Raw genomic sequence first — 72,089 nt, forward strand, 5'->3', positions numbered from 1 at the left:
AAACTGCTAAATAATCTGTTCCTATTGTTTCTCCTATTTTCCTATTGTTTCTCCTGTGTCAAATTAGAAATTCTTTGTAATATTTGTCACCTTATACAGTACCTATCTCAGTGTAAGATTTATTATAGAATTTGTGCGGTTCCAGCCCTTTCCAGATGTTTTGGATTACAGACTGCACTATTGCCCACTGGTGGCATGGGATGATTTGAACTCATGGTTAGATGGATGTTGTAGTCCAGTGCATCCAGAGAATTCCACATAACGTAAGACCGATGTGGATGTATATTGAGACAATAAAACACAGTAACTAAATATGACTAGTTAAATATAATAAAAAATTAAGAAAGCAGCAACCACAATTTATACTCTGAATTAATAATAATGTCATTTTAGGGTATTCATGTATTTATAATAATAGCATTCAACATTCAGTTATGAAGAAATAGAAGAGGGTTAATTTGGAAATGTCTGCTTCAGAAAAGGGATAATTTGTGTTTCATTCAAATACACTCAGCACGCGCATCCTTCCTTGCCTTTGCTACACGCGTTGTTTATCACAGAGAATCCGGGAGCACGTGGCCTAACAGCGGAGCGCCAATGCAGCCGCTTGGCTTGATGGTTGGCGGGTTGATTGACGGGAGAGAGAGAGAGAGAGGATTCCTTATTTGTCACTAGGCAGCAATTTAGCCATTCCTTGGCAGGCGCGCCCCCGAGGTTGCCTGGAGACCGAGGCGCGCAGGAAAGAGAGGCGGGGGAGAGGGGGTTACGTAGTGACGTTAATTCTATATGAGCGCGAGCGGCGGGAGCTTGGGTCTTTTTACCGCCGGCTGCGAGACGTTTCTTCCTCAACCCTGAGTCACTGCGAGACCCGGCCTCGCGCAGGTAACCGAGATGCGTGGCTTCGAGGGTGGGATCGTGAAGATCACAGGCCGCCCGCCCGCCGGCCCGATATCGATCTCGGCCCACCAGTTGCAGGGATCTTCGCGTTCAGTCGGCACCGAGGAGGGGGAGAAAGCGGGTTGAGGCGGTGCCCTTGGCCGTTGGTCTTCATGTGTGGGAATTGTGCCTAACTTCGCAGCTGTGTTGCTCGAATGGGAGACTGCTCGAGCGCGCAAGGGTGCCAAGGCCATTTTTCTCCTTCCGGCCTCATCACTTTCGCCTTAGGGCAAGGCCCATGGCTGGGCGGCTCGATCTGGCTTGGCTTGGCTCGGCCGGGCCTAGTCTGGCCGGCTGAAGCACAAGCAAACACGTGGGGAACAGGCAGGTCTGGGCCGCCTCCACTCCCTAGTCGGTGACCTGTAAGTGGCGCTGCGTGGATTAAAACCTCTTACTAGGCTGAAACGTAATAGGATTTGCCGCGATGGGGGTAGGGGAAAAGGGGGTCGAAATAGGCAGTTGATTTTGATAGTGGGCACCCGGGGGAGGCTGGGTGTGGGCATTTGGGGAGGGTGCGCGTGGCGGTAGGGAGTCTATCACTCGTATTCCCTGAGGAAATGATGGGTTTAGAGATAACTTTACGCTGTTTTATAATTTCCCCCCCTTGCGATTTAAAGGCAGTTCCCATATGTAGTAATAAAAAGTCCTTCCTTTTCACTTTCCCTCCTTTTGCACAAAGTCAGTGTTGTATTTATAGATCAAAATTTTCTGACTCGATTGATTTAATAGCTATTCTAAATGTACTTTATAAACTTTTGAGATAGTGTCAGGACCATGGTTGTTTTAGACAGTATCAGATTAACTGCTAGGGTGGCTGCACTTTAATCTAGAGGACATGGTTCATGATACTGGCCATATGGTTTTTAGGGCAGGACAGTATAAAAGCAAGATTAAAGTGTCTTGAAATACTGTTCCTTACTTCATTGTTTTTCAATAAATAGCTGGTTGTATTTGATTAGAAGTAGGACATGCAGTAGTGTACTACCACTATTTTCTTTTTGATGTAACAAAAGATGTATAAGATGACAGATACCATTTCAGTACAAGATTAAAAGGTAATCTTTGTAATGGTGGGTTTTGAATATGAATTAGCAGAAGGCCTGAGGTCATAAAATATAAGAAAGGTAGCCAAAGAATGCATATACAGAAGACTTAATGTGTGCTTTTTTAATATACTATTTAATATCTAGAAAGGATGCAAATGACACTTGGCATGATCTTAAGTTCTTGATTTTTTGCATTCTTTGATGTAGCAAGCCAATTTGACTTTAAAAGTTGGCTTCAAATTTCTCATGACTTTCCAATTCAGACATTTTTGTTGGCCAATGTGTTAGGTAGAAACATTTTCACAAATTGATATTTTAAATGTCAAAATAGTTTTCTTGGTTATTACACATCTAGATGTTGTCTATTAACATTAATGTTAAATTTTGAGACATAAAACCCTAATTGTTACAAAATCTGTAGCAGTATTTTTTTTAAATGGTTGGCAGTTCTTGGCAAGTTACTTCTGGTTATCCTTCTGTAAAATGGAAGTAATTAATACACCTGAAAATGCATGTCCAAAATTATAAAAATGCATTGGGACTAGCAAAGTAATGAATATAAGAGTTTTGACTCGTGAGGATATTCTACTGCATGTAAATATAAGCATTATTTAATCAACTTTATTAAACTGAAAGTTTCCAGATAAACTGAATTGCATTTTGCATCTTTCCAGGAAAGCACGTTCAGTTGCTACGTTGAATCAGAAAAGTGGTCCTCCCCATTACAATCTGGTCATGTCTTAGAGTGCCTTAACTGAGGTTGGTTTAATTGTGTTTAGTAATAGTAATAAAAGGTAGTTCTCATTGAACAAACACTTGTTTAGCAACTATTCAAAATCATAGTGTTGTATGAGGGTGACTTACAACTGATGAGTTACATTGTAGTTGCGGATGTTGGAGGATCCCTGCAATCACATGATCACAATTGAGGCATTTGGCAACTGGCTCACAATTATGACATTGCAGTGTCCCATGGTCACATGATTGCCATTTGCTGCCTTTACTGCCAGCTACTGACAAGCAAAGTCATTAGGGAAGCTGGCAGGAGATTGCAAATGGCAATCGTGTAACCATGGGACACTTAGGTAGAATTCACCTAACAATGATAACTGGGACTGTTGTAACTGCGAGAAATACCTGTATAAACTTGATATTACTTATGAATTGCAGTTCATATAATAAGTAAACAAACTGACCATTTCAACACCTGATGTTCAGAACATAATACTGTGGTATGGTACATAGGCCAGTGATGGTGAACCTTTTAGAGACTCAGTGCCCAAACTGCAATCCAAACCCCACTTATTTATCACCGTGTGCCAGGTGGGCGTGGCTGTGGTGGTCACAGCAGACGGTGGGTGGGGCCAGGACGGTGGGGGCCAGTCCCTCGCCGTCTCCAGGGCACGGCATGCGTGCCCACAGAGAGGGCTCTGAATGCTGCCTCTGGCACGCGTGCCATAGGTTCGCCACCACTGCCGTAGGCTATGCCTATATAACATAGGCCTATGGACTGCATGTGACCTGCCAAACAATCTTATATAGCCCACTGACATTATTTAAAATACTACATAAATTTGCTGCTGCCAAATGTCACAGCCACCAGGAAGGTTCCACTGCTGCTGCTGCTCTGAAAGACACTGCCAAATGGCACCAGTGTCTCCATCTCTGATGTTTCTGCTTCAGTAGCTACTGAACAGTTCGTCCAACTACTCCTTTGCAATCTATAACTTATTAGCGTGGCCCTTTCCCCTCCACAAATTGTGCAGGCCTAGCATAAGCTTTTAAAATAACACTGCAAAACAGTTTATGTTCAATAACTTTTATACGCTTTTACTTTTCATGGCCAAAGTAAAAACAGAACTGAGAAAGTAGCTTTTAATGTGTTTGTATACTGCTGACGTTCCATGTTTCAGTATTGGGTATTTATCATACAGTATATTGCCTGTATGGTAACACTTAGTATAAAGATCATTTAACAGTATTTGCATATTGATCTGTATTGCCCTGATGATCAGCAAAACCTAACCGGAATACCCATGTGGTAATTAATGTAGACATTATTCTCTTGGGGTCAGGAATTGCTGTTTAAAAACATCCAGTTATATTTCAAACACCAGTAGAAAATTGGAACCTAATTTCTGTCCTTCTCTTCTGGACTATTAAATAGAGCAATTAAGATGTCTGGAATGTCTATTGTTCATAGACCTCCTTTCCCAATAATGTTGTGACACAGAAGTAGGCTTTGTAAATTAAGCAGATACTTTTAATATGTAGATTCTGTGCCAGTGGTGAATATAAGAATTTTATTGAATAAGACTAATACATCTTAAATTCAGTATTCTGTTCCATAATTAGATTATGGCAAACTGAGAAAGAAAGGGTGCAATATCTTTGTTTTTTCCCTCTAATAATTGATATCATGGAATAGATAACCATACTTTTTCCAAACTCTAAGACCTTATTTTAAAGTGCACAAGCCATTATTGCCCACAATATTATCCCAAGCATTGTAGTACTATACTATAGATATATGTCAATGTAGCAATATTGACATTCTTATTTTTGATAGCTTTCTTAAGAATAATACCTAATAGGGATTTCCTCCTCAGTAGCTGCAGCCAGGGTTAATGTATCATTTTTCTGTTCTGGGGTCCTTTTCGCAATCACTTTTAGTTTAGATTTCATAGTATACAGTACTGTAGGGGGATAGGATCTTTTCCTCAATTTTATGACTTTCCAAAATTTTCATAAGATTGGCAGAATTGAGTCCTTACAGGAAAGTTAAATTGCATGGAAATATTTATCTTGCAAATAAATTTGCTGAAACTGGAATCTTGTCTCACTGAAGTTCTGGTTCCTATAATATTGTATATCATACTCAAAATGTGTTGGAAAATAAAATTTTCAGCCCTAGTTATAGTCAAGAGTTGCTCTACTCTGTTTGTATGTATACAGTGCTCTATTTAAACTCTAAAGATTCATTTCAGCACTGTAACCTAGGTAACTTTTGAGATGCTTGGGTTTCAACTCCTAAAGTTGCGCAGATTGGACAGATATTTTTTATTTATAGAGTACAGGTAATCTTGAGTTATGACCAAAATGGAGCCTGCCTAACATGATCATAACTCATAATGGTCGTAAAATGTGTCGGTCATATGACTGACCCTAATTTATAGCCCTTTGTTGTGGCAGTCATTAAGCAAATCACTTTAGTTTTTAAGCAAACACTGTGTTCATTAAGTTTAAAGATGTGGTTTTGCCGAAAACCGGAAGAAAATGCCAGTTTTGGGCAAAAACATAAAAACCATAGTTATGTATCAGCAGGACTTTCAAATGGCTATAAATGTGGTCTGGTTGTCAAGCGACCAGGTACCATGGAAACTTCAAATCTGGATTGTAACTAACTTCCAGGTAGACCTGCTGGAACCTTGGTTGCTAAGCAATTGGTCATAAATCGAAGACTACCTGTACCTAGAATCTTTTAACAATTTGAGGAAATTGGATTACTAGAAATTGTTGAGAATAATATGATTTTTGTGGAAGATTTTTCTAGAGAAAGGAGTCTTGGTAGTCCTTGACTTACGACCACAACTGACCCCAAAATTTCTGTTGTTAAATGAGACATTCGCTAAGTAATGTTTGCCCCATTTTACGACATTTCTCGTCACAGTTGTTAAGTGAATCACTGCAATAATTAAGTTTAATAACTTAACCTGGTTGAATTTTGAACATGTGACCATGAGGATACTGCGAAGGTCATAACTGTGAAAAACAGTCATAAGTCACTTTTTTCAGTGCCATTGTAATTTTGATCAGTCATTAAATAAACTGTTGTAAATCAAGGACTACCTGTATTTGGGGCCTTTTTCTGGAAATTGTGTTCTCTTGAATATTTAAGAAAGAATATTGTAAAATGTCGGGGTGCAGGAATTAGCTTGATGTTGTTAATGATCTATTAATAAAATATTTATTCTTTCCCAAAAATATAATAACTACATTTACATTGATATGTCTGCTAAGGGTGGGATTATAGGATGTTGGTTTATGCAGGCTTAGGAAGACTTTGTATCTGTAAATCTTCAATATTTTCTGTGGCATAAAACGTTAACGACATTTATAATTTGGATTGTCATGATGTGTTACTATACATTATTATTTGATGGCGAAGTGATGTATTTCAGCATTATAATTTTCATTAATATTCCCTTCAAACAACTTTAGACTAGTGAATTGGAGTGGACAGAAGAAATATGTAATCACTTATGTATTCTGCTAGCTTTATTCCTCATGATTATGTCTTTCTACAGCAGTGTTTCTCAACCTTGACAATTTTAAGGCATGTGGACTTCAACTCCCAGAATTCCACAGCCAGCAATGTTCTAGAGTATACAGTACTTAGAATTTTTTCTGATCTCTGTAGAAGAAAAAGTACGGTTACAGTGACTTGTTTTAAGCTATAGGGCTAAGAATAGGGATTGTATAAATAATACTTAAGTGGAAGTTAATGGCAATGACATATTTTGAATTTTATTGTTCAAATAGATCACATTTATTTTTAAACTTTGATTAAAAAGTTTTTTTAATATGAAAGACCAACCATTTAATGTTAAGAATTGCAGATTTGACATGAAGACATACATACCATAGTTTTTTTTTAAGTGGAATTGCTTTCGGAGGAGTTTTGCTGTATTCAATCAGTTTTCTTAAGAATGGTAGGGGAAAAGATACAAGATGACAGCAATAGTTACTCATAGACTGATTGGACAATATCCATGATGTATTCACGATTCTTCTGACATCTTATTTAGACCTTAATAGAAAGTTTGAGATTGATCTTTATGCTACTTTAAATATCCAGCTAAAGCCTGATGACTTAGCCAAAAAGTATTTGAGTATAAGTTCTGATGTCATCATGTGATGTTGCTTATTCTAGCAAAACTTTGTGGTATTAGTATCTTAAGGTATCTTGAATCTCATTGCTATTTTTGTTAGTGGAGAATTCAATGAAAGATTAAATGGCTTTCTCTGCAATGCAGAAAGATAAGAGTGGATAGGATGTATAAACTGAACTGGAGCAGCAGATTTTGTTGCCATAATCATTCTCTGTCAAATCAAGGTACATCATTGATAAAGCAATTACTTGAAGTAACACCTCCCACCCACCATCTTATTTAATTTTTTTCTTGGATTCAAAAACAAGCAGCAGAATTCTTGTCCTTCTCTTTTGTTATATCAGTCAGCTCCCAGGTATATGCAAAATTTCAAGTTCTGATTCTGACATCTTCCTCCTTTTTTTCCTCCTTCCCTCCCTCCGTTCGTTCCTTCTTCTATTCCTTCCTCCCAACTTCCCTTTTTCCCCTCCCTTCCACCCTCTCTTCCTTCCTCCCTCTGTTCCTCCCTCCCTTTTTTCCCTCCCACCCACCCACCATCCCTCCCTTCCTCTCTCCATTCCTCCCTTCCTCCATTCGTTCCTTCGTTTGTTCCTTCGCCTTCTCATCTCTTTCCTTCCTCTGTGCTCAGGAAGGGGTGATGGGAGGGGGAGAGATTGCCAGTGCTGCCATGTTGCCGCTGGTCTTGCTAGGCTGGAAGTGCTGGTGGGAGGGGTGGCGATGCTGATCTACAACTTGGTTGTGTCCATCAAAGCCAGAATGCGCTCAGCCTTAGATTCAAGGGGCAGCCTTGGAACCAGCAAGGAGCTGCCTTGCCTCTTTCCTGCCTGCTGGGTGTGTGCATGGGAGATGGCCAGTGTTGGCGTCCTTGGGTGAAGTCAGCCTACGGGGCAAGACAGCCAGAAGGGACACTGGACTCCACTTGCATGTGCACCCAGGGAGCAAGGTGGGGCTGCCCCGTGGATCTATGGCTGAGCGCATTCTGGCTTTGATGGACACAACCAGGTTGTAGATCAGTGTTGCCACCCTGCCCACCTGCAGCCTTGCAGCCATGAGGCTTTCCTTTCACTGGGACAACCCCTACCTGCCCATGTGGGATAGCGAAACCGGTGGTAGCATGACAGCACTGTCAATCTCTCCCCCTCCCATCACCCCTTCCTGAGTGCGGAGGAAGGAAAGAGATGAGAAGGAGAGAAGGAAGGAAGAAAGGAACAAAGGAAACAAGGTTACACGGGGCAGCTCTGGAATCAGCAAGGAGCTGCCTCTGCCCTGCCCCCTGGGTGTGCGCAAAGGAGACAACCAGCACCGACGTCCTGAGTGAAGTCAGCCTGCGGGGCAAGACAGCCAGCAGGGACACCGGACTCCGCTTGCGCGTTCTGGCTTTGATGGATGCAACCAGGTTGTAGATCGGTGCCTGGTTGGCCTGGGCCGGGCTGAGGTGCGGTGGGCCAGTCCTTTGCTGTTTCCAGAGCAGGTTCCTGGGCCGGATGGAACCACATAGCGGGCCAAAACTTGTGTTTGGCATGTCTGGTGTAGAGACGTCAGAATTGTTATCATCTCATTAAATACTGTTTGGACAATGACCTTACATAATTCATTCAAGTGAAATGAAAAGCTATACAAGAGGTTTTGTATTGTGTATGCAGATATTTCTGTGTTTGAAACAAAATTTGGAGGTGTTTGAATCTAATGAAATATAGTTCTAAAATTATGATACAAATTTCTTTATCAGTGCCTTGCATATAATATTTTTATGTAGAAGGGCTGTGTTTGAGGAACCTTTGAAAAGGCAGTCACAGTCTTTTAGACATATATTACTCAAAATAGCTGGAAACTATTACACAAATGGAAGATACATCACTCAATATAAATGGAAGTATGAAAACTTTGATTAGCTAAATCAATTTGATTACCAGTCAAAATACAGAAAGATAGAAAACTGATGGCAGAAAAAGATCTAATGTCTTTTGAGTCTGCCCTTTGAGTTTGTTTTTTATTTTTTTATTTTCTTATTTTTATTTTATTTTTAATTTTTGTTGGATGATGAACATGTGTTTATTCCAGTTACTAATGATTGATCTATTACTTTTTCTCTGATGTAATACTTTCTAACATTACTTTTGAATTTCCATCCTGTCAGTTTGAGGTTATGCCCCTGTATTCTTGATTTTGGCTTAATATTGAAAATACTGCCTTTTAGTAACTTATTCACAACCGTAATATATTTAACGGTTTCAGTCTTGTCACTCCTTTCCCATCTGTCCTCCAGGCTGTACATATTCAGTTCCTCCAATCTCTCCCAATATGTTTTGTCCCTCAGACATTGCACCATTTTTGTTATCCATCTTTGGACTTGCTCAGTCTTATCAATATCTTTTTTAAAGTGGTCTTCCGCTAAAGTCAGCAAATAGACTCCAGAGAAGCCATTGAAGAAGCCTGCTATTTGACGACTTAATGGAAAAATGTCTTAATTGACAAGTAATTTTAACTAAATATTCCACAGTTCTAATAACACTTAATTTTGTATATCTATTCTTCTGGTAGGAACAAAAATAATTATATATCTATATATATGTGTGTGTGTGTATTCAGTAATAACAAATGCTTTAAATTATTATCTAACACAATCTAGCATTCCTGAGTATGCAGCTTATGTACAAGAAGCAACTCTGCCCAGTTAACAATGACCAGTTATGTGAGTCTGTCACCGATATCTCTGCAAATGAGTAACAATATTGTAGAAGCAAGTGCTAGGATGAACTAAATCTTTCAAACAAGAACAATGTTTCAGAACATTGTTACAATTTTCACAGAAAGAAGTGAATAAATTTTTACATGCCATAATCACATATTATCTTTGTTAATAAAGATAAAAGGGAGTTAATTGTGTTGCAGCAATATCAATTAAAATTATCTATTTTGAAACAAAGTAGCAACATTCACTTTCCAGTGAAGTTGAGTTCTTCCGTTCATCTTTGTGGATAGGTTTACCTTAGTATTGCAGAGCAATTCTGAATATGCAGGCAACTTTCTTTTCAGAGTGCAAACTATGGTTTGGAACATCAGAATTACTTTGCTACTGAGAAAGGTATAAAAATGTGTCCATGTAGTTGCTAGGAGATGTTCAAGTTATGAGGATCTTTTTATTGTACCAAGATACATATTGGATTCTTGCATCATTCATAATGTGTAGTGTTACATGTAATTTAGGAATTTTACTTAAATACTTTTCAACCTAATACTTTGTTTATGATCATACAAAAAGAGGAGGGCCATAGTTCTGACAGATTTTAAAATGCTTACAATACCATACTCTCCCAGATCCATTGCAACATAGTTCAACATTAGTATAATTTCTGTTTAAAGCAATTTTAAATTATTTCTTTTCTTTTCTTAGAGGTTTGCTGAGGTCTGGAAATATGGCAGACATTGACAAGTAAGAAGACAACTTTTTCCCATTTTGATTGCTGTTAATTTTTGAAAGGGCTTATATCAGCAAAATTCACCCTTAACTTTCACCTTGCTATGTGTGACATTTAATGCCAGATTCAGACAGTTATGCATATTTGCTTTAAACATTAGATAGTAATGCTTTTATGTTTGCAAGAAAATGTATTTTAAATTCAAAGAGTTGATTCAGGTGTATCATGGTGGTTTGTTTCGTATTGTAAAAAAATGAACAAAGATATTTTCTATATTGCCCTTTGACAAACTTTTGAGGATAAAAAATATGGATATATGATTGTCAAACATCTGTATCATAACTCAGTTTTCATAAAGGAGCAATATGTTCCTCTTCCACCACAATATAAATAAAATGCTTTTTTACTAAATATATGTATTTGATTTGGAGCACTTATTGTGGTAGAATAATATTTAGTGATCATAAATGTTTTTAGTATTTGCTTACTTGATGGCTGCTCCCTAAGATGAATAAATTCTGCAAAAATAATTTGATAAATTTGCTATAGAATGTAGGTTGTCCTCAGCTTAGGGTTTTAAGCGCATAACTGATGTTAAACATATTAATCTCAGGCTTGTAATACAAGTAGAAACTTGACAGTAGATTTTTTTTTTAGAATTGCCATGCTTTTGATTCAATTCTGAAAAGGTTGCTTTGGAGCACACAAAGGTACAAACCTTCCATATCTCTTCCTAAAGCAGCTGTGTATTTCTTTAGGACTGTGATTGCTTTGAGATGCTTTTGGGGTTCATTGCCTGCTTTAAAGCACCTTTTTAGAATAAAAATCAAAGTTACGCATAGTCCTAGTTTTTATAAGCAGCCCAGTTGTTCTCAAGATAAGTATAACTAGCATACTTTTTATAATGTTATTCAATGTTGATTCAGTTAAAATCAGACTTGCTTGTTAAAAACTAATATGTATTATATTACTATGCTATATATAGTATCATGATTGTTCATCACCATTTCTGTATTACTGCACAAAGATATTTGAAATATTAATGAGTTTTTATTCTTGGACATATAGTCCTTGACTTAAATCCATAATTAAGCCCAAAATTTCCGTTGCTAAGCAAGGCAGTTATTAATAATTTTAACAACAATGTATGACCTTTTTGCCACTTTGTTTTTAAGCAAATAACTGTAGTTGTTAAGTGAATCCTGTGGTCATTAAGTGAATCTGGCTTTTCCCTTGACTTTGCTTGTTGAAAGCCAGCTGGGAAGGTTACAAATGGTGATCACATCACCTAAGAGTGCAGCTATCATAAATACATCTTAGTTGCCAAGCATTCGAATTTTGATCATGTAACCATGGGGCTACTGCAACGGTCATATGCCAAACAGTCATAAGTTGCTTTTTTCAGTGCTGTTGTATCTTTGAACGGTCACTAAAGGAATGGTGTAAGTCAAAGACTACTTGTACAATTCTAAATAGATTTTTAAACAGATTTTTCTATATTTCTTCCAATAACGGTACCATAACAATGATTTAATTTTATGGTGCCTGAGAATATCTACATATAACAATGTTAAAATTGCTTAAAAGAATGTTTTATCCCAAAGATTCTTGTGGGCTAGCAGTACTTAAGTAATGATAATAATATACAACCTACAAGATAAGATTGTTGCCCTTTAAGAATTCAACATAAATATGGAACAGTGAATAAAAGAATAGAATTCAGGTTACATATGGATACAATAAAATATCAGTACTTGTTGTGTTGATTTATAAATACCAAGTGCAGAGTAGTGAACATGACATGTCTTATGTTCTGTTCCAATGAAAACTGAGTGTCAGATTCATGTTCTTATATAAATTTTAAAAATTCTGTTCTGAAACCAGTAGCTTTATGCTTGACCGGACCTGCTCTTCATTCTGAACAATAATGCTAAATTGGAACGACAATGTTGTCTTACTTATTCTTAAAAAATATCAGTTATAGTGTTTTGTGTGCCAAAGGCAAGTCACTGTACATTTGAAGAATATAAATGGAAAGGGGAAAAGTGCAGTTACAATAACTGGAAATGATGCTAAATATTTAAATGAGCCTTGTACTGCAAGCAATGTATACAAGTTATATTTCTTTATGTAATCCATCAGAACAATAAAAATCAATGTGAAGCCTTACAAAACCAAATGCCAGTAACATCTATCATTTTTGGCACTCAGATTCTTTATATAGCTATTGTGCTGAGAAGTTTGGTCTTCATATGTATATCAGTATAATGTAAATTTGCATCATGTGATCTTTTTGCAGGACAGATAAATTGATTCGTCTAGCACCAAAGAGCTTGAGTAGTGTCTCTTTTTTATTAATATTTATATATTTTATTTTTTAAAAATAAAATTGTTTTGTAAATGATCACATACATATTATTTTAATTGCAGAAGCTTATCACAAAACAAGATATACTATACACTGTCCCTGAAATATTCTCAGATTCTAAACTGAAAGACATTATCCTAGAGTTTCATAAGTAGAACAGGGATATTTTCCACTTTGCTATTGTTGGTTCTTAATGTTGAAGCAGAATGCTGAATGAAGAAAATCTGATGATTTTTTGCATTAAGTAAATTGATTTGAAAGGCTTTAACTTCTGCACATATTTTGATCAGCATGTTGATAGCATATATTTGAAGTGTTAACTTATCTGGATAACAAATTGAAAACACTTGCTTTGGATAGCAAAGAACAGGCTGAGCTTGACCAGCAAGATATGGAAGATGTTGAAGAAGTAGAAGAAGAAGAATCTGGTGAGGATGCTAACAGTAAAGGTAAGGACAGAAACGAACATGAGATTATTAAGTTGTTTGCGAGTACTATAAATGCACATTTTCAAATATAATATGAGGCCTAATAAAGTAAACACCTATTAGTCATGTGGGGGGGGGGAACAATACCTTGGTAAATGCAATATTTACCTTTTAGATCACAAATATCTACTAATTAATATTTATGAAAAGTACTTTTTTTATTAAGAGGTTTTCTATTGCAGCCTATATGTTTTACTTCTAAATAAGCTCTTTCCCAACCCCTGTTTATGCTGTGGGCAGAGTTGTCTTTTATCTGACCATTCTCTTGGCTGTGTCTCTTGCCCTGTCTCCCAGGGTCATTCCCACATATCATTAGAGCTCCACTGAATAGAATGGACTTTATTTTAGTGTCAAAACACATAGGATTTCAATCTTCAAAATGAATATACACTAAATTTAAATGCAAAATTTCTCATAAATATACAGTACTTTGTAGATTTAGTTTGCTTTTGGGGTGGCTTTATGGATATGAAGACCGCATCTGTGTCCAGTTGTTAGGGCAGTGGTTCTCAACCTTTTTAATGCCGCGACCCCCAACCGGTCGTGAGTCGAGGACTACTCAACCGGTCGTAAGTCGAGGATTACTCAACTGGTGCAGCACCGTTTGCAGAATGGGACTTTTGGCGGGCTCAGCAGGGCAGAGACAGCCTGGACAATTCCTATTGGCTTTTGAAAGCCAATAGAATTAGACTCTATTCAAGAGAGTCTATTCTATTGGCTTTCAAAAGCCAATAGAATAAAAGGGAGTAGCACAGCTAAGGAAAAGGGGGAAAAATGGTGGACTGTGTTGTTTGGCGACCCCCGTGAAATGGTCGTTCGACCCCAAATGGGGTCCCGACCCACAGGTTGAGAACCACTGTGTTAGGGGAATGCCATTGTTTCCCTTGACAAAAGAAGCAAGCTTAAGTGCAAATATTATAGAAGGTAAGGTAGTGGCTGGGGAACATGTTTCTCAGATTTCTGATTGAAATACAGAAGTTGACAGTAAGCAAAATTTTGAAAGTCCAGTATGCTCTGCAGGACAAAAGTAATAAAGATTAGATTTCTATTCTGCAGCAGGTCATTAAGAAATTTATGTGGGATGAAAGTTTTATTATATGGATGTTGATTCAGAGATAATGTAAAATAATGACAAGTTGAATTGTGGAATGCTTTCTACATATATGGAGCTCCAGTTGCTGTAAGCTGTAAGAATGTTTATGGAATAAATGAAGTATGTGTGAGAATAAATAGAGTGCTTAGCAAATTAATAATGGAGTAAGAAAAGAATATATGATGCTCCCTTGATTATTTATATATTTATGCACAAATGTATAAGGAATGCTTGTGAAATTGGTAGAGGATGTGAATCTGTAAACATTTATTTGTAGGTAAAACAATATTGAGTGAGAATTTGAATGAGTTGCAGAAAATGTTGTATGATGCAACAAGGAATATAGCTGTAAAAATATAATGTACCAAAGAACACGTAGTTGTTGTTTAACAGAGAAGTGGACTAAATAATTCTCCAGTACAGGAGACGGAGAATCCACCAATGGGTTTTCTCTGTCTGCCTGCTCTTGAGACCAAGTAGCCAAACTTGACATGCCCCCTCTTGCTAGGAGATCCAGTCTTAACTTGATCTCAGCTCTTGAAGACGTATCTGGTTTGGCTCTCAGCAGATAGCAGGTCAGAGATAAATCTATTGGTGAATTCTCCTTATTTTAATTGGCAAATTTTAAATTTCATCTCTTATAACAAATTCCCCACATAGTACTGGGCTCAGTACTAAATTTATTTAGTTGGCAGTGTGTGGGGTGGGTGGGGGGAAATATTTCCCTGCAGCCTTCCTATTTCCTTCGGACCTGGGGGGGGGGGGAAACCTTACAGGAAGGAACTGCTAGGATCGCGTTTCTCCCCATTTCCCCAATTCGTTCCTTCTTGCCCATTCTTTGCTGGCTGCTCGTCTGAATTTGAAAGCCATTGTTCTCCAGCATATAGAGGAATGTAGACTCCACGCATGGGTTGATTTAGTCTTCTAGCCCAATCAGACCAAACAATCAAAGTTGCCACGCCTCTGCAGGGTCTGACCATGCCCCAGTTTTCGTTTGGTCTCAGCCCTGAAGACACATGAGAATTTGGCTCCTAATTTAGATTCAGAAAGGTAGTTATTGCCATTCGTGGTTTCTCTATCCTTTTTTTCCTTCTTGGGGGGGGGGTTGGTTCAGCTCTGAGCTCAGTGCTGCACCATTTCTTCTCTCTTAATCAATCCCTTCTCCATGAGTTTTCAGAGGCAGACAGCTGATCGTAGATTGCTGCTTCCTCATTACAATCCATCTCCCCCACCCCTCCCAAGATCTTCGCTGTGAATGCGAAGCTAAACTACTAATTTTCAGCTGAAAACTAAAATCACCTTCTTAGGTTAGTTACCAATTCAAACAACCTGCGGGCGCCATTTTGAGCCTCTAGAAGGCTCGATCCTCACACTACTCAAGTACTTCCTTGTTACTGTTGATTGTCAGCTGTAAATTACCCCCCCCCCCCCCAAAAAAACAGCAGGTGAACTGTTTGACTAAAAGAGCTGATTATCAGATTACTTGCAGGAGAGGATTTTTTCTCTCAGCTTGTTTCATCTCTCATCAGATTGTCCCGGCCGCCATTTTGGGCTCCGCCCGATCACACACATTAAATTGACTGCTTTGTCCTAATTACAGCCTTTTCAGTCACGAAGTAACTTACTTATTTGGTGATTCTCCCTAAGTGGGGGGGGGGGAATAGGAGTTCTAATTACATTCCTTTAGATCTTCATTCAGCTGCTTAATAGGCACCATCTCAAGCAAACTCAAGCCTCGTGGGTTGCCTGCTGTTTGGGAGGCAGACCACGAAGGGGATTACGAGCAGACTAGCGCTGCTCCGCGACTGCTTAGGGTAATAAGAAGAGCTGTTGGGGGCCGCGGAGGTTGTTCTCGGCTGAGAACAAGTGGCGGCCGCCATTTTGAAGCCTCGTCGTCAATCAGGAGGCGATTTAATCTCTCATCCAGCTATATCCGTTCCATTGGTCGACCCACTCATTGTGTATTTAACCAATTATACCCCTAAATAGACTACTCCGCAGAAAAAATTGACGTTTTCAATTGAGGGCCGCTAATTTACCAAGGCTCCTCTAGGCCCAACAGGCCATTTGCAGCAACAGCGGCCATCTTGAAATCCACGTGGTGGCACCAAGGCCTAGCGAGGCCTGATTATAGTGATTAGACAGGCTCAGAACACAGCAATAGCCATCAATTGTGATCACATCTTCCTGTTAGCTCATTCATTTTTCCTGAGACCTCTGTACCCCCTTGTGGGTCCTTTGCCCCCTTTCCTTTTTACTGGTGCACACTGACTGGCCACCTAAGGCCTCCGGGCAGAGCCTAGAGAGTGGTTCCAAACGTGCCTTCGGTATCTAACTCAAGAGCCGTGACCGAAGCCCATAGAGAAAACATTTTATTTCTGGTCAGGTGGTCAGGGGAACAGTCTTGTTGCTTGTTCCAATTTTGCTCCCGCCAGCTACTTGCCTGTCAGAGCGTACTCTCAACCTTTCTGAGACTGCTCCACTGGGATGGAGGGCTCCACGTTGCCTCAGTCCATGAGCACTGTCTCTCCATCCTCCAGTCACGGCTGCAATAATCCCTCTGAACAGAGGGCGGCAGGCAAGTCCAAATCCAAGACCAAGCACATGCTCAAGTCTTCCAAGCTGCTGGAGAAGCAAGCCAGCCGTAAGCACCAGGCTCTGGAGAAGGAGTTCTCCAGAGCACAGAGGCGGGCCGGACTAGATGCAATATAGTTGGCGGGTCCTGACACTGATCTCCCACTAAGGCCTTCAACTTCGACTCAAGGTGTGTGGTCCATCCCAGGGGCGCCGCTCACCCTAGGTTCACCACCCTCAGTGACACAGCACACAACTATATCCCTAGGCACGTTGCCAGAGGCCACCTTTACTCCCACGGTGGCTGGACTCAGGGGATCGGACCTAGGAGATCTTTTCTCCGATGGACGCCTTGAGGCTTTACTTTCAAAGGTAGTGGATAGACCCCTGGCACAGTGCTCCCTTCAGACACCTGATCAAGGGGCTTCCACTTCAGCTATGCCACCTTATGGGTCCCCTATGGACCTTCCCATACCCCAGGAGCCTACCTCTCCTGCGCACTCCTCCATGAGCGGATACTCATCTCCACAAGGTGAGGAGCTACCGGATATCATTTTGTCAGAGGATGAGGAGCTTCCCTCTGAGCCTTCCTCCTTGGAAGGTCTTTTCAATTCGGCCCTTTTTCTTTCAATCCTGCGCAAGGCCACGGCAACAGCTAATATAGGCTCAGATCAGTTCCCTCAACCACAGGCCCCATTGGATACCAGCCCCAATCCGATATTTTTCGAGACGGTGGCAACTGAACATCATGTCCCATGCCCCTCTATCTTCCTGAAAGAGATAAAGAAGCCATGGGCTTCCCCTTCTTCATTCCCTACCATCAGCGGGACTGACAAAAAGATCTATAGCACCTCCACAGATCTCACCGATGCGCTGGAGGTCTCCAAAGTAGATGAGGCAGGGACACCTCTGGTATCCCAAATGGCGATCGCAGGGGACTTGTCAGAGGCGCTTAAAGTGGACAACAAGAAATGGGAACACACCTTCCGGAAGAACCATCAGTCAGCGGCATGGGCAATAAAAACGGCTAGCTGTGCGTCCTTTTTTGTCAATACTACCCTTTTATGGCTGCGCCAGCTTCAGGCTAGAGTACCTGCTGAGGACTTGTGGACTCACCAGGACCTAAGCAAGATGGTAGCGGCCACTGAGTTCGCTGCTGACGCAACGCTTTAGTCTGCCATTTTTGCCTCTAGGTCCATTGCTTCCAACATCATTGCCAGGCGGATGCTATGGCTTAAACATTGGCAGGCTGACACCAAACTCAAATGGCATCTAGCGACTGCCCCTTATCTGGGCAACAACTTGTTTGGGGAGGCCTTGGCTCCATACCTTGTGGAGAACAAGGACAAGCACAAGGTCATGGCTCACTTAAACAAGAAGTCTGAAAAACGGCCCACCCGCTACTTTCGTAGGCAGTCCTTTCGGCAGACAGCAGGTACAACGGTCTCCCAACCCTCTCGGTCATACACTCCCAGACAGGAAAGACCGTACGATCGCCCTTATGACTGGCCAGGGTTTCGATCCAGACAACAGGCCCAGACCAAGCGGCCATTTCGAGGGGCAGGACGCCCCCTATAGAAAGTCCAAGTGACTCCTACTCTGTTCTTCCCATTGGGGGAAGACTGACCCACTTCTTCCATCAGTGGGAACTCACCTCCACGGACACCTGGGTCTTGCAAACCATCCAGTTCGGTCTGTCCCTAGAGTTTCTAGCACAACCCCCGGATCGTCTTGTTGTCTATTCAGTCTCCAGGGATCCTCTCAAACAGGGACTCATGCAGGAGGCCATCCAACATCTTTTAGAAATTCAGGCCATCGAAACAGTACCATCAGAACACAGAGGAAAGGGGTTCTACTCCATCCTCTTTGTGGTTCCCAAGGCATCAGGGGGGTGGAGAGCAATCCTGGACCTCAAACATCTCAATCATTACATCACTTACAAAAGGTTCAAGATGCAATCCCTCCAGTCCATCCTGGGAGGCATCAGACAGGAGGACTTCCTGGCGTCCATAGACCTCACGGAGGCGTACCTCCACATTCCCATCCATCCAGCTCACAGAAGGTTCCTAAGGTTCTGTTACAAGGGCAGGCATTTCCAGTACAAAGCCCTTCCCTTTGGCCTCTCTTCTGCACCCAGGGTATTCACCAAAATCCTGGCCGTCTTGGCCACCCAGTTGAGGAGGATACCAATACGCGTCCAGTGTTATCTGGACGACATTGTGATTCAAGCGTCATCCTTCCAGGCAGCTCAGGCGGACGTGAAACATACCATTCAGGTCCTTCAACAACATGGTTTCTCAGTCAACTTTCGAAAAAGCATGACACTTCCCTCATCCAGGCTCTTGCACCTAGGAGCCGTGATAGACACCACCAACTGCACGGTCTATCTCTCCCAGGAGCGAGTGGTCAGCATCAGGGAGCTAGCTCGCCAGGTGTACAGGGAACATACAGTTCCATTGGTTTTACTCTCCCAACTATTAGGAAAGATGGTCTCCTGCATAGCCATAGTTCTCTGGGCAAGACTCCACTTACGAGGCATGGCTCCTGGTCTCCTGGGCAGAGTCCAACCTGGCCTCCCTCAAGGCCGAACACATCTCGGGGATCAACAACCAGCAAGCAGACTTTCTGAGTCGCTCCACCGTGGATCCCTCGGAGTGGGGGTTACATCTGGACCTGTTCTCCGAGATCTCTCACAGGTTCAGCCTACCAGTCGTTGACCAATGCCCAACTCCCCAGGTTCTATTCCCGCTATTTCCTACCAGAGGCGGAGGGGATGGATGCCCTGCGGACTCCGTGGCCACAGGGTCTCCTTTACGCCTTTCCTTCCCTTCCGCTCATACCGGCGACCATTCGCAAATTAATCCAGGAGCAGGCAGAAGTGATCCTCATGGCCCCGTACTGGCCACAGACGCCGTGGCTTGCCGACCTTATGACTCTTTCCCAATCTCCCCCATGGAAGATTCCCCCTCATCGCGTGTCCCTGCACCAGGAGTCCCTCCAACACCTGGACCCCCAATGGTTGCAGCTAGCCGTCTGGCACTTGAGTGCAGCATAATGGCACAAGAACTATTATCCCCTCACGCCATTACCATGATTAAGGCTTCCCGCCATCCGGCGACCAATCACATTTATGATTCCACCTGGAAAAGTTTTTGCCATTGGTGTCAAAGGCGGCAGCTTGACATTTCCAAATTGACCATCCCTCAGATAGTAGAGTACCTTTTGGAGGGTCTGGACAGAGGCCTCGCCCCCGCGATTATTCGCAGACAGGTGGCAGCCTTGTCCACGATACTCACCTGCGCGGACTCTGGTCCCCTGGCTCATCACCCTAGGATTCACGCCTTTATCAAGAGTGCATGTAACACCAGGCCTCCTGTGGTACACAGGTATCCTTGGAAACTGCCTTGCGTCCTTCGCGCTCTAACAAAACCACCCTTTGAACCCTTAGCGACCATTCTGTTGCGGAATCTTTCTCTCAAGGTGGCGTTTTTAATTGCCAGGTGTATCTCTGAGCGGGCCGCCCTTTTGGTCAGAAATGACCTCTGCATCTTTCACAGGGACAGGGTGGTTCTTCGTCTGGACCCCACATTTGTACCCAAAGTAAACTCGCTCTTCCACAGAGCACAGGAAGTTATCTTACCAAATTTTTGTCCAAATCCTTCCCATGACTTGGAATGACAGTGGCACATGCTAGACGTCTGCAGGGCACTGCGGCGTTATATCAAGCGCACGGAACCCTTTCGTAGGTCCCAGGCCTTATTTGTATCTTTCTGCCCGGCTTCCCTGGGACAGAAAGTTTCCGCTGGCACTATTGGCAGGTGGATCCGGAACTGTATCGCGGAGGCGTACCAGTCTTCTTCCCTGCCGGCTCCAAGTCATCTTACTGCCCATTCCACTCACAGTGCTGTGACTTCTGCGGCATGGGCCACTCAGGCGTCCATCGAGGATATTTGCAGGGCTGCAACATGGTCCTTACCTTCCCTGTTTGTACGCCATTATAGAATCGACCGCTTTGCTTCTGCGGACGCCTCCTTTGGTCGGAGGGTCCTCCAGCAAGTGGTCTCCGGGGACTCTATTCCGGCCTTTCTGTTCCCCACCCATCGGAACAGTGAGGCTTTGGTATGTCCCATTGGTGGATTCTCCATCTCCTGTACTGGAGAAGGGACGTTGTCTTATCTGAATGCCTTTTATCAGTACAGAGATGGAGAATCCACACCCACCCTTTAGGTCAGTCAGGCCTTAGTTAAGGGTTTGAGAGCCAATACCTCGTCCACCTTCAGCCACTTCGCCCTCGTTAAGACTGGATCTCCTAGCAAGAGGGGGCGTGTCAAGTTTGGCTACTTGGTCTCAAGAGCAGGCAGACAGAGAAAACCCATTGGCGGATTCTCCATCTCCGTACTGAGAAAAGGCGTTCAGGTAAGACAACGCCCCTTCCAAATTATATAAAACTGTTGAAAACTTTTTAGGTTTTTGAAAAGCGTATAGATGTATTAGTGCATGTTGGTAAAATATTTATTTGAGCATGGGAGATGGAGAAGTTTCAGGATGTGCAAATGCTGGTAAAAAGGTTTTGGATGTATATACAGTGAGGGGAATAAAATATTTGATCCCCTGCTGATTTTGTACATTTGCACACTGACAAAGAAATGATAACTCTATAATTTTAATGTAGGTTTATTTTAACAGTGAGAGACAGAATAACAACAAAAAAATCCAGAAAAGGCATTTCAAAAAAGTTATAAATTGATTTTCATTTTAATGAGTGAAATAAGTATTTGTTCCCCTATCAATCAGCAAGATTTCTGCCTCCCAGGTATCTTTTATACAGGTAACGAGCTGATATTAGGAGCACTCTCTTAAAGGGAATGCTCCTAATCTCAGCTTGTTACCTGTATAAAAGACACCTGTCCATAGAAGCAATTAATCAGATTCCAAACTCTCCACCATGGCCAAGACCAAAGAGCTGTGCAAGGATATCAGGGACAAGATTGTAGACCTACACAAGGCTGGAATGGGCTATAAGACTATCGCCAAGCAGCTTGGTAAGAAGGTGACAACAGTTGGTGCGATTATTCGCAAATGAAAGAAACACAAAATAACTGTCAATCTCCCTCGGTCTGGGGCTCCACGCAAGATCTCACCTCATGGAGTTTTAATGATCATGAGAATGGTGAGGAATCTGCCTAGAACTACACGGGAGGATCTTGTCAATGATCTCAAGCAGCTGGGACCATAGTCACCAACAAAACAATTGGTGACACACTACACCGTGAAGGACTGAAATCCTGCAGTGTCTGCAAGGTCCCCCTGCTCAAGAAAACACATGTACAGGCTTGTTTGAAGTTTGCCAATGAACATCTGAATGATTCAGAGGAGAACTGGGTGAAAGTGTTGTGGTCAGATGAGACCAAAATTGAGTTCTTTGGCATCAACTCAACTTGCCGTGTTTGGAGAAGAAGGAGGAATGCTTCCTATGATCCCAAGAACACCATCCCCACCATCAAACATGGAGGTGGAAACATTATGCTTTGGGGGTGTTTTTCTGCTAAGGGGACAGGACAACTTCATCGCATCAAAAGGATGATGGACGGGGCCATGTACCCTATCTTGGGTGAGAATTTTCTTCCCTCAGGGCATTGAAAATGGGTTGTGGAGGATATTCCAGTATGGCAATGATCCAAAACACATGGCCAAGCCAACAAAGGAGTGGCTCAAGAAGAAGCACATTAAGGTCCTGGAGTGGCCTAGCCAGTCTCCAGATCTTAATCCCAAAGAAAATCTGTAGAGGGAGCTGAAGGTTCGAGCTGCCAAATGTCAGCCTCGAAACCTTAATGACTTAGAGAGGATCTGCAAAGAGGAGTGGGACAAAATCCCTCCTGAGATATGTGCAAACCTGGTTGCCAACTACAAGAAACGTTTGACCTCTGTGATTGCCAACAAGGGTTTTGCCACCAGTACTAAGTCATGTTTTGCAAAGGGGTCAAATACTTATTTCACTCATTAAAATGCAAGATCAATTTATAACTTGTTTGAAATGCATTTTTTGTTATTCTGTTAGAAAGGAGAATTAATTCCAATAATGAATGCAGTATGAATATTGATTGAATTTAAAAATGTGTGACCAATACTAAAATATGTTGAAGTGATTGGGTCGTATAGTGAGAACGTAAGTACTAAATTATAAAGCAAATAGATGAAGGACAAACGATTAGATAGAGAAGAAGAGAAAACTAAGAAAGTTGTGATCAGATGGGATTTATGAGTTCATCAGAAAGAGAGTTGAGAAAAGTTATGGGATGAAGAGGCATTTAGAAGTGGTAGAAGCTGGAATGCTTTTAGAAGAGTAGAAGTATAATGAATAGTGAGAGTATAAATGAATTCTAACAATGTTTTCTTATCTTTAAACACATGCCCTAATTTATTTTTTGTTAATACCGTATATTCCGGCGTATAAGGCAACTGGGCGTATAAGACGATCCCCAACTTTTGAGAAGATTTTCAGGGTTTAGAAAGTCATCTTATATGCCAGAAAATACAGTACAATATTGAATGAGCACAATAGGAGCTCCATTCCTTTGCTAGAAAGCTTTGACCTGTTAGTGCTTATTTCTGTAAAAAAAAAATAGGGCTGGCCACTAGGGGGCAGATTGGTTTTAAATTCAGAGAACAGCTACCCATATATTCCTGCGTATAAGACGACCCCCGACTTTTGAGAAGATTTTCAGGGTTTAGAAAGTCGTCTTATACACCGGAAAATACGGTATTTCTAACTTTTTGTACTTTACATAACCTGAAAATGAAATATTGTAATAATAATTATATATGTTTATTTTTTCAACTAGCCTGCAGAGTTTAAGAGGCATTACATGAGTAATTTCTTTTGCTATTATTGTCTAGCAATGAATATAGTGTTATAATCTAATTACCTTAAATCAGTGAGCATATAGAGAGGGGACAATTATTTATTTTGTGTTATTTATTAAAACAGATACAAGGGTAACAATATTTTATAAGATTTTTAAAAAATCTGTTCTGTTTTGTTCAGCACGCCAACTAACTGTACAAATGATGCAGAATCCTCAGATTCTTGCAGCCCTCCAGGAAAGGCTTGATGGCTTGGTGGGGACACCTACAGGATATATAGAAAGGTATATTACAGTATATTATTTTACTGTCTTATTCCTTGATCAATTATTTTTTGTGTGTGTGTAATGCCACATAATCATTTGGCAAAATAATGAATGGAATGTGTCTTGTATGTGTAGTTAAATTGTGCATTCGACAAGTACAAGGAAAGCAGTTGTTAAGTGGGTCACGCACAAATTAACGGCCTTTTTTGTCATTGTTGTTAAGCAAATCTCTGGGGTTATGTGAATCATGTGGTCTTTAAGAGAATTTGGCTTTCCCCAGTGACTTTGTTTGCCAGAAGCCTGCTGGAAAGGTTGTAAGTGACAATCACATGACCCCAGAACTCTGCACCACTTAAATATATACTGGATGTCAAGCAACCAAATTTTGATCCCATAACCATGGGGACACTGTGTTGGTCTAGGACTGATTGTAAGTCACATTTTTTGGTACCAGTATAACTTTGAACAGTCAATAAATGAATGGTTGTAGGTTGAGGGCTACCTGCAATCTGATTCAGAGAAGCTTTCATAATTGATGATTTAGAAAAGAACAACCTGCAGTCCTATTCACACTTTCTTGGAAACAAGTATTTAGCTCAGTGAGAATTTTTTAGTTATCTATATAGGATTCCACTAATAATGTTGAGAAGAAAAGTATGTGATTTTCTTTATGAAAGATAGTGGGTGCATATAGAGATATAACAATTACAAGTTTGTATAATCTGTAATTAAATACATTACAATTACATGGCAGCTTCCTGTTTTCTTTGATTTTTGTGGAACATAATGCTTTCTTTGAAATTTTTATTCTACTTTGCTGCTTCTGTTGCTTTACTTGAAATAGAAAAGTGTTATTCATTTTGTGTAAAATAATATCTGTGTTTCTCAGAATGCAGACATTTCATAATACTTTGTATTTAAGAAATGGATGCAACTGCTGCATTGTCCAGATCAATATTTTGCTTATATTATAGCCAGCGCAGTAACTTTATTAGGCAGTACAAATATAAACAATGGGTAGCATATCTTTATCCATCAGTAGATGGATAAAGAACAGAGTACTTCTGGGCTTTCCAGGTCTTCATTATTTTATCCCTTCTTCCTTTACTCTAACGCCAAAATCTGAAAATGTTAAGTGATAATAAAACATTTCCCCAAACTTTTTATTCATTCTTACATCACAAAGTTGTCTCTCTTTGCATGTTTTCACCATCTGTTGCCCTTTTGTAATGAGAATCAAGTGGGGAGAGTTGCTATTTCAAGATAGCAATAGCACTTAGAGTTATATATCGCTTCACAGTGCTTTACAGCCCTCTCTAAGCAGTTTACAGAGTCAGCATATTGCCCCCAACAATCTGCGTCCTCATTTTACCGACTTTGGAAGGATGGAAGGCTGAGTCAACCTTGAGCCAGTGAGAACCAAACTGCCAACCTGCTGGCAGCCGCAGTCAGCAGAAGTAGCCTGTGGTACTACATTCTAACCGCTGCTCCACCATGGCTCTGCAAGGATATGCAAGGTTAATAATATATTCTATGTAGTTGTGGAACTGCCTATCAGAATAAAAGGTGACAGAACAGCAGTAGGGTATGAGGCTATTGGTCAGAGTGAGGTCATTCTAGACTTGTCCTGGTTTAGGTCATGGATGGATACTCCTATGCTTTGTTATTGTGCTGGACAATTTACTCATCAATACCATAATAGGGGACTTCTAGATGTTCCCTTTCCTCAGATAAAGTCAAGCTTTTGTTCTTGAAACTTTTCTCAAGTGTGACAATTATATAATCATGTTTGGAGTAAAACTGTTACACTACACTTGACCTTATCTGAGAGGCCTAGAAGCAATGTCTGAAAGATTGGACTACGACATCTCAGCTAAAATGGGCTGTTTTAGATTGTGTGTGTTGAACTTTTTTTTCAACACATCTTTTTTCCCTTGCTGCAAATAGGGGGGGATTTTTATCCCAACCTATTTTTGGGGGGGTTTTTATCCCAACCTTTTTTTCTTATGCAACTCAAGGTGGCAAACATACACAGTATTCTTCCCTGCTCATTTTTGCTGACAACAATTTGAGCCAGTCATTCTCTCTCAGCCTAACCCATCTCATAAAAATAATAGAATCCTAACATGAGACATCGCTGAGGTGGGATGACAAAATATAGAATCAACTGAAATAATCATGTCTTCCTCCAATTGTTTCCTATGGTGATGGAATTGGAAGCTGTTTATCTGAACACATACATTTATGCATGACACATTTTGATCTTTACAGGTTACTTTCCTGGCCATATTTGATCTCAGATGTGCTGTGATCTTGCTTGCTTGCTTTCCCACAGCATATTTAAGTAACCTCTGCTAATCTGAAAAGTCCTTGACCCAAGATCAGTAAGTTCTTACTGGGTTTAGTGATGCTGCTTTCAATGAAATACTATACTTTTTGAGAAGTTACAAAAGCTTGCTTTTTATTACAAGTAACTCAATACTAAAAATTATATAGTGTGTCAGCTATGCCAGTTAAAGATAATTAAATTAACAAGGATAACACATAGAACTGTGTTTAATATTTTGCATGTTCACTTGACTTTAAATGACTTTGCAGGTATATTTTGCATGTCTTAATTGAACAGATCTGATGTAATTGTTTACATGTGGGAGATACATTTCTTGACAGAATCAATTCAAGTAAAGCATTATTTCTTTCCTTGGAAGATTCTAGCCTTAGAACCATCTATTAAAATCTTTCTAAAATTGCAGACTCAGTTTTTCTAAAGAAGTACTTCTATTCTCTTAAGATCTTGTAATTTTAACTTGTTTTACTCACTACCCTCATCCTATGTCTCTATTCAGTTTTAATTAGAAATAGCACTTTGCCATGATACCTTTTTGCTATATTTATCACACTAAAAGCATTTTGCTTTGTTATGCAACTTTACTACTTGTCTGTCTTTTTCCTCTGAATAGCAGGTAGGGATGTAATTAGCTGGTTCACTTATTAGTAAATAGCAAGAATTCTTCTTACATTTGAAAGCTTAGTTGTATAAAACATTGCATGTTGAGTGTTATTTGAGTCCTTTCCTTAAGGGGCTGATACTGTATCAAATGATTCTGTGATAGTTTGGGAGAGGGCTATGCTGCATTGTGATCTTTGATAGGACCTGTATTTTTTTGTAATTCTGTTTATAATTTTATTGCTATGGATTTTACAAGTAAGAATGCAGGTTTGGTATCCCCTTTTTATAAATTATTGCCCAAATTTTGCTGGGCATTCTGTTGATAAACTGGGATTTAAATGTTTTCTTAAAATATGTTTCCACAGACAAAAATGTTGGTGAGTAAAGAGAGTAATGGTCCAGTGGTGACTGAAATAAAAAATAGAGTCTGCTGAGGTGTCCTAAATTTCTCTGTTCTCATTATTGAAGAGCTAGAAATTGGCAACTTTTATCATGAAAGAAGAGTATTGCTGCATATATTCATTAGGAAAATGAAGATAGGCATGTGTGAGCGTGAAGAACAGTATCCCCAATACATGCCCTTACTTTATTAATCACTGGTGAAAAATTGTTCTTTAGAGCCCCAAAGCCATAAATAATATATTGTAGATGGCCAAGGGAAAATATTATAGGAATTCCACAGCAATGAACACAAGTGTTATTATTATGGATTTAGGGTAAAATGTTCTAAAAAAGGTTCAGAAATATGAAATATAAACAAACAGTTACAGAAAGAAATTTTGATCAGTGACTCACAAATCAGTGCTTCTTGCATTAGCTATTGAGTACAGGAGCATGGTTCCATGAACCAAGTTTTGTTACCAGTTTACATGTTTAGGATTGCTCCATGAACGTCATACAGTCTACAGAGAGGACCGCAGTTGAGCCCAAAATTTCCATTGTAATCAGTATATGCATGCATTAAGTAAATATTTTTAATTGATTATAGGATTAGTAATGTTGATCACCAAAAGCATTTCTGTAGTATTAACATAGCATCCTGTCTAGTGCTGATAATCTTTTATTATAAAGTACATTAGTTAATGTCAATTTTAGATTCATATAACTTTTTAAAATTTAAACATTGTGAGAATAATTTTTTTCTAGAAATTAAATTGTTTTGAATTTGTCACTTTGTTTCAAATCTACTCTAGGTAGTGTAATAATAAGTGAGACAAATCAATAATGTGTTAATAGAACAGTAAAGTTAAGCTATATTTAATAAAACTATATAAAGATTATAGATAACTGCTTAATCTCAATTTTCAAGTCCTGTAATGCATAAAATGAAGCTAAGTTTGTAATTTTTTTCCTGAAATTGTGCAAAGGAATGGTGTATCACAATAATATTTTTGTATATACAGGCTGCATTTGCTAGAAATTATACATTTCAACCAACATTTTTATTGACATTTTTATTTTTAAATGAATTATTGTTAGTGTAATCATGCAATATACTTCCACTCCCCACAGCTTGCCTAAAGTAGTTAAAAGACGAGTAAATGCACTCAAGAATCTTCAAGTTAAATGTGCACAGATAGAAGCAAAGTTTTATGAAGAAGTTCATGAATTGGAAAGGAAATATGCTACTCTTTATCAGCCCTTATTTGACAAGGTAATATGTATGCTTTTACTATATAATGTTGAAAATGGGAGTGCCTGAAATTCCTATAGATTTTCTAATTTTGTAGTTTTTATTTCCCAAAAAAGAATTGTGGTTTACCACTTTATAAAAGGTATTGGGTTATATTAAATGGTAATCTGAAAGAACGATGGTTTGATCTTCCAGAGAAGTGAAATAATCAATGCTGTTTATGAACCTACGGAAGAAGAATGTGAGTGGAAAACAGACACGGAAGAAGAAATTTCAGTGAGTACTTATATGTTATTGGAAGTAGACTTAAAGGACAGTCCTGCCTTATTTCCTGGGATCACTAATAGGAAGGTACTCTAAAGCCCTTTTGTGTTTGCATTATGAAGCAGAAGGGATGGAGCAGTGGATTTTTATTTCTTTTATATTGTTTGTTTCCTTGTTCAAATTCCCTCCCATTGAAACTAACAGGAGAGAAGTGAATTAGATTAGATTAAAACCAATTGAAGGTTACATTTGGTGGGAAAATTAGTTTTGTATTCAGTAAGTTATGCATGGTCTTTAGGGACCTCCTGTTTTTTACTGTCTTCATAAATATAAAGATAGGAAATAAGAAAGTTACTGTAAAGAGGGGAATCTGAAGTCTAAGTTTTTTTAAACTTAGTTTTTGCGGTGGAAAATTTCTGATACCTCTCAACAGTAGTAGGAAAACATGTAGCCTAAAAGTAAGGACATTGTAGCTTATTGTCTGATATATAAATATACTTTGTAAACCTCTTTGAGATGTTTCTTAATGGGAAACAGTATATAAATATTTTAATTAAATAAAACAATGTTTACACAATCTTTGTTGCTGACTGTATACCACTAAACCTGATAGGTATTTAGCACTCAAATATTAGAAAGATTAACTTACTAATTTTAACAAGGAGGAAATGAAAGAGAAGGCCAAGCTTGAAGAGGAGAAAAAAGATCAAGAAAAAGATGATCCTAAAGGAATTCCTGAATTTTGGCTGACAGTATTCAAGAATGTCGATTTACTTAGTGATATGGTTCAGGTGAGAGAGTAAAGTTTTAATTATTTGAAATGTTGATGATAAACTAAACTTTAAGAATTAGAACTTATCTTATTCAGAACTAGGTAGCATGGACATCGTTAAAATATTTCTTCTGGGCTGTAGTTTTACTTTGTGTAATGTTCCATCAGTAATCCTTTTTGGGATTCTTCAGTTTGCATGTCTCATGTTTGGTCGAAATATAGCACTAAGTATATGATAAATTCTTCATTTCTGCACAAGTCTTTTTTATGTCCTAGGGAAATAAATATTTATGATAAATATATATTAGTACACCTGTGAAACTAACAATAAAATGGTTTGATATTAAATGTAATATGTTGCTCCTAATTTTCCTCTTTAATATTACCATATTATTTCCTACTTTGTAATTGCATTAAAAGTGTAAAAAGCATTGCCTAATGTATTGCAGTTTTACTTTACATATATAGGAACATGATGAACCTATCCTGAAGCATTTAAAAGATATTAAAGTGAAGTTTTCAGAAGCTGGAGAACCTATGGTAAGCTTGTATTGTTAAAAATATGTCTTCTATATGGATTATTATTAAATTTGTATACTAAATGACTCCCGATGACTCTGGATGGCTCCTAAATAAAAGCATTAAAAATAAGGAAAAAAATTCAGATATAAAAGAGAAGAAGAAAAGATGACAAAGATGAAAAGAACAAGACAGAAATGAAAGAGAAACATACCACATCATCTAAGAAAACACAATATTCTTTGCCAAAGATGTGAGTGAAGAGCCAGGTTTTTACAGTCCTCCAAAACCCTAACAGGCTGGGGCCATTTTGTATGGGGGGGGGAGAGGCTTATTTCAGAGGGCAGGTGCTGCTATAGAGAATGTGTGTTTCTTGAGTCACAATAGATTGTATGTGACCTGAGTGACTTCATAGCAAAATTAAACACAGGATGTGTGTAGCAATTTGGTATTTCATAACAGTAAAAACTTCTTTTGGATTAACACCTAAATTAAAGTGTTAAGTAATCAGAAATGTCTATCTCTAATGACCAGCCCATTAATTATGATTAGCATTATATCAGTTTAAAGCAAAAGCCTGTTTTTAACCAAGGTTCCTATGTTGCTGAACGTTTTAATCTTCAGCCCATAAGGATGCCTAAAAAAGATTTCAAAGAATTTATTTATAAGTTCACTACCTAGTTAAGCATATACAGATAATTTATTTTGGTGAGAGTTCTATTGAAATTATACTATAGGGAATTCTTCAGAGTAAGTTCTCTAAAATGACATTAATAGCATGTAAAACTAGTATTTCTTTGAGATAACACAGAGGGGAGAACTAGTTCTTTAATAGATACAGAATTCCTATTCAGCCATAATTGTCGGCCTATTGTGGGGTTTGGGAAAGATTGAAGGAAGATGGACTTTGTGTTCCTTGAAGAAATAAGAATATTGTGCAAAATAATATAAAAGTTGTCAACCTCCATTTATGGCTCTTGGATAATTACAATTATAATTATAATTACAATTCAACAACATTAAGAACTGATCACTTCAAAGGCAGAATCCTTGGATAAAACAATAACATTAATAAAGAACATAATGGAGTTTTGTTTTGTGATTCAGATTATAATTATGTATACTTATTCTAACTTGTACTTTTTCAAAGACTTTTACTTTAGAATTCCACTTTGAACCTAATGAATTTTTCACAAATGAAGTAGTAACAAAAACATACAGAATGAGATCAGAACCTGATGATTCTGATCCTTTCTCCTTCGATGGACCAGAAATTATGGGTTGCATAGGGTAAGTGTAATTTTGTATAATAAGTGGCCAAGAACTAAGCTATATGGCCTCATAAAATATTTAAATAAATACACATAGTCCTTGGGTCATTCATTCTGTGACTATTTAAAGTTGTGATTGGGCTGAACAGATAGTTCCAGTCATTGCAATGTCCTTACAGTCACTTGATTACAATCTGGGTTTTTTGTGCCCAGCTTGCTTTTAATGACATTGAGCTGAGGTTATATGATTGCGATTTCCAATATTCCCTGCTGGCTTTCCATAGAGTCAGTGGGGAAGCCACTAGGAAGTTATGGTCCTCACTTAACGATGGCAACCAGGCCTTCCAGAACTGCCATCACTGACATAGTCATGTGACATGCTTTATGACCACCTAGCTTACAATTGGTGATTCTGGTCCCAAATGCTGTCAAGCCAAAGATTAATGTAACTTAATTATTCACAGGTAGTTGATGTTTACCAACTGCCTCATTCATTGACCGTTAAAAGGTACATTTGAGCTGTTCCTCAGTCAGGTGATTGCCATTATATTCAGTACACATTGTACTATGTCTGATTTATTGTTTTTCTTTCCTCTCTTTGCAGAAAGATTAGAGAGGAAAAAATTACAAGAAAGTAAACAGACACACAATAGGGAATGCACATTGAAAACAATGTGCTGGCAGCAGCAAGCTCACTGCACAACCAACTCAGTGTATTCCCCATTGTGTGCTTGCTTACTCTCTTGTATTACCTTCTTTCCCAATCTCTCCAGTTTGCATGGGTGATGAGAACAAGAAGAGAAGAAAAACTAAATTGTATGATGTAGAAATTAATTTACCATTGTTTCTATTGATCACCCATTAATGTTATCTTGGCCAGAAACCATGTGTTTGCTAAAACTCAAAGAGCAAAGGTTGCAATTTTATATATGGGTAATCTTCAACTTACGATTGTTTGCTTAATGACTGTTGATCACAATTTATGTTTTTTGCCAGAAACAGGAGTTTACTTCCAGTTTCCAGAAAAAAACCCTATTGGGCGTCCTTAATGACTGTGACATTCATTTAACTACTACAATATTTGTTTAATGACCATGGCATTTGTTTAATGACCTCCCCCCCAAGGTAAAATCTGTCATGGTCACATGATGATCGTTTAACACTAGCATAACTTACCATCTTAGTTCTGGACTCAGTTACTGCTGTAAGTCAAGGACTACCCATAGAAGCAAAAGGTATAGAACAAGAAACTGATAACACCAAGCAAAAAGAGGAACCATCACACTAAACAAATACAGCTGATAACAAGATAAGCCAGAGTATCAAATGCAGAGCTGTAAGCAGTGCTAAAAGGGTCTCTGCTAAAAGAGTACCAGAATCATTGGAAATTAAAGCAGGCATTGCTTCATAAAGGATAAATTTGAAGCAAGCAAATAAATACCTACATCAGCAAATAGATAGTAACTAAAGTTTCTAAGACCAGGAGATCTCAACAATTAAGATTACAAATCATAGCTGTTTAAAGTAAAGTGCAATTCTTAAATGAGAACCATCCAAAATAGGACTATTGCTGAAGCAGGCATAAGTATGTATGAACATATTTTAATGTTATAAAATGAATGTACAGACATCAGTACAGTAAGTTACCTTTAAATGGGCATACGAATAGGCTTTTTGCTCTAAAGAAAATAAACATATTCTGTGCTTAGCGACCCTAGTGTTGGAAATAGCAATGTTAAGAAATAGGGCACTTACATTTTCTGTGTTATAACCTTGCACACTAAATTCTTACATAATTAATGCAATTAAAATGCCCATTTAACTTGCTTTCAGGTTACTGTGAATCTTTTGCTTTATTTTTTCTCCTAGTACTTGAATTAGATGAAATTTATAAGAATAATGGAAGATGTTTTCTCATAGCATCTGTTCTAACTTCATTATCATTATTGTTTATTCCTGGGTGAGTGCCTAGGTTAATCTTTCCTAACCTAGCTCTCTACTAGGTATGCTAGGTTAAAGTGTTTATATTTCATTGTGCTGCATTGGAGAGTGGTGGATATAGTGCAATATATCTAAGGCAACCATTTAAATTGTCTTAGATGCTGAACTTTTCAGCACCACTTGCCAGATTATCAGAATGCCATAGTTTCATTGGGGATTCAAACATCTGTTTTGGACTGGGATGGTAGATTTTTCATTTTGCAGTATTAAGTAGGAAATGTATAGAGGAATTGTTACGTGTGCTTTCATCGTAACTTTATGGCAGATTGAATACATTGCAGAATTCTGAATTGTTTAGTATGTATGTGAAATTTCCAGAGAGAGAAAATCTATTTTATGTTGTGTGCAGAAAAAGAAAGATGTACTACATTAGTCATTCCTTAGTATTAAAGAATTACATTCTGAGAAATCTAAATTAACTTTGTTGTTCATACAGTTGAATTACTCATGTATTCAGGATCCATTTTAGTTATGTGGTTGTTGTATGATACTATGTGCCAGGACTATAATAGTTAAAGTGAACATATAGGTATGTATGTACTTGGTTTCATAACAGTTTTTCCATAGGTGCCAAATAGACTGGAAAAAGGGGAAAAATGTTACTTTGAAAACTATAAAGAAGAAACAAAAGCACAAGGGGCATGGAACAGTTAGAACAGTGACAAAAACAGTTTCCAATGATTCCTTCTTCAATTTTTTCAGTCCTCCAGAAGGTAAACTTAAATTTATTTACATTATATATAAAAAAGAACATAGATTAAAATTCCTATAATGTCACAAATGAAAAAAAAACACAGCTATTGAAGTAGCATCGAGTTAAATAATAAAATTACTGTATAGTAAATCAAGAATGTTTTGGTGGTTGGCTTTGACACTTGAAAGGTTTTCTAGAAATAAATATTCCATAGCCTGCAGGACCATATTTGAGAAGTCTTTGACTTGTGCTTAAACCATCCTGAAAGCAGAACATCATGGAACAAAGCTTCAAGGATAACTGAAGAGGTGGAACTGCTTATGTGGGAAGCAGGATTTCAAGCATTTTGTTCCAAACCATTTTAAGATTTTACAAATGATCATAAGAATCTGCATTACAGAAACTTACTGAAAGTCAGCATAACATGGAAGTAATATCCCCATGAAATGGAGACATTTGAGAACAAAGCTTAATTAAAGATTCTTTGTCTGCACTTGATTTTTAAATAGGAGTGCAGTCCCATTTATACTACTCTGTATTCTAATACCCATCAATTAGCAGTGCCTCTGTTTCATCTAACTTTAGCAGATTAGGCTACATGATATTTTATATAATGGCATTTGGGACATCTTTTGTCTTTGTTACATGGAAACAAAAGGTGGGTACTTCAGGTAGTTACTGCAGTTAAATAATGTAGCATTCTTAAATATATAATGTTACATCTTTTTTTCATTTCAGTTCCTGAAAGTGGAGACTTGGTAAGTTTCACAGTGATTGTCTTTATGAATGAAAACATCACTTTTAAATTTTTTCATTGTAATAAATGTATCCCTTTGCTTCTTTTGAACAAGTTTTATTAGTTTTTTAATTTTTACATCAAGGTGCTTGGGAAACAACGTGGTGATGGGGTAATTAATCATTCAAAAACAAAATTGTACATATATGGCTCAGGTTAATTCTTTAAAGATTCCCTCTCTATTTCCCTCAATTAATATAACATATTCAAATTAATACACTTCTAAATAAAGTTCAATCAGTCAAAAAAAATTATCAATAGCATTTCACCTATATAAGTCCAAATCCTGTTTTTAAGCTTTACTAACTTACAGTTACCATAATCCAATTTAGCCTTAAATAAACATATTATTTACACTTTGGGTATCCCTAAATTCCCTTGTTTCATAACATAATAGTTATGTCTAAAATAAACATATTATTATACAGTTACATTCTTACATTACCCAAGTAAATTCTATTTCTTATTCTAATAACTCATTTATTAATGCCATGTCTTCCTTTATCACAATCCATTTTCTTGTTCTCCTTCGATTGCAAAGTGATTATCATACCTAAAATAAAAATATTACTCCCAATATATTTCAGATATATATTCTATAAATCAATCCATATCTCTAAAAAGCCTTTTTGACCCATTAAGTAAAATTTAAATCCCATCAAAATAATTATCATTCCTAAAACAAACATATTGTTCCAAAAGATACCTTCTTACTATATTTCACATATATGTTCTATTTCTTATCCTAATAACTCTTTATATAAAACCTCTTCCTTATTACAATTACAAACTATAATCTAGTCCAGTGATGGTGAACCTTTTAGAGACCAAGTGCCCAAACTGCAACACAGAACCCACTTATTTATCGCAAAGTGCCAGGGCTGCATCAGCATTGTGGCGCCCTCGGGGGGGCGTGGCCCACTAGGTAGGCGTGGCTGCAGTGGTCACGGCAGATTGGTGAGTGTGGATCCCTGGGGGGCCAATGCCGCTTGCTCGCTCACTTCCTGCCCTGTTGCTTCCAAACACCACATGCTCCCTACTCTGGTGAACTCTGCTGGGGCAATGGCATGCATGCCCACAGAGAGGGCTCTGAGTGCCGTCTCTGGCACACGTGCCATAGGTTCGCCATCACTGATCTAGTCAGTAATTCATCTCAGTTAGTATTAAAATCAGTCAAAATCTCTAAAAGCCTTTTTAACCTATTAAGTAAAATTTTAAGTCTCATTTTTGAATCTAACTCTGGCTTTCTTTTTTGTGCCAGACAGGTTTCCATAAAAGAGCCTCTATATCATCAAATCTCAGTGTTTGATTAGGAGTGTTTATCAACAATTCAGTCTGGTCGTACTTCTCTTCTTCTTCCAGTATCGCCTGAGTAGTATGATCAGTTTTGTTCAATGTTGTGATTACTAGTTGGTTATCCACATTATCACAGTTTTCAATACCTCGTGTTTGCAAATCACTTCCTGTTGCTTTTGGCATTACAAGTGTTTTAATTAAAGTCATTCTTTGGTCGTCAAAGTTCTCAATGAGTTGTACGTAGAATTGTGTAATGGCCTCTTTGTTGATTTGTTCCTCTTCTGTTGTTTTTTGACTTATGAAGTAGTCAATTGGAGTCTGGAAATCAGTTTGAAGTTTTGGGGCAAGGGCTTTTATTTTGGAATTCACTTGCTCAGTAGCTTCAAAAATTTTTTCCAGTATAAGTTTATAGTTCAGTTGTGGGTGAGATTCCTCCATCTCATTAAATTGTGCGTGTTGTTGCATACAGGCCTCTTTGAAGTTGATCTGTTCCTCTCTATTATTCCTTGGCCTATAAGTTGATCAGTTAAAATTTGAGGTTCAATTTGTAGTTCTGGAATATCATCTTTGGTATTCATCCTAGAGTTCATTTGCTCCACAACCTCTAAGATTTTTTCCAATATAAGCTTATAGTTAAAATTCCTCCATTTCAGTGGTGAAATAATCTTTTAGCCTTTTAGTGGAGGCTATGTTTACTAACAGTCAGCCAATATCCACCTCCACAGTTTCTAGTAGGCAGTTTCACCACCCAGCTGTTTCAAATCCTTTATTTTTTATAATAATTTAAAGGTCAAACCCAGCCTCAAAATCAAAGAGGAAATACAATTGCAGTGTCAGCTTTCGCCACAAGATGTAGGCTGCAAAATCTGTTTTCCAGATTCCAATACAGTTTTATCCAGTTAAGAAAAAAAACACACCAATATTCTCCAGCTTAATAAGTAGATAGAGTAATAAAAAGTAGAGTGGTAAAGTTCTATAGTGGGAATTTTTTCGGGACCCCAGAGTATCCAAGAATAAAAATAGTCAGTAAAAATTAATTATTTTGTCTTTGTTTGCAGAGCTCTTTTTCCCCAGTAAACAGAATCTGCTCTCTCAAAGCAGGGAAATAATTCCAAAAGCTTTTTACAGGGAGATAGTTAGGGTAAAGAGAGGGAAGGAAGGGTCTCACCCGGATCTTCTTAGATGTTCTTCTGACTTTCGGCTGGTGCGGCTAAGTGATCGGCCATATTAATGGCCAATCTTTTCTCCGTTGGCCCCAAGGAACTGCCTCGGACCGCGGAAGGAGCTGCCGCCCTTCCTCGGTCGATGAGAGTCCTCCTCATCGATAGTCACCCCTCCAGGGTGACTTTTGACCCTGTTAAGGGTCTACCGGCGAAGAGAAACCGGCTGGCGAAGAGACGACTCTGCGCGACCGCCAGCGCTGCGATCTGGAACCGGAAGTCTATCCATTTGCTTGTATATACATATACATACATACATATCAATACCCATACATGCACACCAATAAATACAACAATATTAAATTATCACAAGTTCCTAAAAACAGATTGATTAGATTGTTAATGTGAAGGATTCATGCAGTCTTTGGCCATTCTTTCATGAAAATACACCTCTTAATTCCTAGTACTCCAGGAAGTAAATGTGATATTACTTGCCATTTATGTAAGTACATGTAGACAGCATTGCCCATACTGTATGTATGAAAGAAGCTAATACAGACGACATATTATCTACTTATGAGTTAAAACTTATAAAAATATGTGTGGGAGAGTCCAAAAGATAATGTAAAAGTATAACTTAAGGAAAAAGTATTGTAACCATACAATAAAAAAGTCATCATATATGAATTCATACAGTATTGCAGGGTTTTGGTTTTTTTTTTAGTAAGAATTAATTTATATCTGATCAACTGATGCTGCTGCTAAGGAGACCTCACTAAAATCAGCTACAAGGAAGGTGTTCTCTGGGATGACTTTAATGCTCTGAAACTCTCTCTCCATTTATATAAAGTTTTCACCCACTCTAAACACGTGTATATACAATTTGAAAACTTATAAAACTTATAAATTTACATTTCTTTTTTGCTATAAACTTCATATTAGATTAGTATTTGTAATGATTTGAGTAATGTTTTATTGTTATTTATTGATTAGTACAAACTTTAATTAACACACTTTTGTAGACTACGGCAGGTTCACTGCCAGGAGAATCCAGAATCAAATTTGATCATAAATATTTTGTGAATTTAAGAATTCAATATTTCTTGGTAGGCCAATAAATGATTTTAAAAAACATTAATTAATTAATTATACAGTAAAGTGACTAGACCAGTATTTCTCAACCTTTGCAACTTTTAAGAAGTATGAACTTAAATTCCCAGAAGTCTTCAACCAGAATTCCCACTCTGGCTGGGGAATTTTGGGAGTTGCAGTCGACACATCTTAAAGTTGCCAAGATTGAGAAAGGGAATAGAAAATGCTGCTGACACTAAAAGATGTTGAATAAAATGGTATATTTGCATTTAGTAAGTACAGATAATGGCACTATATTTATTAATTTACTTATGCAGGATGATGATGCTGAAGCAATTCTTGCAGCTGATTTTGAAATTGGCCATTTTCTACGGGAGCGCATAGTTCCACGATCCGTATTGTATTTTACAGGAGAAGCCATTGAAGATGATGACGATGATGTAAGTTGTGTTTTAATTTCATCTACATCAAAATTATTATATTAAATTGATTTAAAGCTAGATTGGCCTGTAAGTAAATATGCATACATATATATCCACCTTACATTCCCTTTCAGGCTGAACAGCGATACGCAGAACATAGAAAAGAAATAAAAACAAATGAAATTAAGGGCTGATAATAAGAGAATTTAGTGACAAAATTGCAACTATATGCATTTAAATTAAAGTAACAATTTTTCAGAAGATCAATCTTAGTTACTCATTATTTTGCTTCTAATTGAGTTTTGTTGAGCTCAGTTTGCTGTCAAGTATTGTGATGATAAGCCTTAAAACTCTGAAATTGAAGTTGCTCCATTAGACTAGGAGGATATGAAATCATTTTGAAAAATCATAGAAGCTGAAGGGCTCCAAATTTAAATTAATTTTAGCCAATAATTCAAAACTACACCTTGCATCAGTTTCTGGAAGGATGAAACTTGCTTCCTATTTCAATACAGAATTTGGCACACCTTGAAGTACATCAAACATTCCTGATAGTTGTATTCTGTGGTAGAGTTTAATAGTGATTTTTGGGGATAAAAGGTGCTCAGATATCATTAATTCTTACAGATATGGAAATATGCCACTTGAAAATTACAATGGAATAGTTTTGAGGAAGAATGATATTGATATATCTAAGCTCCATAAGGTACTGTATTTTCCGGCGTATAAGACGACTTTCTAAACCATGAAAATCTTCTCAAAAGTTGGGGGTCGTCTTATACTCCCAGTCGTCTTATACGCCAGAAAATATGGTACATCAAAGCAAGCTCCCCCGTATCCTGCGCCCCATGCTCCTCAGCCTTTGGCATGGGGATTGGCTGTCTGGATGAGAGTTTAAGTGTCCCACACAGCCAAATAGCCCTAGAAAAGTGTCCCTCCGAGAAACAGCCGGGAGGAAGGGGCGAGGTTGGAGCGTTGGCAGACCAATGGCGGGAGAGGAACACTGGCGGAGAGCCAGCTGAGTAAGAATGTCTGTGTTGGGTCAGCGGCGGGGGCTTCCCAAGAAGAAGTGCCCCCGCCCCCTTGCTGCCAAATTGCTGCTCAGTGCTCGCAGAAGGCCAGCGATTTCGCAGGAGCGTCCACCCTCGGGCGGGGATCCTGCCCCTCCCAATCTAGGGCGCTGGAGGGAGGCGGTGCGAGCGGGGCTTTTCCTCCCCTGGGGAAACCCCCCCACCAGCCTCTGCTTGGGTGGGCGGCAGGAGCAGCTGGTGGGAGCCAGCGGGCTGCGCAGAGGGTGCCACTTCCTCGGGGTTGACTGCACCCGGTGCCATCGCGCTGAGCACCAGAAGCCCTGGGACTCCAGCGGACGGACACTCAGTGTTTCCTCCTCTGTGCTCGGCCGCTTCTTTGGCAGGCTCTGTCATCTGCACAGCGAGAGCACCAGCCACGGCAGCAGGTTGCCAAAGAAGCGGTCGAGCATGGAGAAAATGGTTCCAAAGTCTCTACCTGTTGGACAGCTGGGCTTGGCTAGCGCCGCGACCCGCTTTCCTCCCCCCTCCTGCTCTCCTTTAATCCTCCCTGATCGGCACCTAGAAGAATGACCTCAACTCCACCATGGAGATCAACAGCGTCGGTAACACGGGGGTGTTCAGTGGCCTCTACAAAATGGCAGTCTCGGCCTCCGACAATCCCATCGGGCCATCCCCGCTGCAGGGCATCCAGCACCAGGGGCCCCAGCCCAACTTTGGCTTCACCGTCAACTGGAACTTCTGGCTCTGCCAGAAGGCCAGGATTGTGTTCTTGTGTGTCTGGGGGGGGGGAATCTCACCTCTGATGGTAGAATATTCTGGGGGGGGGGGGCGCACAGCAGAAATGTTCTGGAGCCCAGCAGCAGAAATTCTTTGACCAGTGAGATCCAAATTAGGCTGCTTCCACTGGAATGAGAGGGGCCAGCTAGTCCCATTGGGGTGAGGCAGTTCCTCATATACTGCAAAGCTTCACAAGTGCACTCCCATGCTTATTATGGGATGTTACCCAGCTACATTTGTCTTCAGCAGATGAGGAACAAGCAATGAAATATAATGAAATGCTAATGTATTTAGGACTTACATTACTTTTATTAGAAAGTTAAAGTACCCGTATTTTCTGGCGTATAAGACAACTTGCTAAACCATGAAAATCTTCTCAAAAGTGGGGGTCGTCTTATACGCCCAGTTATCTTATACTCTGGAAAATACGGTAGATAATTCAGAGCTTTTGCCTTGTATATCTTGTTGCTGGTGTATGATTGTTGCCATTTTGTCTTGTAAAGCATAGCATGGCTTTTTTTTTTTTTTTTTTATAAATTCTACCTTAGAATTTCTGTTTTTATAAATTCTACCTTGGTTGATTTTGACCTGATGTGTGAAGCAAACCATAATGCAGAAGTTTGTTCCATTTGTGAAATGCTTAGTTTTTGATCTGATATAACCATATGACAATATAAAAATGGATTCTGAATGACTAGTGCTTTTTCCTGAGAGAATTTTAAGTTGTTCTTCAGTATGACAGATGCCAAGCCTATTAGCATGAAGATATACTTTAACCTGCCATTAAAAAGAACTGTAGATAAACTTTGCACAATAACAAGCAGGAATTCTAATTGAAGAATCAGAGTGGAAAAACATTTGGAACAAGCAAACAGATCTTAGAGAACATTGTGCTTCTTAAGATGGCTATACTCAGTTTAACAATTATGATGTCACTTTTGCTTCAAAAACTTTAAAAGCCACTGGACATTTCCTTAGAGTAAAAATATCCCTCAGAGTGAAAGATATGCTAATCTTGCTTATGTGGAAAATAGGACATTTCATTGGTTTCAACTTGAATTGTGTATTTGAACTTTTTATTTTCAAGGCTTTAAATCTACTTAAAAATAATGATAGGAAACGATCTCTACAAAACAATCCTATATGAATTTACTCTGAAGTAAGTCCTGCCTTTACTTAAGACAGGGGTGTCAAACTTGCAATGTCACGTGATGTGTCACGATGTATCGCAATTTTTTTGCCATTGCTGGCAATGGGTGGGCACGATTTTGCTATGATGCATTCGGCCCACGGGCCGGCAGTTTGACACCCCTGACTTAAGACCAAAGAGGGAACCTGCTGCCTTTTAGATATTGCTGAGTTTCAGCTTGCAGCAGGCCCACTAGCATGGCTAGAAATGAATTCTGAGAAGTGTAACTCATCATCATTAGTAGGTCTATAAATTCTTAACTTTGATTTTAAGGCTAGCTGCTAAATAAGTTTACAGAAGATAACTGTTAATTGGAGGCTTTTTTTTAATTAAAAGTTGTGGTCTCGGAGCTTATACATTTCTGATTGATCTTTTTTCACTTTCTAGTATGATGAAGAAGGTGAGGAAGCTGATGATGAGGTAGGCTTTATTGTGGATTTCATAAACTTTAATAAATTGATTTCAGCAACTTAAAGTTATAGAAAAAAGTAGCTGAGGGGAATTTTAGTCTTGCTGTATGTGGCCAAATATACTTATATACACATGTGTTTTAGGAAGGGGAGGAAGAAGCAGATGAAGAAAATGATCCAGATTATGATCCAAAGGTATGTGACCAGTTCATACCTTCCTGAGTAATTGCATTTAGAGTTATTGCCTGTAATCTGTAAATTCCTGTAGCAGACCTGTTTGAACACTGATGTATCTTTTTCTTTCTTCAACAGAAGGACCAAAACCCAGCAGAATGCAAGCAGCAGTGAAACAGTGTGTATGTGGCCTTGAGGATTATCTGCACTGTAATAGCCTAAATACAACTATTAGTTACTTACAGCCTTATGTTTTGTATCTTGGTAGAATTAAGTAAACATTTTGTTAAAACAAACTGACAGAACCGGTTTAAAATGTAGGTTCCTTGTACCTAGCATTTTAATAGTACTTTTCTGCCGATATGTAGAATGCAGTAAATCCTAAAGCATGAATTATTAATTCATTGCTATATATAGTTTGGTTCTAGTGAAGTCTGTTGTCATGTAGCTATTAGACTGCAGCTGTGAAGATATCAGAACTCTTGACGGAGACCACTATTCGTTTAGAAAAGATCCTTTCCCAGAGAACCAACCAAAGTATTTTTGGCCCAGTAGTTTAAATGGGTTTAAGTCTGCTTGCACTGGCTGTGCCTTCATTACTTTGTCATAGAAATAGCAGTGACTTGTACTAATTAGGAAATGACATACGTTTCAAATTTCATAACTTCCATATCAACTGTTAATTTCCATCAAGACCACATTGAATGTTCATAATTGTTTGCTTGTTTATGCTCTAGGTTTTTGTATTTTGTGATGGTGACCTACAAAAAATCTTTAGAAACATCATATTAAGATTGTTTATCACTGGGATGTGAATAAACCTAGTATTTTCAGAAACTAGTTGTACTTGTGTGTACATTTTAAAATCTTGTAAGCAAAACATTTACTGTTGGAAGCAATCTTTACATATATACATATGTCAAATTCTGTATTTCTGCATAAATTCATTTCATTAGGTCTTGCATTTTGCATAAATGTTGTGTTTTGACAATATTGTATCTTGATTCAGTCACTTGCACCTATGCCTCCTCACAGCAAGGTGGAGAATTTCCTCAACCAATCTTATAGTCATAAATGCTCGCCATTAATATGTTGCCTTAGGTTATTAAAATTAGTTTAGCAATAAGTCACCTTTACAGCTCTAACCTTAAAGCTGATTTCTGCAATCTGATTATATCTAGGTGTGTCAAACTACTGCTGCCAGTTTCCAATCAATATTGTCATGTTAGATGAAAAGTCTAATAATGCAACACATTGGGACAGCATTAACATGATTCTTGAGTGATGCCTAGAAGCAACTTGATTTCTTAAAATAATTTGTTCGCTTTCAGATCTTCTAATTTTATTGATTTTATAAAAATGTGTCATTATTACCTTGTTTGTGAAACCAATGATAACCATTTTTTTCTTAAAAAGAATGATCCGTACTTGACTATTTGGCGTAAATAATAATCTTTAGTCAAACTACTTTTCTAATAGACCTAAATCAACACTCAAATGACAGAATTGAAGAAAGGCAGAATTTGGAATGATTTGTAAAAATTGGTGGTACTGTAGAATGACCCAATTACAGAAAAAACAATGATTATGTTCCGTAGCAGTATCTTTGTATCTATAGGAACCTAGGATTTACATTGCTGAAATTCATGGCATTCAGTTAAAAATAATAAAATACACATGAAACTCCTAGTTGTAGAAAGGTTAGCTGCCCTGCATATCTGTTTTGTAAACAGATTTGGAGAGGAACTTTGTTTCTGGAGAAGCATTGGATAGGTAAGCCATTGCTTATAAAGTAATACCTGGTTAGTTGTTAAAACACACTCTCAGTTTCATAATCTATTCAAGCTGATAGAAAAAAAGTACTAGTTTTTATTTCTCTGATGATCTGTATGGCCCAAATTTGACTTATAACTGGTTGTTTTATATGGAGACTGGTATTAATGAAAGTAAGTCTTAACAATGACAACATTGTAACAATAAAAAATTACTTTCATGGCAAGTGTTGAAACAATGTACAGTACATTAGAATTGCTATGTCAAAACTATACTACCAATAATAATGACTTGCCTTTCTTGGGGATTTTGTTATCTTCTGGAATTTTTTGTTTTCAATTTCCTAGGATCTGGATTTGTTATTACTATCGTACCCAAGTACTGATTATCCAGTTTTGTGGCATTTTGGTGAATGCTCTGGAAATTTAAGATCTTATTTTATACTTTTGATTGCAATGCCATTGATAGAAATCATCTAGAAACTGTTAGAAGAAACTATAGAAATTTCTTGGGTTCAGATAATGGGATCACAGGATATAATATGTTTTATTAACACATCTGTGGAACACTTAAGGTTATTGAGAAAACAAATGTCTTCCCATTCTGACATGTATGGGAGGAATGATTAAAAAAAATAGCAGACTTTTTTTATCTTTGGCAATAAACTTGAAAACATTTGTGTTTGTGATAGAGATGCTTGTCTTATTTTTTTAAAAAAAGAAATGTGCTTTGGGCTTAGAAGGCAGGTGTCCTACAGTGGAGCTTTCAGTTTTCTAAGTGTGATAGCTCTGTTCAACAGTTCAGAAATCAAAATAGTCAAATTATTGCACATTCAAGGCAATAGAAGATTGACCAATCTTGTGTTTTTATATAAATGCAAGCTTTCTGCTCTCAGAAAGAGTAATAATAACATTGGCTAATTACCACCTCAGAATCTGACAAAACACTTGGAGCTGCTATATTTGCATGAGAAGATTGATCAAAGAGAAGCTGAAAAAAGATTGGATATTTCAGTGAGGCAGTGATCTGAAACATAGCCTTCAAATCAACTAAGAAATGCAGAGGAGAGAGATAGAAAGGTTTTGGAAGGCTGTCGCAGTCACCAGATTAAAATATTGTTCAAAATCTGAAGGAATTTAAATAAGCGGTACATGCAAGGAGCCCAAAGAATATTTCTGAGAGTATTTTTGCCAAGATGAGTAGTAGATAGAAATTCTGACAGCAATAATGGGAACACAGCCTGTAATAATGCTTGGAAGCTGTTATTTCTGCTGTATGGATAGGAATTTTTCACCTCCATGCTCATTTTTTAAAGCTATGGCTAGACTCATTCATAGAAATATACTATGTACTAATCATATCAGCTTGCATTCCCAAAGACATTGATTGTAATACAAATACAGTAAAGTTTTGCATACAATAGTATGCAAGTGATTCCAAGATGCCAGATCTGAGATACAACTCCAGGCCTACTTGCAAAAAAAAAAAAAAAAGTCACTTTTCAGTTTGATTTTATGCCCTTTGGTTATGATGCAATATTTCAAATATTTGAAATGTCATATTTGAGTGGCTTGAGTTAAAATTTTGTCTTTTTGTGGGAGTATGAAGTAAAATGACCCTAAATTTTCATTTAAGATTGTCTAGAATGTTGATAGTTTTCTTAAACGGTTATGTGTCACTTCCAGAAAAAACTGCTAAGAATTTTTTTTTATATATAAAACTGCATGGTTTAATTAAAGTCACAAAAGGATTAAAAAAAACAGGGTTAGTGGGAAGCAGATGAAGAGACATATATCCCATTAAGCAAATCAGAAATGTGCTTAGAGTTAACCTTGACACTAGGAGGCGTACGTGTGCTATAGTGTCTTGATATCAAATTAAAATTTGTCATAGGCTTTGTGCACATAATTTTATATGATGTATCAGCAGTTTTCCATTTCTTCACATAATGGAAATAGAGTTTTCTGAATGTTAGATGGGTTTGTTTTCTAAAGTGATAAAAATTTAGGAGAATTTTTTATTCTGCCTCATTCTCCCTCACTCCAATAATTGCAATCCTGTTACCCTAGATGGGGTCTTGGCCCAAGGTCATTTAATGAGTTTCCATAATTGAAGATGAATTTGAACCTAGTTTTCCAGATATCAGTTCAACATTTCATATTTGCTTGCAAACATGACAGTAAGAACAATCAGTGGAACAGCCTGCCTCCAGAAGCAGTAAATGCTCCAACACTGTCCAAAATGGTGTAGGGTTTCCTGCCTGAGCAGGGGGTTGGACTAGATGACCTCCAAGGTCCCTTCCAACTTTACTACTATTACTATTACTACATCTGGCAGCATCTCTGAAGAGACCAGGAATCTTTTGGCATGCAGTGAATGTGGTCACAGACAGACACAAACAAGGTCTGCCTACCTCCACAAGAATTCTTAATACTGTTTCTAGGCTGTTACAGCACTATAATATGGGAAATTGTGAGGTGCAGAATTTTACATTGGCCCAATATGTCCTAAGAGATGCAGGGTGGAGCATACCCCAGGTTAGCCATCTTGTTGAAATTTGTTTGTTGTTGCTGCTGATCTTGATGGTTTTTAATGGTTTCTAATTTCAATAATGGGAAGCCAAAACAAAAAAAGTTACATGGGAAAAAGGGACAGACAATGGGTACAAAAAGAATAGGCATATAAATTCAGGAAAACAGGTAAAATTGAAATGAATAGTGAGCATGTACAAAAAGAAAATGAGTCAAAACCTTTTTAATGATTATGTTTCCAAAAAGGATATTAACAACTAATAACAAGGCTTTCAAATATATGTCATATTAATGCAACCCCTTAGTTATATATATATATAACTAATATATATATATAACTAATAAAACAAATACATACATACATACATACATACATATATATATATTCGTGTGTGTGTGTGTGTGTGTGTGTGTGTGTGTGTAAAATGGGCCCATTTCCATGGGAAGATAGCATTGTTGAGTGATGAAACAAGTAGGGAAATATTAAGGCCTGGAGATTCTTACATCAGCAATCTGAAATGTAATGTTATCCTACTAATGAACAAACACTTGTTTCTCCAGACTTTTTTTTTGACATTCAGGCAAAATAAGTACAAATTAAGTACATTTCATATTTATAGAACTAGGAACATTGTCTATTACATCAGCAATGGGATGTAGTACCAAAGGTAGTAATGAGCGTTCTGCAGTTGTAAACTTCTGAACAATAATCGACTAGTAAGTCCCTTTCCCCTGAAATAACTTATATGTATGCTTCGTAATACTGCTGTGTGTATGCTATGATTTATTAACAAACGTGAAATAACTTTGCTGTTAGTATGTAATAGAAATTGAAATGAACGTTCCTTTTAGGTTTTGAACCCTAGAGTGGTTGCTTTCTGGCTTGTATGAATGACATCCAAGTAGCAGGCAAGCATTGGGTTTGGTTTTTATTAGGCATTTCTCATAACCATTAAAACACACATGCGCGCGCCCGAAAGGCTTTCCGTGTTGGGTTCAGGCATCCCTGCCCCCGAATGGTTGCAGCATCTGGGAGTGTTTTCTGGGAGCAGTTGGTGTGTCCGCGAGCATCGGCAGAGCAGCGGGGTTGGCTTCCCAACACGCGGCCTCCGCAGGCTGCGTGTTCCAGAGGGGAAGCCAAGACGCCAGCCTGCCGCCGTCAGTGACAGCTCAAAAGTGGTCTTTCTCCTGAGGGGCCTCCTGAGTTCCAGGAGTGAGAACGGCTCGGCTGTCACCGGAGTAAGGCTTTGTTCTCTGGCGCTGTTGCGACCGGGAACCTCTGCAGGCTTCCGAGGGGAGAAAAGAGGAAAGCGATCCACGAGCTTCCGCCCGCCCCTAAAGGCGTGCAGGCGAGGACGAAACGGCCGGGCTTTCCTCGACCGGCCTCTTCGGCAGGCCCCGCCCCGCCTTTCCTTCGCCCCGCCCCCCGAAAACCTGGTGTAGCTGAAATGAAAAAGCCGCTTTCAGAAACAACGGGAGGGGGACGGAGGGCGCTTCCTCCAGCGCTTCTGGGGAAAGACCGGCGGGAAGACCAGAAGTCGCGCGGTTAAACCTGGCCTTCGTTCGCCGGAAGGCGAAGCCTTTCCGGCGCTTCCCGGGAAATCCCGCTTGTCCGTGAGCAGCTTCTCTCTCGCGCGCCTTCTTTTCACTCCTTTCCGAAGTTTTTGGCAGCGGCGGGAGGATGCTGGAGAGCGGCGGCAAGCCGGTGAAGGAGGGCGTGCTGGAGAAACGCAGCGATGGCTTGCTGCAGCTCTGGAAGAAGAAGCGTTGCATCCTCACCGAGGAAGGGCTTCTGCTTATCCCGCCCAAGCAGGAGCCGGCGGCGGCGGCTTCTTCTCCTGCCAACGGAGAGACGGCGGTCGCCGCCGCCAAGATCAAGCAGTTACCCTTCTCCACCATGAAGACAGTGGACTGCGTAGAACGGAAGGGCAAGTACATGTATTTCACAGTGGTGATGGCCGAGGGGAAGGAGATCGACTTTCGGTGCCCACAGGATCAAGGCTGGAACGCCGAGATCACGCTGCAACTCGTGCAATACAAAAACCGGCAGGCCATCCTGGCGGTCAAGTCGACCCGGCAGAAGCAGCAGCACCTCGTCCAGCAACTCGGGCCCCGCCTCCGGAGCGCCTCCAACTCCGCCTAGACGGGCACCCCCGACAGGTACTCGCTTTGCCCGCTTCCCGCCTTGCGCCCGCGGTCGCCGGACTTGTTCTCGGCTGCGTAGGGCGTAGGAGGGTTCTTCCCCCTCCCCTCAAGCTTTCCCAGCGTCGGAGGGAGCTCCTCAGAAAATAAACAAGCGAAGCTGCGTGGCAGCTTGAACCCTCTTTTGTTCTGCAGAAGCGCCCACCTTTGCTATGCGGTTCCTGCTTTGGGGAAGGGGAGAACCCACGCACCAGAATCAATTTTACTGTGATCTTCACCCGTAGGGGCTTTCTTACATATATTCAGTACATATGCAGAGGCCCTGCATGGACTTTATTATCTTTTCCTACAAGCCCTGTTTAACCTGGTATGCTGCAGAAGTGTGGAGGTACAAGACAACACTGCATCTGCTGGAAATTGGATAACTGTCTTTTGTAGATTCCTGTGTTTAAAACTAAATTGTGTAATTCAGTTCTTAATCAGCTTCTTGTTTTCCTTTTGCAATGTACAGGTAGTCCTCGACTTACGACCAGTTGTTTTAACGACTGGTCAAAGTTACCCCAAACCAACCAAAAGGTAGTTAGTTATAATCTGGTTCCAAAGTTCCATTGGTTCCCCTCCCACCGCATAGTCACATGATGGCATTTTGGGTGCTTGGCAACTGGCCCATATTTATGGCTATTTGCTGTTTCCTGCGGTCATGTGACTGATATATGATCTTGCTGAAAAATAATGGATTCACTTAACAACCAGTGTTTACAAACACTGCATTCTGTTAACTGCTTCAAAAAAAGGTAGTTAAAAATCAGATCAATTAGAAGGTGATCCGACGTATGATTATTATGACTTATGACTGTGATGGGCAGGCTCCATTATGGTCTATGTGTGGTGTGGAGCCTTTTGAATTCAGGCTCTGGGGTAAGGAAAGAGAGGGGTCATCTGAGTTATCTGTGATTCTTCTCCCCTCCCCCCCTTCATACAATACCAAATCTTTACTTTTTTTTTTTTTTTAACCTACAAATAATTCCCCAAAAACCTTAGGGCTGAAAAATGAGTAGAAAGAATTCGAGGATAATTAATTCAGTATGTTTTTACATGAAATGTCTCATCTGGGATGGCAAACTGTTCATGTAAAGCAGCAATTATGAATGTGTTATCTGTAAAAGGCATAATCAGAGTCTTCCGGTGACTGGCATGTAATCATCCGTGACTTCTCAGCAATGAGACCCAAACCAGTTGGTGATGTGTGCTTTACAGTATTGTAATAGGGATGTGTTGTTGAGAGCAGTGAGAGTCTTTAGCTAAAGTTTAAGACTACTTATGCAATTTATTGCTAACCTTATGCTCTTTTGCGAAAATATTGTGAAGGAGAATCTTTCCATTTCATCAGTAGTATTGGATTTAAAAGAACAAGCAATAGGTTTGTCTAATTTGCAAACACAGAATGCTGCTACATTACTCAGATCATATTTTGTGTGTGTTGTTATAGATCAAATTTAACAGGCGCTTCTGGAAGTAAGAGGAACAGTGATCAAAGGCTGGCAAAGTAAAGGACAACTACAAGAACATCAGTTCAGCCCCTGGATTTTGTCCAGTTTTGACACCATCTGTGGGTGCTTTAGAGAAGTACTTCAGCTGTTCTGGGTTTTGGCTACTGCTTAAACTTGGGAAAAGCATATTTGACCTCAAAGGACATATGTCGCACTGTCATTTTTAAAATTCCACTATGTTTTATTTGTATGTATATTTATTAGTGGGAATTTTAAGTTTTCAGGTTACTTCTGAATGTAGATCTTCTGAGAGACAATGAAGTGCAGAAAATACTTGCTTTGGTGAGTTGTGTATGCTGCTGTAGATAGAGGAAGAAACTGAAGCAAGAAGAAAACAGAAAGATGAAGAATTTACCAGGACACAAACTCTTCATATAGTTTTCACACACTGCTTTGCAACAGTTTTCATCTCAAAAAGTGGAAGGCTGTTATGAAATGAATGTATGAAATGTATCTTGATATGTTGAAGTATTGTACCAACATTCTAAATAATGAGAACATCCGCTCCAAAGAAAGCAATGGCTTTAAATTAAAATTCTGAATTTTTTGTTTATTCAACAGTCATTTGATTTGTGGTATTATACATTGTATTCAGCAGTAATCAGTTATACCAGTTTTCATATTTTTACTTCACAAGCAGAAAATCTTAGTTGACAGAAAAATAATTATAAAAAAGTTATGTTTTTTTATATATGAGATTTGTTGGAAGAAGCATACTAAAGATAATTTATTGCACTTCTTTATTTAAATTTGTCCCTAGCCTATAATAGTTCTTACTGTGGTTTTACTTTACTCCTTATCACATTATTTTATATAAAATGCCTTAAAGTACTTAATTGGATACTTTTACCAATATTTCCTATCATTTTGGTTTTTTGGGGTCATGTCCTACACAATATTTTTCATAATTCCTATAATCAAAATTATTTCTTCTTAGAACAGTGATTTAAATAAGTACATACATAATAATGTCCAATTGAATATTTAAACTATGTTAACATTTATTTTTTGTCAGCCTAATCAACTATTTTGGTCTTCTTGTGTTATTTGGAATCTTAATATAACAGAAGAGTTCTAAAACCCCTTGACCTATTGATTTAAAATATATTTCCTAATTATTAATTTGATACGGTAATATATACTATGCTTTTCAGGCTGGATATTCTGTTTTGAGGGATTTGTAATCTTCCAAACCTAGTTTTTCATGAAATAAAATTCATTATGTTCTAATTAAAATCAAATTAGACACAGCACAGTGCACCTTGAAGTATTAAACATTTGTATGCAGTTCTATGCATTCTTATCCTGATAAATTATGGAAGGTTTCTGTAAGGCTTCAGTTCTTATTCTGACTCTACAGAAATGACTAAGCATCAGCTTAGCTCCCATACTTCTCCAATTGAGATCTGAACAAATGGGCAATTTAAGAAGCCCAGTTGTACAAAAATACCAGGTACAAGAACTGCAACTATAGCCATATAGGTTCAGTCTTATATTTGGGGCAAATGTGACCAAATTATGATAAGTGGGCTATCATAAGTAAATATTTCAACACTTATATTTAAGATTTGAAATAAACATAGATGGGAAGAACAACAGTATTTCTGGCTTCCTTCTGTCTTATCAATCAAATAATATATTTTACATCCCTGAGCAGTTTCATGTTCTAGAAGGAGGTTTTGGACTAAAGCATTAAATGATATATTGAATGCATTGTGATTGGTTCAAACACTTGCACTTCAATATTAAACTATACAAAAAAAAGAGTTTATCTCCAACTTCTTAGTTTATTACAATCCAACAGAAAAACAAGTAATATTTGATAATAGAGGATATTAACTGAAATGACAGCAACACACCATGCGCAATGCTCAGCAAATCTGCAGTGCTTTATTTTTCAGATTGAAATGACCACAGGATTATGAAAAATGATTCTTAGTTTTCATAATAGGAATCTAGTCTAGGTGATATCTTTGAACTGATTCTATCAGAAGTCATTACTTAGTTGTTTTATAATCATAGCACCTGGAGATAAAAGGAGCAATGGAACTTAAAAAGCAATTCAGTGATTGAGAAGAATGTACCATCATTGTGTATGTCTGTGTGTCTATGTTTCTGTATGTCTAAAATATTATATTTTATAAAACTCAAAAAGGTATAGCCATGACAGAACCTGCCCAGTTGCTGTCTGATGAAGTGATGGTCATTAAGCGAAGCATCCTGTTTCCTGTTTTGGGGGTACTTGTTGCTTTTTTTTAATCTAAAGGGATTCCAAGAATAAAGTACATAAAATAGTTTTCTTTACATCCTCCAACATAGGATACTTCATTATCGGTTTTGTTCAAAAGTACAAAAGTACATAAAATAGTTTTCTTTACATCCTCCAACATAGGATACTTCATTGTCGGTTTTGTTCAAAAGTACAATAGGTTTTTTTAAAAAAGAGGCCTCTCCTTGATGTTGCAATTGTGACACAGAAAATTTATTTGCAATCCTATAACACTTTGAAAACAGTAGAAGTTGCCTCTAGGCTCTACAAACTTTGAAAATGTTTTATAAGAAGTACTTTGGATCTTGTATGAGCATTTTCTGCTGTTCATTAAAGTCATTGTCTCTTTTCATGCTATTATGCTCATGCTGATTTAACAGTTGTGTTAATAAGTTGACTCCTTAAAGCAGAAGCATCTTTTTTCAGTCTTATATGGATGTCTAAAAAGATGTGGCATTATGAGCAGAGAAGTACTGAAAGCATGCACAGCCCTTTCAAACATGTATAGAATTGCATATTTAAGCTAAAATCTCTTGCTATGAAGAAATATTTTATATTTCATGCATCCCCAACCAGATGGCTCACAGATTTGTCAGAAGAATATGACTATGAGAATTTTAATAGCTGGGCTCTAAAACAACTGGAAAGTAAACATACAACTTTAGGGAAAAGCAATTATATTTATGTATCTGGGAGGTAGCAATAGTACTTAGACTTATATGGCACTTCATAGTGCTTTACAGCCTCCTGATCCAGAATTTAGAAAGGAAGTTTCATGAATTAGTAATAGCAGATGGTTTGCATACATATATTTAGATATTTTTACCCTTTCTATATGGTGCTTACCTGAGGTACAGTGACACTCTCTATATAATATTCTAGAGAAAATAGCCTTTATACTGAGGTTGCAAAGAAATGGTAGGGTAAATAATAATATTCTGTGTCATATATTTGCTTTTCAAGAATACATATGATGTGTTATTTTAAATTTCTGGCACAAAGAATAACTCTTCTATATTATATTCTGAAAAAAAGTCTGTTAATTAAAAAAATAACAGCTGCAAACACTAGCTTTTGCGGATTAGTTACAATGATGTGATTTCAGGCATTGTGAACTGAAACAATGTAGCAAACCAATGTATGTAAATAAGGTTCAAACCAATGTATACAGTTCGAAGTGTGGAGAAATGTGATTTATTTTTTAACATGCATTCCATTTCAAATAAAGAAACACCTATTGGAATGTTTAGATGATTTTGGTTTTGGATTAGGAATAGATTGCAGTAAATCTCATTGAGTTCAACAGAATTTACTAATCAACAGGATTGATTGCACTGGAATTGGGCACAATGTTCATGCTCAACTTAAAATGTATAGAGAACAGGTATCATTAGAAGGAAATGTGAGTTACGACTGTTTAGAAATTCAAAATGCATGGGCTTATTTAGAACTAGAGTGCAAATATCTGAGAGAGATTTTTTTTGATATCCTGTCATTTAATAGTCATTGAGATTTTGGCAACCCAGATGATGCTAAACAATACAACAATTTTATCATGAACGTCAAAATCTGTGTGACTGACAGTGAATTTACTATTATGCAAATATATGGTTTTAACCTGCAACCTGCATTTAAAAAATAGGTAGAAAGCCTTTAAAGGGAATCTGAAGTATAGTATCAAAAGCAAGTTTATCCTATTTCAGTTAGCATTCCCCCCCCCCAAAAAAAAAGAAAAGAAAAGAAAGGGGGGAAAAACCAAACTCCCACTATCAGTGCACTGAAACAAGATAATCCCTATATTTATCATTTATTATTATATGGGTTTTTTTCTACAAAAGCCTGCTAATTTCACTTGGACTAATTCAAATATGAAATGGGGAAATATCAAGTTTAAGGAGACATCCTTTTCAGTGAAAATGAATCACAGCATCTTCAAAGCTAAGCAACTATGCAAAGGGGGGCATAGTTTAGTTTCATTCTCTTGATAGCCATGGATTTGGAAAAAAATGTTGAATATTCAAATCATGTCCTTTTTGGTTAATGACTTTTACACGATCACAAAAGGGGATCTTACAAATGAAACAAGTCACCTGTTTTATTTAGTTTTCTAAAGTAAATGCAGAACCTCTCTCTGCCAGATTATTATTATTAAATATTACATTGTGAATATTTATTTTCTTGACCACATACATACACACACACATCCATGGAGGGAAAAAAATTGAAAATCCCTATCTGGGTGATATTAAATAAACCAAAAATAATACAACCGTATAGACAAGTCTTTGCAGAATTCTTCATCAACCAAGTCATTACAAAAATGAAATAGGGAAAAGAAAGAAAATCCAAAATTTACAGTAAACATTTTAAACTGTGATGTCTCCAATACAAGTAAATCCTAGCATGGAACTGGGGGTTAAATGTGAGGGTTTTCCTACTTGCACCTCAACCTGAAATGCACATACTGCAGTTCCATCGTTTTTCAGTCATGTCCCCATGACACTGTCTTCATCTCACATATGAGTCACGATTAAGTTGCCTTTATCTATGCCAGCTTTCTTTTCCTGCCCTACTCCTTCACTGCAAGGGGGACTATTCAAGAACAGCCTCATTTTTACAGCTGTGTAAAATCCATTTATTTTGTGTCCTATTATTTTGGAATAAAATAGGAGATTGCAGTAACTCTGAACAGAGACAACTGAGGCAGGATAAGGATTTAGCAAGATGGGTAGCAAATGTCCAAATAGTTTTCTGCTGACCCAAGGATGGGTGGAGAGCATATTACTCAAGGGAGAGGGAGGAGAGACACTATTAGATATTGTGTCATTAGATTACACCAAACATCAGGGACAGAAAACATGTGTTCTTACCTCAGCTGTTTGAACTATATGGAAGAAATTAAACATGAATTAAATCTCACAGGTCCTGTTCCTGATCCTTCTTAAGGACTGCAATCATATGCATTCTTACATGGGAATAAGTTCTGCAAATTCAGTTATGTTTACTTCTGAGTAGATGCTTGGAGATGCAGAGGATGACCAAAAACAAGAGATGTCACCAACATAGCTGAACTCTCTACTAAGTTGGCTGCATACATGATTGTATGATTGTATGTATCATGCATACATCACTGCTGGGAACATGATTCTATGTTCACAGTGATGGCACCTCTACTTCCGATAGTTGTCCATCCAGGCTTTTACTATGTTCAGGAGAATAATAAAGGCAAATAACAACTCATTCACCTTGGTTAACAGATACATAAAAGAGTCAGAAACAGGAAGAGAAAGTCCATAATGTCAAGTTCCAAACTCAACTTTATATATACATAGGTAGAATTTGATGACATAGAACATGAAAAATGTTGTGGGTTACAAAATGCTAAAGAAATTAACAACTTAATTAATAACAAATTAACTTGATCATCTAGTCTATAAGAAAAATAGAAAAAGAAGAGAAAACAGTAGGCTTTGAATCAAAGCTCTGTCTGTTCAAACGGGATGATTTCATGTACCCTAGCATGTGTATTCAACTTAAATCAGATCATTTTGACCACTATTTTACACAAGTAAATTGAATGTACTTTAGAAAGAATTGTTTGGTCACACACCAGTCAGTCAATAGGTGGGAGGAATGTACAGTCTTCCTTTTGGATGACATGATAACACTAAAGTACCCTTTCCCTTCCCATCTTCACTAAAAACAAAGTATATTTTTTCTTGTAAGGCAGATGACTCAGACTTATACGGTACATAATATTTTCCTTTAAAAAGCTGTGCCTCACTTCATATATTCTGTCAACCACCAACTAGCCCTTAGAGAATTTCTTCCAAAAATTACTCTGGAGAAAATTCAGAGAATTGTACCTCCAACACATTAAAGAGCACCAGCTTACTGAAAACTGTGATTAGAAGAGTTACACTTACTGCAGCCATATTTTGTTGATTTAGTGCCTACCATTTACTATCAACAACAGAATTGCAAACCTAAGGTCAAAGCAAGGGAGAGAAGAGAAAAAAAAATATAACAGGGTTTTATTTCAAATATAAGAACAAAAAAGGCAGAATAGAACAAGGAGTGCAGATGCTACCATTTTATTTCTGATACAGATGATTTAAAGGATCAATAGGGCCTTGAGCCATTCAGAACATTCACAGCCTGTCTATTTACTGTACATATCTGTATTGGACTCATGTGATAGATAAAATATATCAGGGGTAGGGACCATGCTTTCTTCTAGGCACTGCTAGACCACAATGACTACCAACACACTTTGGGGTTGACCATGTTAATCACTAACATTTGGCAAGCCAGAAGACTCCCATCCTGGGCATCTCAGGCAAAGCTTTTTAAAATAGCATAATTGGAATTCTGCAGCAACCAGAGAAAAATCCTAAAATGATAATAACAGTTTGTGGTTTTCAATAGTCTTTTCTGCAGTTATTAAAAACAGTCAGAACATAGCGACATCCAGTTTGCCATCATGGTGCCACAGACACTGGAAGATGAACTCCATCTTTCGCATCTGATTTCATCCCTCTGGGGGACCCTGGAAAGGGTCAAACGTCACCCTGTAGGGGCGACAAGCAAGGAGGGGACCCCCACCTTGATTGCAGGAGGGTGATGGCCCTTCCATTGGATCTGGGAAAGCCCTCCAAATCAGTGGGGGAAAGACTGGCCATAGCAATATGGCTCGTCACTAAGCTGCTGACAGCTGAAGTCAAAATCACCACCAAGCACCTTTAAAGCAACACGGATGAAACTGCATGAGATCTCTTTAAGACTTTAAATATTTTTTCCTGTAAAAGCTGCCCAAAGTATTTCCCCCCTGTGAGGAGAGAGGGAAGGAAATTTCTACTCCACCCTCTAAGAAAAGCGGCTACTAACTACCCAGGGGAAACAGAGCAACTATAAGAACAACTTTAATCTAATTGGATGTATATGCTTTTGAAACTTGGAGACTAAAAGTATTCCTATTCTTACTGGAGACATTTGTTTTTATCTAAAAACAAAAAGACTTGAAAAACTATCATAAAAACTTTGGACTTAAAAAGTTTTAAATGGCATCAGTGACATCTTGTGGTGAAGTATGGTATTACAACTTGTTATTGCCTAAATGAGACTTGGCTTGAAGCCCAGACTCCAGAAAAAACTTCTTTGACCTTGACAGCTACCACCTGTGAAAAACTCAGCTGCAAAGAAGGAACTTCTGGGTGGCATATCTGGCCTGTTTGAACTATGAATGCAAACTTTTACTGACTTTCAGAGCTATACATGGGGAAGTGCTTTCCTATTTCCTTACATGAGAAGCATATGTTATTATACAAGATGATGGGATACCTTGGACTATAAACTCTTACTTGACAAACAATTTCTACTATAAAGACCAACATGTGAAATAGATGTCCCATACCTAGCTATAAAAAACAAAAACCTATTTTTAACATTTGATTCTAAAGTCTTCAACTTAACATACTATTAAGATAATATGGATGAAGATCCTTTCCATGTTAAAATTAATACACGAAACCATTATTTCAGCTTGTGACAAAATAAGATGCAACATAAAGGAACAAGATACCAGCTTAAATATACAAACCCAGATCTTTACTACAACCAAAGAACTAACAATGCAGAAAATAACAGGAGAAGTGGAACAACTAAACACTAAGACAGAGGACTCAATTGACCAACAGATCCAGCTAACAGAAAAATCAGAACAGGGAGTGACAACACTGAAAATGGAAAAGACTTTTTACACAAATCAGAAGAAATTTGAGGCAAAGGAAGAACAAATTGAAGGGAAGATAAACCTATCAGGACAATTGTGGGAAATTGGAATAATAGGGAGATGATCTAATAAATACAAATGGGCTAGTTCTTCCAAAAAAACTGCAACCAAATGTTTTTTCTTATTCCAAATAATATATATAATAATAGAGGGAGAGCTATTTGATGATTCAAAAGCACTGACATGGAAGGTTAGTTGGCAAAGGAAGAAAGCCAGAGTAAGGCTGAAGAAAATAAGGGTTTTGATTTATTAGAGGGGATTTCATATTACTAATTAGAGGGTTGAATATGGTGGAAAATAGATAATTTTTAGAAAATAAAGTAATATTATAATTGAATAATAAGGAAAATTTTGGTCACCTAATATAAAATACTTCAAAATCAGTTGAAAATAAGAATTTTGTTTGCCCATTGTGAGATAATAGATATCACCAGAAAAAGAGATGGAGTATTTGAGCTTTTAAAAATTAGACCTAAACGAAAAAAATTATGTATATTACTGATTTATTGGTTAACCCAGACAATACATATAATGGTTTTGATTCATTATAGGGGATACTGTATTATTAATTAGATGGTTTAATATGGTGGAAAATAGATAACTTTTAGAAAACAGAACAAGACTATATTCAAATAGATAAGATGTGTATTTAGAATATTTGACTTTGTTATGAAAAGGGAAAAAGGAAGAAGTTGAGATAAGGGAAACTTTGATTACCTAAAGCTTGGAAATTATAAATACCAAATGTTAATTTGAATATTGATGAGAAATTAAAGCTTGGGGGAAAAAGCAATAACAGGACATTGATTGTATTTAAGGATTGAGTGCAAACACAATTAAGATATGTATAAGCTAAAAATTATTGATAAATGTAACAAAAATGTTTTTACTTAGTTAATAATAAGAACTGTATTAGCCTAATATGAGATAGTAGATATTAAGGGAGAAAGAGAGGAAATATCTGATGTTGTAACTTGAGATTTATACTAAAGATTTATGTATGTTATTGAACTATTGATTAACCCAGTCACCACGTTGCTTTTTAATACTTAATTGTAAAATTAGAAAACAAATAAAATATTATTTAAAAAAGAACAGTCAGAACATAGCCTTGTATTTCTGCAACTGTCCATTAAGGAGTAATGGGTAACTATGCCAATTTTAGCTGGCTTCATTTCTTAAAAAAGCAAACAAGCTCCAAGAAGAGCAATGATGTACCCTTTGGCATCTCAAGGGATTTTCAAGTCATGTGCTCCACTACAGCTTCACTGTAGGTCTGCAAAAAAATTTCACTCAGCATCTTTACTTTTTTTCTGTCAGCTCATCATTACACATTTTAGAAACTGCCCATAGGACATAAAAATATTATTGGAAAAGTTTTGAATGAAGAATGGTTACAATACTTTGCTGTTAATTTAACAATATCCATGGTGCAAACCTAGCTGACATTGCATTGTAAATGCATTCTGGAGGTGGCTAATGGATTAGATAGCATCCCACCTTTTCCCCGTGTGCATTTTGCTTTCTTCTTCTCTATCTTGTTCAATTTAATTTTAACTGAATTTTAAATTTGAAATCTCTTATTTATTGCTTTAATGGTTTATATCAGGGGTGTCAAACTTGCAACATCACGTGATGTGTTGCGATGTATCACACCTTTTTTGCCAACAATGGGGTGGGCGTGGTTTTGCCATGACGCATCCGGCCCACGGGCTGGCAGTTTGACACCCCTGGTTTATATAATATTTTTACTGAATGAGTGTAGGCTGCCTAGAATCACCTTTGGCGAGATGGGTAGCATATAAGCTTAATAAATTAATAATTCCCATAAATAAAATTTTCCCTTTGGCTTGTGTGTATCATATATGTGCTGTCTGTGCATTCATTCATTCATTCATCGAAAGTAACCACTCTTTTGTAAGGTTACTTATTGGGTGCCACATGTACATTTGGATAATTTGTATTTCAACGGATTTGGAATATAATTTATTATGTGTGCACTTAGTTCAAACTGTGTAATATCTTTTTTTAAGAAATGCAAAACTACCTTAGCAAACTTGCTCATTATTATTGGTATATAACTATCTTCTTGGGCAATTTCAATAGCAACAAATCAGGTTAGATACATTTGAACATACAATAAAGCTCTAGGGTGGAAACCTCTCAAGACTAAGTTACAGAACATTTGGAACACTTTTACTTACTGCAATTATTGTAAAGAAATTGAAATCTTGGCTCTCCTCCTAAAATCAGGTTTTGGAATAGTCTCACTGGAATTAGAGTGACATGTTTGTTGTGTCCTGAGCCTGCAAAACCAGGCTCGGGACGTTGCTATGGTCCTGGGCTGTTGCAAGCTGCCCGGGACCAGACTAAGTGGTGCCAGCCTGCACGCATGCGCAAAGCGCGAAAGCGCACCATCTCTTGTAACCTTTTTGCCCGGGGATTCTATTTAGTGTGAGAGAGGCCTGCGAGCCTCAGAGTTGTGTTGAAGTGAGCAGAAGAAGAATAAAGCAGTTGTTGGCTCCAGAATGTGTGCTCTTCTTTCGCCATTAACTCGAGGACTTAACACTGGCGTTGTCAGGATGAAAGCGCTTGCGCACAGCCATTTATGGTGGTCGGGGTTAGACAAGGATATAGAGGCCCAGGTGCACAGATGCCACTTGTGCCAACATTCATGGCCAGAAATACCTCAGGCCCCTGTGCATAGGTGGGAAGAAACACAATCACCTTGGTCTAGAGTTCATATAGATTATGCTGGGCCCTTTCAGGGGCAATTCTTCTTGGTCCTTGTTGATAGCCTTTCAACGTGGCTGGAAGTTGTTCCTGTTTCCTCCACTACTACTGCCAAGACCATTCAGGTATTAAGAGGAATTTTTGCTGTGCACGGCCTTCCAGATGTTCTGGTTTCAGATAACAGTTCTCAATTCACTTCTTCTGAGTTCCAGGCTTTTCTACAGGCTAACATGATCCATCATGCGACTTTGGCCCCTTTCCACCCTTCCACCAACGATATGGCTGAACGGATGGTGCACATCACCAAGGACGCCCTCAAGAAATTGACTTAAGGTGACTGGCATCACAGGTTGGCAGATTTTCTTCTTGCTTACCACACCACACCGTGTACTTCCACTGGGAAGAGCCTGGCAGAACTCCTCTGAGGACGCAGACTGATCACCAAACTTGACAGGTTTCACCCGGACAGAGTGGCGCCTCGGGTTTCGCAACCAAGGGCACCACGGTGTTTGCAAGTGGGTGCCCCGGTATGGACCTGGAACTATGGGCCTGGTCACCTGTAGGTTCCGGCTGTGGTCTGCAAGGTCACTGGTCCCTTGTCCTACAAGGTGTCTCTGGACGACAGCCGCGTCCTTCGGTGGCATATCGATCAGCTGCATACGAGACTGGACTCTTCCTCTTCCACTCGTGGGTTTTCTCCAGGGGGAGGGGGATCATTGTGTGCAAAGAGAAGGGTACTGTCAGCAGTCAGGGGCAAATGGAGAGGCAGAGGAAGGCCCCTCCCAAGGTTCCACAAGTGTACCTAACAGGAATCCATGGGAACAAGGAATAATGCATTCACCATTACTTACTCCAGCCAGGGAGTCACTCAGGGGGTACTCACACTATTCACAACCCCAATACAGCACTCCAGACAGGGAGAATAACCGAGAGCATCCAAACAACCCAAATCACACCAGAGAACTGGCATCTACTCAAACAAACTGGCCAAATGCTGCAATTGCTCCCAAAAGGAAGTCAGTAAACAAGGGGGTAGTCAGAGAGGCAAATCCTGATTCTGGTACCTCCGGCACTGAATGGGGGGCAATAGAATACTGGGGCACTGCAGAGACCCCAGACAACCCATCTACTGGGCTTGAGAGTGAGGGACTGTGCTCCCACGATAGATCCATTATGGACTTGGAGAATACCACAGAACCACAAAATACTGGGTGGGACGTAGAGAGTCCCGATAGCCTACAATCAGGCAGATCAACCAGGTACAGTATGGAGCAAAGCCCAGGTCTATCAAGCCCGGTGGGCAAGCAAGCAGACCAGGCAACAGAACCCAGGTCACGGGGACCACCAGGGCAACAAAGAGGGGGCAACTCTACTACAATAATTACACAGGAAGGTCAAGGGTGTTCTCAAAATCTGAGGAGGTCACAGTGAGTTAGAAGACCTCCCAAACACCTTGAAGATTATGTGAAGTTGCTGTCAAGCCAAGGGAAATGAGGGAGGTACTACTGCTTGGGGGAGTTGGAATTGTGAGTATTGGACACTCAATTCCAAAACGATAGCATAGTACTATGTTATAGAGTGGCTATGAAGTAGCTTCAACAGTATGTGCAGTTCACTAGTGAATAGCACACCATGTTCCTTTGTGAGGTCGCGTATACCTATCTGTATAGGTTGATTAAGTTTTATCTGGGGGGAAGGGGTGTTGTGTCCTGAGCCTGCAAAAGTAGGCTCAGGACATTGCTATGGTCCCGGGCTGTTGCTAGCTGCCCGGGACTAGACTAAGTAGCGCCAGCCTGCGCGCATGCGCAAGGCGTGAAAGCGCGCCATCTTTTGTAACCTTTTTGCCCGGGGATTCTGTTTAGTGTGAGAGAGGCCTGCGAGCATCAGAGTTGTGTTGAAGTGAGCAGAAGAAGAATAAAGCAGTTGTTGGCTCCAGAATGTGTGCTCTTCTTTCGCCATTAACTCGAGGACTTAACAATGTTCATTGTAATTAATTTAAAAACTGGACGCTGTTATTATGGGATGGGAGTTTGATTAAATATCAATGGAAAATTATGTAGCTGACTCCAGAAAACACTGAACTTCATTTTAAATTTCTACCTCATTTGATTCTGCTAGAAAAGGGGTGTCAAACTCAATTTCATTAAGGGCTGCATTAGCATTTCGGTTGCCCTCGGGGGGCCAGGTGGATGTGGCCAGGGTGGGTGCAGCCTACTGGGTGGGCGTGAATGGAGTGGGTGTGGCCTACTGGGTGGGTGTGGCCAGCTCTACATCATTTGCATGAAGGGTGCTTCTGGAGGTCTGGGCAGGAGTGGGACAGATCTGAGGGTCTCTGGCAGAAGGGGGTGGGACCAGGACAAGTGCCAAAGCATGGTCCACTGGAGGAGCCTCACTGTTCCTCTTAGGCCATGCAGGAAGGGCTGGATGGTGATGTGGGCTGCCGGGAGCCCTGGACAGCAGAGGTCAAACGCCCAGCCTGGCCCTCGAGCACCGTGGCATCAAGCCCAGCCCCACTTCCCCAAGGGGGTGCCCAACTGCACTTACCTCCTCCTCAAGGCTGATGCTGCTGTGCTTGTTCTCCTTACCCAGTTGCTCATAATGGGTACAAGGGCAAAGTCAGAGGGAGGCCCATTCCCTCTCCATGGGAGGAGACCCGGCTTTGTATCCAAAACTTCCTTAGAAATAGGATGGGAGACCCCCAGGATAGGCCAGGAGGAGGGGGCAAGGGGATGGTGAAAGGGCAGCAGGGCAGGACTAAGGCAGGACTTCCCTCAGACCCTCCCTCTCCTTCTTTCCTTCCTTCTTTCCTTCATTCCTTCCTTCCTTCCTAAGTACTTCACATATCTGGCTTGGTGGGCTCTGGGGGAAGGGATGCCATGAGCAGCATGAGAGTCAACATTACCTGCACAATGCCGTCCAGCCCCCAGCCTGCCTGGTTTCGGCAGGCAGCGAGGCACTCTCTTCACGGTGCCAAGAGGCTGAGCCAGGCAGCGCAAATCTGAAAAGAAGCATGACGCCGCCCAGCCCCCAGCTCATCAAATTTGCAGACGACACCAAGCTGACAGGAATAGCCAACACTCCAGAAGACAGGCTTAAGATACAGGAGGATCTAGACAGACTTGAACACTGGGTGCTATCTAACAAAATGAAATTCAATGGTGAAAAAAGTAAGGTTCTACATTTAGGCAAGAAAAAACAAATGTACAGGTATAGTATAGGGGGTACCTTGCTCAATAGTAGTAACTGTGAGAGGGATCTTGGAGTTCTAGTGGACAATCACTTAAATATAAGCCAGCAGTGTGCTGCAGCTGCCAAAAAAGCCAACACGGTGCTGGGCTGCATTAACAGAGGGATAGAATCAAGATCACATGAAGTATTAATACCACTTTACAATGCCTTGGTAAGGCCACACTTGGAATACTGCATCCAGTTTTGGTCATCACGATGTAAAAAAGATGTTAAGACTCTAGAAAGAGTACAGAGAAGAGCAACAAAGATGATTAGGGGACTGGAGGCTGAAACATATAAGGAACGGCTGCTGGAATTGGGTATGTCTAGTAACTAGTTTAATGAAGAGAAGGATGAGGGGGGACATGATAGTAGTGTTCCAATATCTCAGGGGCTGCCACAAAGAAGAGGGAGTCAAGCTATTTTCCAAGGCGCCTGAAGGCAGGACAAGAAGCAATGGATGGAAACTAATCAAGGAGGGAAGCAACTTCTTCTTCTTCTTCTTCTTCTTCTTCTTCTTCTTCTTCTTCTTCTTCTTCTTCTTCTTTTCTTCTTCTTCTTCTTCTTCTTCTTCTTCTCTTCTTTCTCATTATTATTATTATTATTATATCATGCATGCACACAGTCAGCCAGATGTTTCAGGACTGGATTTGGCATTTTTTGTTCTACCTATCGAAGGGTCCTTAACCAGGACAGGGCTTTAAGGCAGGATGTGGATGTTTGATGGTATTACAGGTCAATCGGACGCAGGATGGGAAGCAGTTCCTACTAAGGCAGCACTCCTTTTGGAATTGACTCAATAGCAACTTTGTCCAATGCCAATGGTGTTCAAGTGCGCGCTCCAGTTGTTGGGATTGCACCCAAGGAGCCTATTACTATTGGTACTACCCTTGCTTGCTTTTGCCACAGTCTTTCTATTTCTATTTGTAGGTCTTTGTATTTTGTTATCGTCTCCAGTTCTTTCTCTTCTATTCTGCTATCTCCAGGCACTGCCACGTCCACTATCCAGACTTTTTTGTCTTTCTTATCGACAATTGTTAAGTCTGGGTTGTTATGTTGCAGGTGCTTGTCTGTTTGAATTCTGAAGTCCCAGAGCAGTTTAATTTTATCATCATCATTATATTATATTATTTATTATTATTATTATTATTATTTATTTATTTATTATTATTATTATAGGATCATCGCACAGTCAGCCAGATGTTCAGACTGGATTTGGCATTGTCTTACCTATTCGAGTCCTTACCCAGGGACATGGGATAGGCAGAGTGGATGTTTGGATTGGTTATTACCAGATATCATCGGCAGGAAATGGAAGCAGTTCCTAATAAGGCCGCCTTTTGCAATTGACTAATAGCGAATTTGTCAATGCCAATGGTGTTCAAGTGGTGCTCCAGTTGTTTTGGGATTGCACCAAGGAGCCTATGACTATTGGTACTACCCTTGCTTGCTTTTGCCACAGTCTTTCTATTTCTATTTGTAGGTCTTTGTATGTTGTTATCTTCTCCAGTTCTTTCTCTTCTATTCTGCTGTCTCCAGGCACTGCCACGTCCACTATCCAGACTTTTTTGTCTTTCTTATCGACAATTGTTAAGTCTGGGGTGTTATGTTGCAGGTGCTTGTCTGTTTGAATTCTGAAGTCCCAGAGCAGTTTAATTTTATCATTTTCTATGACTTACTCTATTTTATGATCCCACCAGTTTTTGCTTACAGGCAAATGATATTTTTTGCAGATCTTCCAATGCACCATTGGTGCTACTTTGTCATGCCGCTGCTTGTAATCAGTTTCTGCAATCTTCTTGCAACAGCTTACCAAGTGGTCCACTGTTTCTTCAGCTTCTTTGCATAGGCGGCACTTACTGTCTGTTGCTGTCTTCTCAATTTTGACTTTGTATGCATTTGTCCTTAAGGCTTGGTCTTGTGCAGCTAGAATTAGTCCCTCGGTCTCTTTCTTCAATTTTCCTGCTCTTAGCCATTGCCAGGTTTTGTTATTATCTGACTTCCCAGCTATTTTTTTCATGTATTGGCCATGTAGTGCTTGGGTTCTTCCCATGCCTCTAGTTTGTTATTCGTTTGGTCTTCTTGTAGGCCATTGGTCTCTCAGTAGTTAAGTAAGCCTCCTGATATTACTAAATTTTCAGTGCATCTTTTCATGCATTGTTTCGTCAGATATTCTTCCAAACGCCATTTTTCTTCTTACAACCCATCTGATGTACTTGTGAGCATTTAAACACCCCACCTATTTGCCTTGGTAGATAAAGTTTAATCCAATGTCACTGTGGATGAAGGGCATGATTCATTGTATTTATTTTTCTGGTATGCCTATCACATGCCTTTTATTGTCTGATTGAGGACAGTCCACTCATTCCCGCTGTGTCTACCTAATGACTGGAAATTGCCCCAGGTGTTGATTGTCCTTTATGCGTATATTCTCCATGGTTTGGACCGCTTTAAGATCTTCCTTCACTCTCTTGAGTATTCCACATCTAATCTTTTTCTTGACTTCAGTGTGCTTGATGGTGTCAGGTTGAAGGATACCCAAGTATTTGTAGTACTCTTCCTCATCCAGACTCTTAATGTTATTTTCGTGGGGCATCTTGATGCCTTCAGTTTTCACTACTTTTCCTTGTTTGATAGTAAGTGTGGCACATTTGTCCAAGCCAAACTCCATAACAATATCTGGGCTATATATACGGACAGTGTTGAGCAGCGATTCTATTTCAGATGATGTTTTTCCATACAGCTTCAGATCATCCATATAAAGGAGGTGGGATAGTCTGGCAGATGTTTTGATGTTTGATAGCAATGTCCTGAGTTATTCAGTATTGTTGACAGAGGAAACAGTGCAATAACAAATAGTAATGGTGATAATGAATCTCCTTGAAATATTCCTCTCTTGATATTAACCTCTCCCAGCCTCTCACCATTCATCTGCAACTGTGTCTTCCATTTGTGCCATCGATCTTTGCACAAATGTTCCTGATGTTTCTACTGGGCTTCCTGTTATTCTAGGCACTTTTATTATCCAATCCGGTGGCAGAGAGGTCCAAAGTGCCTTTTTGGAAGTGCACAAATTCCATGCCACTCAGTCAGGTTGGTCTTCCTTCTCTTGCAGTTTTTCCAAAGACCTTTGTCTATTAGGAGTTGGACTCTTTGTTCCTCTGCATTGGGGCGGTTCCTTTCTGCTCAGGTGGAAAGAGATTGTTTTCAACTAGATGCTGTTGCACTGCATCAGCTACTACACCAGTTAGTAATTTGAAAGTTGTTGGTAAGCAGGTAATTGGCCTGTAGTTACCTGGTGTTGCCCCTTTTGCTGGATTTTTCATTATTAGGTAGGTTTGCCCAGTTGTTAGCCACTTTTCAATTTCTCCTCCTTGTAGTATATTGTTGAACTGCTTGGCAATGAGTGGGTGTATAACAGTTAGATGTTTCAACCAAAACCCATGCAGTTCATCTTCACCTGGTGCTGACCAATTTTTGATTTTCTTTGCTCTTTTTTCTACCATTTTTGTTGTTATTACTAGTTCTTTCATTTCAACTTCTGTTTATTTGAATCCACCTCTTTAAACCAAGCCGCATCCTTGTTGTATTTCTTTGGGTTATCCCATATCTGCTTCCAGAACTGCACTGTTTCTTCCTTGTCAGGTACTGACTGATTCATTGCAGTTTTTCCATTGATGGATTGGTAGAAACGTTTCTTACTGGATTGAAATTGGAGTTTCTGCCTATAGTTTGCAATTCGAGCTTCATATCTACTGATTTTCCTGGCTATAGCTGTTATTTGTTGCTTTATTATTTCCAGTGCTTCCTTGATCTTCCTTGTTTATAAAGTGGATTTCTTGATTAGGATTTCTTTGGTATTCATGTTCTTCAGCTTTCTTTTCTTTCATCGCTGTTCTAGATGGCGTGGCATGTGATCTAACTTGCATGACTCTATGTTTCTAGTCTAAACCTTCCATTTTTCTGGTGCCACTGTTTGTGTGTTTGTCTTTTTTTTGATTTTTGCCTCTAGGGGATTTGTTATATACTGCAGACTGTGCTGTCCCATTAGTTGGTTGTTTCTTGCAGTGAATTGGTGCTTATACTTGATATTGCAGTATTTGCATCTTTTAATGTTTGTGCTAGCTGTTTATTTGGAACAAGCTTCAATGCAGGTAGCCTTATTCTGTTGTTTTTGTGCTGTTCTAGATGCTCAGTTATTCTTTGTTTCAATTCTTTTATTTCTTTAGTTAGAGGTTTTTGTTCTTCCTGAGGAAGAGGTGACTGGTTTCCAAATGAGAACAGTTGTATATCTCTACTGGATTCCTTCATTGCCAAATCACCCTGGGTTTGCGTCACATTCTGACACTAATTTCTGGTAAGGCTACTTCTTGTAAGGCTTTGATTTCTTTGCCCTGGGTAAACCTTTGCAGTTCGTCCAATTCTGTTTCTGTAAATACTTTATTTCGTGTTATAAATCGGCGTTGATCTGCTAGTCTCGGTTCTGTTATTTCTGATTCTGGATGTTGTTCTTTCCAGAACTGGTGCATTCGTTTTAGATATCCTCTTCTTGTTGGACTTGATCTGTAGTAACAGATCATTATTTCTTTGTTTTCAATCACTGTGTATCTGCGAGGGGTAAATATCTTTTCTTCCAGTAGTTCTGTAGCTGCTGGCCCTGGTTGCTCAGCCAACAGTCCTGAGTAACCCATTTTTCACCAGATATCCAGGAACTCCGATATCTAGCGCGGACCTTGTTAACCCGGGCGACATCCGAGCCGGTATGGCATTCTGCAATTTACGTCTCACCATATTTTTATGGGAGAGACACTCTTTGTCTGACTCCTCTGATGAGACCTGTCCAGTATGGTTGAACCTCTGGCATAGCTCTCATCTTCCTCAGAGTACACAAGCCCCACAACCACGTCAAGGTAGTGTCTCACTGGGGGTTGTTATTATTATTATTATTATTATTATATTGACTACTCTAGGTATTTTCAAGAATCTTCTCTAATATCAAAGTTCAAAAGCATCAATATAGGTTGTCCTTATTTAATAATGATAATTGGGACTGGAATCTTTGTCGCTAAATGATGCAGTTTTAAAATACAATGTCACGTAACTTCATTACTTACTAACAGCAATTCTGGCAATCCTGTTATGGTCATTAAGCAAGGACCTCCTCATAATTTTCTGCCAGCTTCCAACACTCAAAATCAATGGGAAAGCTAATAGGAAGTCACAAGCCCTAGGTGGTTTGCAAACAAGCTGGCAGGCAGGTATATGATTGCTTGCAGGTGGGGAAAAGTATACAGGTGGCTGGTGAGGTGGAATGTAAGTATGCAGGATCAGGGGTGATTGCTGCTTGGTGCGTGAGGGTGTAAGCAATTTGTGACTTTCTCTACTAGGTGAGTGGTGGGCAAGCACTCCTTAATCTAGTGATTAAGCACCAGGCTAGAAATCAGGAGAGCATGAGTTCAAGTCCTTCCTTAGCCATGAATGTCAGCTGGGTGACTTCGGGCCAGTCATTCTCTCTCAGCCCAACCCACCTTACAGGGTTGTTGTGGGAAAATAGGAGGAAGAGGATGTGTTGGATTGTTTACTGCTTTTAGTTATTTATAAAAATAATAAAAATGGGATACAAAAAAACAAATGAATAAATAATATAATTGTGGGCTGGTTGCCAAGTACTCAGATCATGATCATATGATTGTGAGGTTACTGGGACAGTCAGAACTTCAAATATTGGTCATAAATGCTTCTTGTTCTCTGCCATTGTAACTTCAAACAGTAGCCAAATGAGTTGTGTTAACTGAAGACTACTTGCAGTCTTTCAATTCTGTTTCTTCAAAGTCCAGCTTTCACTTTCATAGAATATCAGAGGGAAAACCATTGCCTGCATCATTCTGATCTTCGTGACATCTGAATATCTTTTTCAAGGCCTTTATTACTATTCGGGCAAGTGCTGATCAGCAGCATTCTTCACTGTTGATAGATGATCCTAAAAAGAGACATTCTCCACCCCTTCAGTACCTCCGTTGTCACTTCTACAGCTGTTTGCTCTACCTTTTGTCATTAGTGTTTTTTATATTTAATCTTAGACTCATTTTTTCATGAAATGATGTCTTTACTGCTACCTGTTTATTTATTTGAGCAGAAGCTCACAATTAAAATATGGCATACTATATGACATAAAATTTAAAATATAAAATACAAGATTAAAATATGTACAAATTAAACAAATCATGCCCAGAAATTAGCAATATTAATTGTATTCTATTGCAGTGCCATGAGGTCTTCAAGTGTACACTGATGGGGATGCAGAGGGCAGGTCTACATATGTGTTGTTCTCTGCATGTTACCCACAATCACAAAGAACAGAAGCCACTGAATAGCCCCATTTGTTCAGAACTGCTATCATTAATGTGATCATCCAGCATCTTCCTGTATCACTACAGACATTATCCCATTTATTGAAAGGTTACGTTCTCAGAGGCTGTTCATAAGTCTGTTTTGTTCAGAAATCCAACATGCATAAAGAGAGCATAGATCTTGTCTTGCATGGAAGATGATCCAGTGGGCTTTGGATGATGGCAGCGGGGATCTGCCCACCTGCTCACCTTTTCCTGACCTCCAGGTTTGTATCAGCAAAAGTTCACAACTTGAAAGTTGGTTGGTAGAATAATGTCTGTATTGCCCAATATGCTTTACTGTACTGCTTGCTTTAGCTGGGTAGCTGGGATTACCTTTACGCCTTGGGTGATTCTGCTCCTGATTTTCTTTGCTCATCCTCCCAGGAACACCCTGCTCCCATGCCCATTCCCAATTATGATGGGATAACACAACAGGACTTGGAAAGGACTGTTTTTCATATTATATTAAAACATATGAAATGTTTTAAAGAAAAAGAAAAATTATGTTTGGTTGATGCAAGTCAGACTATGTCATGCATTTTGATGAAGTGCTGAATGGATCACATGTAACCATGCACAGTCTGTTTTGTGCAATCACTCAGAAAAATTGATAGGAATAGGGCTGGGAGGAAGTTGTATAATATTTGTGTACAGTAGGGCAGGGATTTAATAGGATTACATAGGCAAAATGCTACTGTGCAGTACACAGTTCACACTGTGCAAAATTCTACTTCTGGGTGTTTTTTTCACGCTGATGATTCCCTAGTCTCATATGCTATTTTTTCATTAGGTGATTTTTATTTTACAGAATTTCATTATTTCATTTTAATTATTTTATAAGTTCATGTTCATTACTATTATCCTTCTATTTGTGAGTCATTATCACTTTCCATTAACACAATTCTGTTTCTCTAACCAAATCTAAGTGTAAGACTTCTGGCAGTTTTTTGTATGGAAAATATAAAGTAATGTAGCCCACAGGATTGGTCAGTTAACTGAAGATTGGTCTGTCCAGCAGGTGATTGAAAAGTAGCTAGAAGAATGCTAATTTTAAGAAAGAAACTTGGACTGACCCAGAATATCATAAGTTATCTAGCTTAATGTCAGCATTTGTAAATTGGTAAACAGGACCAAGGATGAGAGCCTTTTGTGCTGCAGCACCCACCTTTCAAAACAACGTTCTCCCAGGGTAGGGGTTAGATTGGTCCTGTCCCTTTTGTAAGCTTTGAAGTTATGGCTTTGTCATTGGGCTGATCCAATTATGATCTGGAACCTGCTAAATT

At 38.9% G+C, this 72,089-nt stretch overlaps 2 protein-coding genes across 7 annotated transcripts; both read left to right on the top strand.

Moving 5' to 3' along the window:
* The first annotated feature begins 742 nt into the window (after positions 1-742).
* NAP1L1 (nucleosome assembly protein 1 like 1) lies at positions 743-43,237 on the top strand. 5 transcript variants are annotated; one of them, XM_039343302.1, is made up of 16 exons: positions 824-882; positions 2,657-2,741; positions 10,269-10,307; positions 13,022-13,110; positions 23,862-23,964; positions 28,409-28,550; positions 28,725-28,805; positions 29,456-29,584; positions 30,034-30,105; positions 31,235-31,374; positions 33,924-34,069; positions 34,789-34,808; positions 38,712-38,834; positions 42,201-42,233; positions 42,368-42,418; positions 42,536-43,237. In XM_039343302.1, exons 3-16 carry the CDS (start codon positions 10,291-10,293, stop codon positions 42,569-42,571), a joined length of 1,182 nt encoding a protein of 393 aa, XP_039199236.1. In that variant the 5' UTR covers positions 824-882; positions 2,657-2,741; positions 10,269-10,290; the 3' UTR covers positions 42,572-43,237. The 5 variants fall into 5 exon arrangements, with proteins under 5 accessions (XP_039199238.1, XP_039199239.1, XP_039199235.1 ...); XM_039343301.1 differs by lacking the exon at positions 2,657-2,741 and having other exon boundaries at positions 760-882; XM_039343303.1 differs by lacking the exon at positions 2,657-2,741 and having other exon boundaries at positions 760-882; positions 29,459-29,584.
* A 4,517-nt stretch (positions 43,238-47,754) lies between these two features.
* Positions 47,755-53,905, top strand: PHLDA1 (pleckstrin homology like domain family A member 1). Of its 2 annotated transcripts, none has more exons than XR_005556708.1 (2): positions 47,755-49,231; positions 50,333-53,905. XR_005556708.1 is itself a non-coding variant. In XM_039343306.1 (2 exons), exon 1 carries the CDS (start codon positions 48,383-48,385, stop codon positions 48,842-48,844), a length of 462 nt encoding a protein of 153 aa, XP_039199240.1. In that variant the 5' UTR covers positions 47,755-48,382; the 3' UTR covers positions 48,845-48,861; positions 50,333-53,905. The 2 variants fall into 2 exon arrangements, 1 of the variants encoding a protein (XP_039199240.1); XM_039343306.1 differs by having other exon boundaries at positions 47,755-48,861.
* The last annotated feature ends 18,184 nt before the right edge of the window (positions 53,906-72,089 follow it).

The sequence above is a fragment of the Crotalus tigris genome, unplaced genomic scaffold (assembly GCF_016545835.1).
Source record: "Crotalus tigris isolate CLP2741 ecotype Arizona unplaced genomic scaffold, ASM1654583v1 scf7180000017836.1595184, whole genome shotgun sequence".
In the NCBI taxonomy this organism is placed as follows: domain Eukaryota; kingdom Metazoa; phylum Chordata; class Lepidosauria; order Squamata; family Viperidae; genus Crotalus; species Crotalus tigris.

Bases quoted from the DNA above. Each gene is read 5' to 3' on its own strand.
- NAP1L1 (XM_039343301.1), top strand. The intron at 23,965-28,408 runs GTATATTACAGT...CACTCCCCACAG, and splicing joins CCTACAGGATATATAGAAAG to CTTGCCTAAAGTAGTTAAAA. The intron at 34,809-38,711 runs GTAAGTTTCACA...TTACTTATGCAG, and splicing joins TTCCTGAAAGTGGAGACTTG to GATGATGATGCTGAAGCAAT.
- PHLDA1 (XM_039343306.1), top strand. From the start codon at position 48,383: ATGCTGGAGAGCGGCGGCAAGCCGGTGAAGGAGGGCGTGCTGGAGAAA.